General features: G+C 37.5%; 1 protein-coding gene across 3 annotated transcripts; it reads left to right on the top strand.

The window, feature by feature from the left end:
* Positions 1-23,291: 23,291 nt before the first annotated feature.
* gas7a (growth arrest-specific 7a) lies at positions 23,292-65,553 on the top strand. Of its 3 annotated transcripts, XM_073833721.1 has the most exons (11): positions 23,292-23,511; positions 26,851-26,913; positions 39,555-39,644; positions 43,964-44,076; positions 45,989-46,063; positions 46,471-46,549; positions 47,083-47,214; positions 51,066-51,189; positions 59,110-59,189; positions 60,513-60,611; positions 64,263-65,553. In XM_073833721.1, the coding sequence occupies exons 1-11, from the start codon at positions 23,497-23,499 to the stop codon at positions 64,374-64,376; spliced, it is 984 nt and encodes a 327-aa protein (XP_073689822.1). In that variant the 5' UTR covers positions 23,292-23,496; the 3' UTR covers positions 64,377-65,553. The 3 variants fall into 3 exon arrangements, with proteins under 3 accessions (XP_073689822.1, XP_073689830.1, XP_073689814.1); XM_073833729.1 differs by lacking the exon at positions 26,851-26,913; XM_073833713.1 differs by lacking the exon at positions 23,292-23,511 and having other exon boundaries at positions 26,688-26,913.
* Positions 65,554-72,089: the final 6,536 nt, after the last annotated feature.

The raw sequence follows: 72,089 nt of genomic DNA, 5'->3' as shown, positions 1-72,089 counted from the left end.
GAGGCTCCGTCTGTTGGCCCGGTATGTGAACAGTAAAGACACTTTAATAAAATATTCAAGCGTGTATGTGTATGTTTTCCTTTGTCTACCAGCTCCGCTTGGGTGATTACTATTGCAGTTTCGAGCTCCTCTTGAGTTCTACTGCCACCAAGTGCCGAGTGTAGCCAGGTCTCCCCTCGTTTTATAAAAGAAAACAGTGTGTAGAGACCTCCACTCGTAGAAACCCCCTCGTGGGTTAAGCGTTGTCAGGTTTTGAAACCTCCGCTAGAGTGAGCTTGGCAGAGATGGGACCAAGTCACACATGTGCAAGTCTCAAGTAAGTCTCAAGTCTTAACCTTCAAGTCTCAAGTAAGTCCCAAGTATTTTTTAATCGGGCAAGTCAAGTCAAGTCAAGTCGCAGGCTATGTCAAGTCAAGTCCAAGTCAAGTCACCTTATTATTGTAATTTTACCTGCAGAATCTGATCTTAATAAAGTGAAAAGACAAGATATAAATAAAATAACTGAGTAAATTACAATAATTTGGATTTGCATTGTAAATACTCATGTTCAGTAAAATACATCATGGAATCAAACAAAATTGTAACTTCATAAAATCATTTATTTTTCACTTCTGCCAACAGTGTTTGAAATGTTTTAAATTTCCAACATTGAGTCCATAAAACAAATAACAGCTTAAAATCCAACAGACTCCTCTGAACACCTCTCTCTCTCTCTCTCTCTCTCTCTCTCTCTCTCTCTCTCTCTCTCTCTCTCTCTCAAACACAGAGTTTACGTACAATATTAAACTTTGTTACATTTCTCCTCTCTCTCACACACACTCACTCACACACTCTCTCTCATCTCTCTCACACCACACACACACACACACACACACACACTCTCTCTCTCTCTCTCTCTCTCTCTCTCTCTCTCTCTCTCTCTCACACACACACACACACACACACACACACACACACACACACACACAGGGGCGGTTCTAAGGTCAGTGGATATTCGGGGCTTTTCGGGGCCCAAACTAAAATTGTTTATTTTTATTTAAATTAATGAATGAATTAAGAAAAAGAAAGAAAGGCTTATTGTATCAGTGAAATAATTTTAACTATTTGCAAATAATATTTTATTTTTAATTATGCATGCATTGTCTCTTAATGAATAAAGGACATTATAGCATATTTTCAATTCAAAAAGGCAAAATGTAATAAATAATAAAAAATGTTAAATGTTTATCTAACTACATTTTACCAGGCATTCGTTCACCTCTTTAATAGTTTTGTCAATGATGATAGACTGCTGAACTTTTAGGGGCCGTTCACATGTCGCGCCTAAAAACGCGTGGAAAACGCTAGGCGCGCCGCTTTCTTCCTTGTCAACAAAGCGCTCGGGCGCTTGCTCTCCGGAAGCGTCTGCCGTTTCTAAGCAACCATCAGCTGCGCTCTAGCTCCAAGCTGCGGTGCGCTTGCTGCATTCTGAAAAGTTGAGATGTTTTTGTCTCGATGCGGCGCGGACGCGCCTGGAAAAAACGAGCGCATCGCACCGCGTGCGCGTCGCGAACGCGTCGCTTCCATTATGCGCGCGCAAGCCGCGCGTCTACATTTAAAATAACGAATTTGAGCGCGCAAAAGACGCTACATGTGAACGGCCCCTAAGTCTTCCTAACAACAAACAGAGCGGTGCGTAATGGAGTGCATCAGAGCAGCATCAAGAATATCAAATATTTTGCAGTGAACCTCTTATTTGCATCTTAAGTTTATTGCCAATAACAATGACAGGTTTGTGAAAGTGTAGAACTTGGTGAGCTCGCGCTAAACACATCTTCAGCACAGTGACTCATTTGCACTCCTCTGATTGGCCAATGCGTTCAACAGACATGTCTGTGATTGGCTACAATGCTTAACGCTGCAAAAGCACGGCGCAAGTACCTTTAATTCAAAGGGGAATATATATATAAAACTAGATGAATGTGATCATTTATATTTGGGCCTGAAATCACTGATACATCCTTTAATGGCTACTTTAGCTATCATTACATTAGCTAACTACCAACTAACCAGATAACATTAACAAACAGACAAGCACTTACTGGGCAGAATGGCTATTCAGATGACGGACGAAATTGGAGGTTGTCGTCTGGCTGTCTGCAATTTTTATATGGCATGTCTTGCAAAGCGCTGTTCTACTTTTTCCATCTTGCGAAAAATTTTTGAATCCGAAAGCGATGACCCTCGGTACCCCTCCGGCTGACATGTTGATGTGATATATGATCTAAGTGGGTGTGGTGTGCGTAAGGTACGAGAGGGCATGACTGATTATAGTGTCGTGATCCAGTCATGACAACGCTATTCTCAGCCTGCGCTCCAGCTGGGTAATCAACTTTATTTTTTTTACAATAATTTATATATTTTATATTCAAACTGAAAACATGTGATTAACACTCAAGTCATTCAAGTCATTGTGTCTCAAGTCAAGTCAAGTCCCGAGTCTTTAACTTCCAAGTCCGAGTCAAGTCTCAAGTATTTTATTTTTTGTCAAGTCAAGTCACAAGTCATAAAAATAGCGACTCGAGTCGACTCGAGTCCAAGTCACCAAGTCACAAGTCCCCATGTCTGGAGCTTGGTATAGACATGATCCAACATACATATACATACGAGAATAACCCTCTTGAGCGTTGTCAAGCTGCTTCAGGCGGAGTATCGCTCTGCCGAAGCCTCCGCTCACTCAAACCCTGCTAAGAGTAATACTCTTTTTGCATGAGTGTGGTCAGGTACCTTCCCTGTGTATTTTCATATACACATATGTGAGACCTCCACTCTTGGGAGTTTGTGTGTTAGGGTGAATAGAGCGTTGTCAAGGCTCCCTCTCTGAGAGAGAGGTGTTTTACTGGAGCCTCCGCTCTCTTTAAAAAGCCCCGCTTTGAAGTAGAATTGAGTGTAGCAGGCCTAGGAGGCCTCCTCTCTGCGAAGTCCTCTGTGAAGAGAGACATAAAGATAATACTTCTTAGCGCTGAATGTGGCAGGTCATTTTTAGACCTCCATTCATGAGAGCTTTTTACTGGGTCGAGTGTTGCTAGGCTCCCTCTACGTGAGGTGTTTCTGTTAAGCCTCCACTTCCCAGAAATACAGGCCGGGAGAACACAAGGTTAAGGCAGCTTGTGAACTCTTTCCGTGAACCTGTCACTACAAGCGTTGAGTGTAAAACAAAGTAGGCCTCCCTTCTATGAGAGGGCGTGTATTCCAAGGCCTCCACTCGATAGAGCTTCCTCAGTTGAGCGTCGTCAGGCTTGTTATGTTCAAGAGCTTAAAGCCTCCCTCACTGAAAGCTCCGCTTCCGGGTTCTGCTATCACCCGGGTTAATACAAGCTAAGTGATAGCACAGTGTAATAGGTCTCCCTCTGTCACAGCCAACAGTGCTGAGACCTTCACTCTCACAGTTATAGCAGCTGGCAGGCCCATGAGTGCCTCGCTGACTATTTTTTTGGGGGAGTGCAGTCTTCCACTCACCAAAAACTAGTGTTGTAGGCTTCTCTCCTTGGAGATGTAGTCTCGGAGCCTCCACTACACAGAGCTACATGATAAATGAGAATTTTTCATTATTGGCTCTGACTGTGAGTATCTGCCTTTCTTGAGCGTCGAGTGTAGTCAGGCCTCCCCTCGCCTAGAGGGTTTCACCTGAGGCCTCCACTCTGAAGAGCTTCCTAGGGAGAGCGTCGTAGGCCTCCTCTCGCTTAGAGAGTCTTTCTGCTGAAGCCTCCCCTCTCCAGAAGCTCCGCTTTCAGGCTCCGCTATCGCCTAGAGACTGCAAATCTGGTGATCCTCGCTATGCTCAGGACACCTACTCAAAACCACATTTGTGGTGTTTGCTCACGCGAAGTCTTTGGGCATTCTCTAAAATCCACGTGAGTGGTAAGTGCACTGTTCAGGCACTTCACTAAAATCCATACTCATGGTAAGGTCCCTCCCGTAAAGGCAGGTTCCTTTCTCCCATGGACCACGCAGGGTTCCTCCGTGTCCATTCTCTGAGCTGGTTTTTCTCAAAAACCTTTTAGTTTTCCAGCTCCAATCCAGATAGCGCTGCTAGCAGGATCGAGTGTCTGGCCTCCTCAGGCCTCACTCTCCAGGAGAGCTCCAAAATGAAGGTATTTCTGTCGCACAGGCTAGTCAGCCTCGCGGATGACCTTCAAGGCTAGAGTGTAGTTAGGTCATGAGACCTCCACTCTCAGAGTTCTTCCTTGCTAAGCACGGAGGTGCGTAAGGCTCCCTCTTTAGAAAGCCTCCACTCTCCAGACTCCACTCAGGCAGTACTGTCGTTTAGGCTGTTCAGCTTCGATGAACGCCTGCAGTGTTGAAGTGTAGTAGGTCTTGGGACCTCCACTCTTAGAGTCCTTCTGCTGCTCGCAGAACATTGCACTCACAGAGTGTTGCCAGGCTTCCTTTCGGCGAAGCCTCCACTCCTCGGGAAATCTCCACTTAGACAGGCCTGCTGCACAGGCTATTCAGCCTCACAGGCCGTCATCAGTGTTAAGTGTAGTTAGGTCATGAGACCTCCACTCTGTAGATTCCCTCTGAGCAGAAGCTCCACTCGGGTAGTTCGGGTTGCATAGGCTATGCAGCCTCACTGAATACCCCCAGTGTCGAGTATGGGCTTTTTCCTCCGGGCGTGAGTGTAGCCAGGTCTCCCCTCACTGAAGGGCTAGTGAGACCTCCACTCCTAAGAGCTGGTGGACTGAACGTTGTCAGGTTTCCTCTCTTTTTAGAGAGTCTTCTGCGAAGCCTCCGTTCTCCAGAGGCTCCGCCTCCAGTACTTCTAGGCGTGAGTGTAGCCAGGTCTCCCCTCACGGCAGGGTTATTTGAGACCTCCACTCCTAAGAGCTAGTGGATGGAATGTTGTCAGGTTTCCTCTCTTTCAGAGAGTCTTTTTTTTTTGAAGCCTCCATTCTCCAGAAGCTCCGCTTTCAGTACTTTCAAGCGTGAGTGTAGCCAGGTCTCCCCTCACTGAGGGTTATTTTGAGACCTCCACTCCTAAAGAGCTAGTGGATGGAATGTTGTCAGGTTTCCTCTCTTTTCAAAGAGTCGTTAATGAAGCCTCCATTCTCCAGAGGCTCCGCTTCCAGTAATTTTAAGCGTGAGTGTAGCCAGGTCTCCCCTCACTGGAGGGTTATTTTGAGACCTCCACTCCTAAGAGCTAGTGGATTGAATGTTGTCAGGCTTCCTCTCTTTTAGAGAGTCTTTTATGAAGCCTCCATTCTCCAGAAGCTCCGCTTCCCCATCTATACCTGTAGCACTGAATGTTGTCAGGTCCCTAGAGCAGGCGTTTGCCCTGCCGAGACCTCCATTCCCTAAACTCCGCCCCTTATGATCAGGGCGTTTATGAGCTCCTTCACTTAGGGAGCTAAGTGTAGTAGGCTTCCTCTAGGCCTCCACGCTTGAGAGTTGTGTGCACAGGTAGCCGGGCTAGCCGTGGCAGGTCACTGGGCCCCAGCGACTCTCGCTGATGCAGGGGTGATTTCCTTCTTGACTCCTCATTCAGTCAGTTTGATCACCTATCCCTCGGCATGGCGGAGTTGGTATAAGCGTTCCCAAAGTGTCCTGAACCAGGACGCAGCGTAGAGTTCCCTCCGGAAGGGAACGTCTCTGGTTACGTATGTAACCTTAGTTCCCTGAGGACAGGGAACGAGACGCTGCGTCTCAGGGCCATGCCTCGGGCCCTGCACAGACCTCTGTCCGACAAAAAGATGGTGTTGTGCTCTCAGGCACCTGCTTTTATACTAGCAGGCGCCTGATGATGATGTCATAGGCTGGCCCGGCCAGTGTCAAGTTCACTGTCGTTGTTTCATACATTTGTTTCAGAACCGGTCATGCTGAAGGCAGTTCCCAAAGTGTCCTGAACCAGGACGCAGCGTCTCGTTCCCTGTCCTCAGGGAACTAAGGTTACATACGTAACCAGAGACGTTTTTCAGCAAGATTGAATAGTTTTGAGTGGAGAGCTTCATTTTGACCTCAATATAGGAAGTTTGGGGAAATGAGTTAGGAGTTGTGGATTTGTGTTTAGAGTTTCGCAAATAAGAGGCATAATTTCAAGAAATGTGTTTAAGCAATTGAGAAAAACTGTAAGAACAAATTGGATAAACACATCCACAAGGTGTGGAAGCACACATGTGCTAATTTGAAAACGCAGCACTCAGGTGTGCTATAAAAGGCAGCAGGTGAGTTCACCTGTATTCATCAAAAATGATGTGGATGAAATCTTATGGCCTGATCCAGCCAGATGGAGAGATGAGGAATAGTTACAGTAGTTGTGTTGCTTTTTTTTTCCAGAGTCAAACTGTATGTACTTCATGCAGTAATTTTTATTTGTCTACAGATTTTATTTGTTTCATTGATTTCATTGTTGGTTGATTACTGTAACTGATTATGGTAAGAAATACTGTATTTCTTGAATTGAAATAAATACTTGAAATATTCAGTCTGCAGCATCAGTGTTGTGCAGTGCTTGGTAAGTTTACAGTAGGCCTATTTGTGTTCATTCTCCCTATATCTCAAACTAATCATGATGAATGTTGTGGGTTTGTCACTATTTTGTTTTGTCATCGAAATGATCCCTTACATAACAATGTCTGCCCAAAAATCTAGCACATGCTATTTCCTAAAATTAGTTTTTTTTTACAAATGTGTTTTTTATTTATCACAGCAGTGTGAAACTGTCTGCAATAGTGTCTGATCATTGAGGACTGTGTTGGTTAAATGAAAACTAATAGCATTTTCACAAATATGTGTATATGTTTTGACTGAAATGTGTATGTTTTGACTGAAGTGTGTCATTTTGCAAACAATCTAGGAATTCTGCAAATTGAGTGTGGTATTTGGATAATTGTGATTATATTTTGAAAAAAAGAACCCGGTTTTCAAAATTGTGTGTAAACAATTGAAAAAAACTGTAATTAATAATCAATTATATTATTTAATATTAATACTAACTTATTTAAATATTTAACAAACAAACAAACAACAGCCCTCCCTCCCACAAAAAAAGAAGACAAATTACATGTTAAGTGACAAAATGGCAATGACAGCACGTTATACTAAAACTAAAATGAAAACAGAAATGTATAATTTTAATAGTGCATAAATAATATAAAATAGTGCTGTCAAATGATTAATCATGATTAGGTGCATCAAAAAAAAAATCTTTACATAACATCATGTATGTGTGTACTGTGTATATTTATTATGTGTGTATATATATATATATATACACACACACACACACACACACACACACACACACACACACACACACACACAAATATATACAAACAAATGAAGTTATATTGGTGCTTATATACACTACCAGTCAAAAGTTTGGACACACTCTACCATTCTCTTTGATGTGTAAGTGTGTCCAAACCTTTGGCTGGTAGTGTGTGTGTGTGTGTGTGTGTGTGTGTGTGTGTGTGTGTGTGTGTGTGTGTGTGTGTGTGTGTGTGTGTGTGTATATATATATATAACAAAATAAAATAATAACAATAAAAAAAATCCCAGCCCTAAACAACCATGATGTTCAATTACAAAGTTGAAGAAAGAACAAGGACTTTCTTTGAAGTAATTTCCTCATCTGACACCCTTAAATCACTGTTAGTTAGAAAAATCTGTAGCTAGAGGTCGGTTAAATGCATTTTAGTTGCTTTTGCTGACAGCTGCTTCCTGGGCTTCACTAAGATGACTGCTTGTAATTCATCTTAACTGGTGACAGAACGGCACAGAACAAACGCTGCCTCGTGTAGAGAAACCTCCACTTTCTGTGCTTCTTTCACAGATAGAGTATGAGGCAGATAGATGGAGGAACTGATGTAGGTGGAGAGGTTCAGACAGAGAGAAAAATGGAGGGTGGATGGAGTGGGTGTGGAATCTCTTTAATGTTTTGCATCAAAAGCGGGATCAGTCCACAGCGGTCCTCAATGACTGCTGCTGTAAAATGCATGATCGCCTGTGCTATTCAGTTAATAGCCCTTGATGTCTTTTTGCCTTTATTCCATGAGCTGGTGTTCTGCTCTGTGCGGAAAGATGGCCAGTTGATTCATTACAGCCCCAGTAGTCTCCAGCCACTGCTGCTTTATCATTATGTCTGTTACTATGAATTGTTTCAGGACACAACGTTAAGGCAGTATTCTTTAGAAATCATGAAAATATGATTAACTGTATGTATAACTCATGTATGTATGACACTTGTTTGTATAGCAGCAGCCTGTAGTCTCCTGCAGTATGCCAGCAGAGGAAATCGAGAGTGTGTGTCTTCCTGTGGGTTGGAAAAGCTACAGATCACCTGAGGGACGGAAATACTATGTCAACACAAGCACTAAAGGTATTACTGATGTGTGTATTTGTGTATGGCAGTTGTTTTGACTGTCTGGAAAAGTATGTTTATGGAGTGGTATGTTTATGCTATTTTGTTTTTAACTTAGAACGATTTAAGCATTACTGACAGTGTTTCAGACTGACAGGCACATTCAGATACATCCACTGTGCAAATGTACAAACATAATAAGCTGCCAAAGACATTTCTTGTCCCTTCTTGGAATAGGCTCTCTCTATGTCGAATATCAATATGTGGTGTAGAAACTATTTTTACTCTGAAATTTCACAGGTAATTAAATAACACATTAAACACTTAAATTGTATTTTCTTGCAAAACATGCTCCAATCATTTTACACAAATAATGTGTCAAAAACACAAATAATGTGTAAAAAGGTTCTTAAAAAAATAATTTATTTAGTTATTATTTGTTAATGTTATATTATGAAAGATCCATTTTCCATTTTTTTTCTTGGATCAGTGTTTTTTTGGACTGTCTTACAAGCTTTGAGAATGAAGCAGCATATTCCCTGCAAAACATTGTTTTCCTGATAACGCTACAACCTATTGCAACCAGTATCTGAAATAGCCTGTCACAAAAGCACACACAGTATTACAGAAGCATGTTTCCGCTACTGACATTTTTTATGTTATTGCTAATTTTTATCTCATAATTCTTTTTCTCTCATAATTGTGTGATATGAACTAAAAACTCACTAATCCTCAAATGCGAGTTTGTATCTTTTTTTCTCAGAATTGCATAATATAAGCTCGCAATTGTGTCAGAATTATGTTAAATGAACTCACACTTGGAAGAATTTAAGACAGATTTGCGAGATAAAAACTTGCAGTTCTGACTTTTTCATCAGAATTGGTTGATATAAACTCACAATTGTGAGAAATACAGTCAGAATTGTGAGATAATTAACAATTCTGATTTCACGCAAATGTGAATTTGTATTGCAATTCAGAAATGCGTGATATAAACTCGCAATTCTGACTTTCTGCGAGTTTGTACCTTTTTTCAGACTAGCATTATATAAACTCAAAGTTGCAAGAAAAAGTCAGAATTGAGAGAACTTCTCACAATCTCACAATTCTGACTTTTTTTGTCAGAATTGCGTGATATAAACTTGCAATTGTAAATTATGAAGTCAGAATTGCAAGATAAAAATTTGCAATTCTGACTTTCTTGCAAATGTGAATTTATATAATGCTATTCTGAAAAAAGGTACAAAAGTCAGAATTGAAAGTTATAAATAGTCTCACAATTCTGACGTTTTCTCTCAGAATTGCATGAAATAAACGTACACTTGCAAGAAATAAAGTCAGAATTGCAATTTTGACTTTTTTCTCAGACTTGCGTGATATAAACTCACAATTGCGAGAAATAAAGTCAAAATTGATAATTTATATGTGGCAATTCTGACTTTTTTTCCTCATATTGTGATATAAACTCACAATTGCAAGTTACAAAGTCAGAATTGCATCGCATTTCTGACTTTTTTTCTCAGAATTAAACTCACAATGCAAATGTGATATAAACTCACAGTAGCAAAAAAAGTCAGAATTGCAAGATAACTCACAATTCTCACTTTCTTTCTCGCAAATATAATTTTATATCCCACAATTCTGACTTTCTTGCAAATGCAAGTTTATATCTCAAAATTCTGACTTTATATCAGGCAATTCTGAGAAAAAAAGTTTGCGTTTCACAAATCTGAGAAAAAAAAACACAATTGCGAGAAAAAAGTTAGAATTGAGAAATAAAAAGGCACAATTACCTTGTTTTTTTTAAATTCAGTGGCAGACACAGACTTCAATACAGGATAGTTGTTTCATTGCTGAAAAAAAAAAAAAAAAAAATCAAGGCAATGTTTTAACCAGAACTCTTTATTACCATAAATGCATAAATGTGTCCTTTTGTAGCTGATAAACTGATGGTTTATGGGAAAAAAATATGATTTTGGGCAAAGTAAGATTTAGATAAGTACTATTTGTTTGCTATTAACACATTGTACTAGTTTAAAGGTATAGCTCACCAAAAGATAAATTTTTTTGTCAATAATTACTCTCTCATGTCATTCCAAACCTTTAAGAGCTTTGTTCAACTTCAGAAAACAAATTAAGATATTTTTGATGAAATCCAAGAACTTTCTGACCCTGCACAGACAGCCAGGCAACTACCACATTCAAGGCCCAGAAAGGTAGTAAGGACATACGAGAATACTGTGTGCACAAAGTTAATTCTTCTTCTTTATCTTAATTTGTGCTCTGAAGATGAACAAAGGTCTTACAGATTTGAAATGACATGAGGGTGAGTATTTTTGAGTGAACTATCTCTTTAAGGTACTTTAAAGAATACCTGCTGTTATAAATAACATGGTATTATTATAATACTATGATCTAATTTTTAATAAAGAACAGCATCTCTGACCAATATGCACATGACCTGAATGGTCAAATAAATAAAAGTAAAAAAGCTCCAAGCTAATTTTGTTGCCCTTTTCAAATATATCTCATTTTACAGTCTTTCCGCCGCTGCTGTGGTATCAGTCTTATAGGCCACAGTGATTCATTCATATAGCCCGAGGCTCATTTTTACATGTGTACGTTGCCTGATAATAATGCGAAACGTTGATAAGGTATCTCAATATGCTGTTGTGTAATCATACAACCCAGTTCTTCCTCGTACGGCGCCACAGGCTGCAAAACTTCATTAGCTTTCTCCATCATCTTTAAAGCCTATTCATCTGGAGAGGGGCAAATCAGGCTGATCTGGATTAATCTGATAGTCTCATGTCCTTTCTCACAAACTCGCACACTGTTTTTATCTTCCTTCTTTTTCTTTTCTGACAAACCCCAGTGCGCTGCCTGGGATGCATAAAGCTGTAATGACCTCTTGTTTTCCACTGAAGCGTAATGGAAGTGTATTTTGAATTCATGGCGGTTTAGTCACGCTAACTATCAGCAATTTAGAAGCGTAGATCCCAAAGAACATTTCCAGATAGAAACACAAAACTACTGAATGTTCAAGCGGTGAGTGAACAGCTGCTGAAAACAATATTGTTGCCGTGATGATGCAGGTACAAAGATATCCAGCCAAACGACTTCTTGGTGCGACTAGTTCTTTAGTTAGGATTTAAATTAAAGTCCTGATGTTGTTTCTGCTCTCCACGTAACTGGATGTAACAAAGGTTAAATCTTACTTTAAAACAGCCATGCTGTTCAGTGGCCTTTTGTAAACATGTGCCGTGGATTTTTGTTCACTCTGAGCTGGCACCCCGCATGATTCTCCAACAGTCTGGCACTAAACCATGACTGCCCTGTAAACACTGGCAGAACTGTCCAGAGGCGATCTGTGTGTACAGCGCTGCTGTTCTTGCACTGTAAACACTTTTACTCTATGCTTATGTGTTGTTTCTCTTTGCTGAAAAAAATGCACAAAGTCTTTTGAGGACTGGTGCACTAAATTTGGCATGTATCTCCCAGTCATCTAATTTGTAATGAAATTTGCATGGGAGATTTTTTTTTAGAGCTGTAACTGTATAGTGGTTGATCTCAGCTGGTTTTGATTTTCTATACCCAGATTTATATTGGAAATAAAGTGGCTACTCCAAAAATAGCCATGTCTTTAAAGTCAGAGAGTGAAATTACCATGAACTGCCAAATATCTAAACTGATTAACATGAATAGCAAATGAGATTTACACATAGAGTCAAAAACTGTATTAGTATTAATTATAAAACCAAATTAATTTACATGAAACTACTTTATGGTTTAATCAGATGTACAACCTTTGAAAAACATACACTACCAGTCAAAAGTTTTTGAACAGTAAGATTTTAAATGTTTTTGTTTTTTTTTAAAGAAGTCTCTTCCGCTCACCGAGCCTACATTTATTTGATCCAAAGTACAGCAAAAACAGTACAATTTTGAAATATTTTTGCTATTTAAAATAACTGCTTTCTATTTGAATATATTTTAAAATGTAGTTTGTTTCTGCGATTTCAAAGCTGAATTTTTAGCATCATTACTCCAGTCACATGATCCTTCAGAAATCATTCTAATATTCAGATTTTCTGCTCAAAAACATTTATTATTATGTTCAAAATTAGTAGGCTTTTTTCAGCATCTTTGATGAAGAGAAAGTTCAGAAGTACAGCATTTATGTGAGATAGAAATCTTTTGTAACATGTCTGATGATAAATCTCTTTTGATCCTTTTTAAAGCGTCCTTGTTAAATAAAAGTATTCATTTCTGTAATTAGAAAAAGTATTATACGTTGGTGGTACGATGGTATAGTGTATAATTTACCAAAAGCTTTTTATTTCAGATAAATGCTGAACTTTGGACCTCTCTGTTTATCAAAGAATCCTGAAAAAATGTACTCAACTGTTTTAAATATTGATAATTATAATTATTAAGTGTCTTATGTGGCAAATCAGCATATTATAATGATTTCTGTAGGATTGTGTGACACTGAAGACTGGAGTAATGATGCTGAAAATTTTGCTTTGATTACAGGAAAAAAAAAATCTTTCTAAAATGTTTTATTATAGTACAAATATTTCAAAATGTCTCTGTTTTTGCTGTACTTTGGATCAAATAAATGTAGGCTTGTAGCAGAAGAGACTTCTTTAAAAAAAAACATTAAAAATCTTTTTACTGGTAGTGTATAGGCAGTGTATACCCCTTTTGATATTAAATAGCTGCATTTATTTATTTATTTTTTTGTAATTAGCATTGTTTTTTCTCTGCTTCATGGCCCTATCACAACAGACCCAGTTTTGAAAAGTGACACTGAGAACCAGTGTTTCTGCCCTATCTGAGACTGATTAGCAAATTGTGTTTGCACAAGAATGTTTTTTTTTGTGTGTGTGTGTGTGTGTGTGTGTGTGTGTGTGTGTGTGTGTGTGTGTGGGAAAATCGTTTTTGACTGAATGCTTGGAATGAGGGATGCTGTTTTGCAAGAGTTAGCATAAAAAAATCCATCTTGACTCGCAGGAAACATGAGGCAACTGTGTAAGGAAAATATGGTAACAATTTTCAGCCATGGCTGTGAAAAAGAAAAATAGTTTTTGCAATGTTATTCATTAACTGACCCCTACTTGGGCCGACTGTTGCGTGTGGACTATAGAAGAGCTCTAGTTTTATGTTTTTAAATGCCGTTCATGATAAAACAGTAATGTGGAAAGACAATATGTGACTCTGGACCACAAAACCAGTTTTAAGTAGCATCGGTATATCTGTAGCAATAGCCAAAAACACACTGTATGGGTCAAAATTATCATTTTTTTCTTTTATGCCAAAAATCATTTGGAAATTAAGTAAAGATCATGTTCCATGAAGATATGTAAATTTCCTACTGTAAATATATCAAAACTTAATTTTTGATTAGTAATATGCATTGCCAAGAAATTAATTTGGACAACTTACAAAGGCAATCTCAGTATTTTGATTTTTTTGCACCCTCAGATTCCAGATTTTCAAATATTTGTATCTCAGCAAATACTGCCTTATACTAACAAACCATGCATCAGTAAAAAGCTTATTTAGCTTTCAGATGTTGTATGAATCTCAATTTCGCAAAATTTATCCTTATGACTGATTTTGTGGTTCAGGGTTACATACAGTACTGTACATGTGTAGTGTCCTAACACTAATGTAGGACACATAAGCAATCAAAGCTAGTAAGCACTACCTAGACTCGTGAGGCATCATAAATAATATAACAATGCTTGTGTTTGTGTTAGAGACAACGTGGGAACGACCAAGCACATCCACCACCAACTCAAAGGCTTCTGGGTCTCACCAGCACTCAGGTAATATTTACACTAGGGCTTGATCATCATTTGTCTACTCTAATCTGAAGTGAATCACAATGTTTGTTTACCAGTACTCAATAAAACTGGATTTTGGTAATGCTGCCCCTAGGCGCCGCAAACTATTGAAAAACAGTTAAAGCAAGTGTTATTTACAATTGGATCCAGCATTTTTGTTTATTTGAACCCTTTTCCAACAATGACTGTATGATTTTTAGATCCATCTTTTCACACTGAGGACAACTGAGGGACTCATATGCAACTATTACAGAAGGTTCAAAGCCTCACTGATGCTCCAGAAGGAGAAACAATGCATTAAGAGCCAGGGGTTGAAAACTTTTGGTATTTAAAGATCAGGGTAAATTGAACTTATTTTGTTTTCTGGGAAACATGTACGCATCTTCTGTAGCTTCTGAAGGACAATACTAAATGAAAAAAAAAAAAATACTTCATTCTGTTTAAAAGTTTTTAACCCCCTGCTCTTAATGCATTGTTTTTCCTACTAAAGCATTAGTGAGCATTTGAACCTTCTGTAATAGTTGCATATGAGTCCCTCAGTTGTCCTCAGTGTTAAAAGATGGATCTCAAAATCATACAGTCATTGTTGGAAAGGGTTCAAATACACAAAAATGATAAAAAACCAAAGAGTTTGTGGGACCTGAAGGATTTTTCTGAAGAACAGCATTCAGTTTAACTGTTTAGGGACTCATGAACAACTATCACTAAACAAAAAAGACAGTGAAGTAGGAAGATGTTATAGAGGCATATACTATACAGAGTATAGTGTGGACAGAGACAAAGGATGAAGACATGGTAGACAGAAATTGTGGAAGACGACAGAGTAGACAGATGTGTAGGAAGAGGACAGAAGTGAAAGCGAGAGGACGTTATGGACAAATGTACAGAAAGATAAAGGATATGGTGGATAATGGTGTAGAAAGAGGATGTAGTGAAAGTACAGTGTGGACAGAGACAAAGTAAGAAGACTTAGTGGACAGAGGACATGTGAACACAGGTGAAGATGTGACACAGTGGTCAAAGGTTTAAATAAAAGGCATGTTGGAAGACAACAGACTAAGAGTCAGAGGCATGAGAACAGCAGCAGGAACAAGAATATCCCACTGTTTCAGGAGACTGTAGTCTGTGTATCAAAGGCTGGATGTCAATGCTTATAACAGGGAAGGCCGGCTCATTAATGCTCCGACTGTGTGTTTCCTCAGCCCTGAGGGAAGGAAAGGGACAGCTCAAAGAAGAACCGCATTTTGCCACAGCCTTTGTGATAATAATCACTCACCACTGGACACAGTCAGTGGACACACACATACACAGGCTGTTCAGCCTTAGCGCAAGCTGAACGTTGGCCATCTGTGAGACGTTGGTCCAGACTCAATGATATTATTACTACTTGGACATAATGAATTATCTTGCACATTATCTTCAGTGTGGTGTCAATAAGGGTTTATTAAGTCAGCGTGCATGCATCAGCACTCACATGAGCTGTTGAATACATAAAACTGTTGATATAAATACACTGACTGCTGTCTAAATCATGTCCTATATTGTGTAAGCATCAGGCACTGTAGTCTGACTTAGAGCAGTGTTTTATGAGCTGTGGGTTGCAGAGAGGAAATCGTGCTAAGAATGTGAATGATTGTGCATTTATAGCGTTTTAGAAATATGTGACATTTAAGTTTGTTGGGGGTCTTATCTAATATTTACATACCTTTGGCATGACATGCTGATAACATCACCTGCTTCGGCGAATAACGGTTACATTTGTAAGTGTATATAGTGATATATATGGGCCATTCTACAGAATTGGTGCAAACTGCTGTCCCACAACCAAAAAACATTTTTAAAAAGCATTTAAGTATTCAAATCTTAGATGTTTACTAAGATCCTCCTATTATGTGTTGAAACCCACAACAATATAAAAAATATATTTTTTTTTAATATATATATATAAAATCATCGTTTATTGGGTACTTTTAATTGGAAGGTGGCTGTTCCGAACAGTAACCCCTAAATTTCAACTTATGAAAATGATATTGAAATAATTTTTGTACTTTTTCCATTGTTGTTTTTAAAAATATATATTATATACAGTGAGGTCAATAAGTATTTGATCACGCTGTGATTAGGGTTGGGCGATGTCGACCAATTTGGCATCGTACGATGTCTAATGTGAAACATCGCGATGGACGATGGCATCGTCTGCGGGGGGCGGGGGTGAGGGATGGTTGTTGTTAAATAATTTATTCATAACGAATTAATTAATTGTAGCCTACCGTTTCCACCAGTGCTTAATTTGAGCCTGATCCTGTTCTGGAAAATGTCAGATTTTGGATTTTTGCGTTCCGGTATTTGTTTTCAAAGATCCGGCATTAACAAGTGCATTAGATCGTGACAGTGCGTGCGTGCAGACGAGACAAGAGCAATCGTGGGTTTATTTAGATGCATTTGGAGGATGTGTGTTGGTCCTTAACATATTTTCAACCAGTCAGCTTTTTTAAGTTCAATATCGCTCTCATTGTTTGCTTACTGCTTAACCCACTCTCTCCAAACGCATTTAATGAGCAGCGGAATGTTTAGAGAGAAAGTGTAATATCAGAAATAATACCAAATCAAGCAAAATATTATGTATTAACATTATAAACACTATAAACATAGCTATAAGTTAGTTACCCTGACTCCAGAACGAATCATTTAAATGTAGAGGTATTCAGAACAGAACAGGAATGAAACAAAATATATAAAGTTAAGAAACCAAAACAAAGCGAAACTAAAAATAACAGGTGTTGGGCTCACGACACGTTTCTCTGTAATTCGGCACAAATCCATGTGTTTCCATAATCCCAATGTATTTGAATGATAAACTGTTATTTATAATGTATACTAGGCTTTGTATTGTACGTTCGTTTTTCGATGGAAAAAAATATATTCTCTTGTTTTTGTTCCAAGCTATGTTCGTTATGGTAAAACCATGAAAAGGGCATATTTGGTGTAGTTTATTTAATCTAATTTAATTAAAATTATTTAGATTTTTTTCCTGCTGTTTTTGTATGCCTCATTTATTAATGTAAACGAACTTTCATAATTCGTTTGGAGTTCACTGTAATTTGTATTGTGATCACTAACAACTTCCTTGTTATTATTTCCTCATAATAATAATAATAATAATAATAATAATAATAATAATAAAATAAGTAAAGATGCGGAAATTGAAAGCATGCATTTCATTTGGCTATATAGTGATTAAGTGTGTGTTTTTCGTGAGCGGGTTGCTGCTGCGGCGGAGCGGAGGATCGCGATGCCGGCTCAGCATCGTTATGTCTATTGGCCATCGGCGATGGACGATGGCATCGTCTATCGACCCAACCCTAGCTGTGATTTTGCAAGTTCTCTTACTTAGGAATCATGGAGGGGTCTACAATTTTCAGCATAAGTTCATTTCCACTGTGAGAGACAGAATCAAAAAATAAAAATCCGGAAATCACATTGTATGATTTTTTTTTAACAATTTATTTGTGAATTACTGTGTCAAATAAGTATTTGATCACTTGAGTCAAAAAATTGTAATATTTGGTACAGAAGCCTTTGTTAACAATTACAGAGGTCAAACGGTTCCTGTAGTTCTTCACCAGGTTTGCACACACTGCAGAAGGGATTTTGGCCCACTCCTCCATACAGATCTTCTCTAGATCTGCCAGGTTTCGGGGCTGTCGCTGAGCAACATGGAGTTTCAGCTCCCTCCAAAGATTTTCTATTGGATTTAGGTCTGGAGACTGGCTAGGCCACTCCAGAACCTTGATATGCTTCTTACGGAGCCACTCCTTGGTTTTCCTGGCTGTGTGCTTTGGGTCATTGTCATGTTGGAAGACCCAGCCACGACCCATCTTTAATGCTCTGAGGGAAGGAGGTTTTTGCCCAATGTGTCACAATACATGGCCCCGTTCATACTCTCCTTAATACAGTTCAGTCATCCTGTCCCTTGTGCAGAAAAACACCCCCAGAGCATGATGCTTCCAGCCCCATGCTTCACTGTAGGTATGGTATTATTGGGATGAATATTCATCAGTCTTCTTCTTCCAAACACGGCGAATGGAGTTAAGACCAAAAAGTTATACTTTGGTCTCATCTGACCACAGGACTTTCTCCCATGACTCCTCTGGATCATCCAGATGGTCCCTGGCAAACTTCAGACGGGCCTGGACATGGGCTGACATAAGCAGGGGAACCTTCCGTGCGATGCAAGATTTTAAACCATGACGTCTTAGTGTATTACTGATAGTAGCCTAGGAAACAATGGTCCCAGCTCTCTTCACGGCATTGACCAGCTCCTCCCGTGTAGTTCTGGGCTGATTTTCCACCATTCTTAGCATCACTGATACCCCACGAGGAGATATACAAAATGCATACATACAATTTTTTTTTGTAAAAAGACGTTTCCAACTCTGACTTTGGACTAGTTCTGTAGAATGGTCCATACCGGCAAGATGACATGGTGGACAGAGGACAGAAAGGGACATGGTGGACATGGAAGTGGAAGGAAGATGTAATAGAGGTTTTAAAAGAATGCAGTGTGGACAGAGACAAAGGATGACGACATGGTGGACAGAAACATAGGGAGAGGACATTGAACATGGCAAACACAGTGAATAAATACTTCATTGAAACAGGTGAAGGGAGCAGAACTTATGGACAAATGTATAGAAAGAGAGATAGTGGACAGTGCTGTAGATGAAGGATGAGAGAAAGTACAGTACACATCATGCCATAATGCTTTCTTGAAAAAAAGACACATTTTTTTCAAGACGTTTCCAAATCTGACTTTGAAACAGTTCTGTAGAATGGCCCATACCGGCAAGAGGACATGGTGGACAGATGATAGAAAGGAACATGGTGGACATAGAAGCAGAAGGAAGGTGTAATAGAGGTCTAAAAAGAATGCAGTGTGAAAAGAGACAAAGGATGCATACATGGTCGACAGAAACATAGGGAGAGGGGAGAGGACATTGGACATGGCGAACACAGCGAATAAATACCTCATGGAAACTGGTGAAGGGAACAGAAATTGTGGACAAATGTATAGAAAATGAGATGGTGGACAGTGCTGTAGATGGAGGATGAGAGAGTACAATGGGAAAAGAGGCAAATGAAGAAAAAATAATACACTTAAGTGTTTGGAGAGGACAGAGCGGACAGATGTATTGGAAGAGGACATGTGGACACAAGCACACAATTTCTTAGGGATCTTAACTGGTATTTACATACTGTTGGCATGATGTGCAACAAGTGTGCCACCAATTGCAGCAGTTTTTTCCGCATCGCTTTTCAGCGTCAGCGCTCCTCACAGGCTGCATGCAAAACATACATTAGCACAATCTGTGTAGTCTGATTCAATCAGGTCCTTTTTATGAGTTGTTTAAAACAGTTAAATACTTAAGTTAACTTGAATTTTGGTCAGATTTTGCAGGTAATTACGAAGGTCTATTGTCAATAGTGTAGTGATAAGCTAACTGCTTAGAAATAACTTTTAAAATATGTAGCTTTTTTTGGTCACTGTGGTGAATCTGTGTGCCTAACTTGAACCTGTTGCAAAATTTGCACAAGGAAATCTTTCAACCTCACACAAAATTTCCAACAGTACATATGAACACACCTTTAGCACATCTAGCATGAAATATTTAACAGACTTAGGGTTTACTTACAGCCAGTGTTAATTTTGACAGCAAATTTTGATTTAGTTTTAGTCATAGTCTTTTGACTAAAATGCCATTTAGTTTTAGTCATATTTTAGTCATCTGAATTGTTTTTAGTTTTAGTCTAGTTTAGTCGACCAAATATCATAAGATTTTAGCAATACAGTGTATAATGCATTTATTAAACATGTAGGTTTCATATTAAGGTTTTATGATAGACACAGATTTAACTGCTGTGATATGCAACATGCTCTTAAATTAAAATGAAACAAAACCACTTCTCATAAAGAAACAAGAACAAATAGGCTAAATATGCATTCTTTATAACAACTTGTTTACCAGATTCTTCATTCTTTCAAGCAGACATTTATTTATATAAATAAATTTAGATTAATCTTTATTAGGGCTACTAAAGAGACTCAGTCAAGAGCAATGAGTGATTTTCTGTCTTTCTTTTGTTGTTTGATTAACATCAATGCCACAGACAGCAACTAAATTAATCTGTGGTCCCTTTAAAACCGAACACACAGATTCAATGTACTGATACACGTCTGATAGTCTCCCAATTGTTTACGTTCACCTAAGATTTAACCGACTGTGTTTACGTGAATACTCATCAACACGGGTAATTCAACATAATTTTTTGTGTATTTCTCCTTTCATGAGACGCAAGTTGCTCAGAACTTGAACTTGAACTAAGAACTTGCGTCGTCAAATGTCGTTGATGAAAATTATGACGAAAATTATTTGTCTACAAAATTAACACTGCTTACAGCAGGGGTGCCCAACTCGGTCCTGGAGTGCCAGTGTTCTGCAGAGTTTAGTTCCAACTTGCCTCAACACACCTGCCAGGAAGTTTCTAGTATGCCTATAAGAGCTTGATTAGCTGGTTCAGGTGTGTTTAATTGGGGTTGGAGCTAAACTCTGCAGGACTTCAGCCCTCCAGGACCAAGTTTGAACATTCCCCTAAATGGTACAATGGTGGTGACCCATGGAATCCTTTCTAAGATCAAATCAGCAACACTGGTTATCAGGCTTAAGCCTTAATCACTATCCCACACCAACATTTATACGTATACACAGCACACCTTTAATGCTAAAGAAGTTCCAAAACATTCAGAATAAAAATGTCCTGATGATTTACTCACCCCCATGTGATCCAAGATGTTCTTTCTGTCTTCAGTTGCAAAGAAATTAATGTTTTTGAGAAAAACAATCCAGGATTTTTCTCCATATAGTGGACTTCAATGGGGATCAAAAGGTTGAAGCTCCAAATTGCAGTTTTAGTGCTGCTTCAAAGGGCTCTACGCAATCCCAGCCGAGGAATCTTACTTTATAAGGGTCTTATTTAGAGAAAGGATCAGCCATTTCCTTAAAACAACAAAAATGTATGTACTTTTTAACCACAAATGCTTGTCTTTCACTAAATCTTCATTGTATTCATCCATTACTTTGGTTATGTAGTTAGTTCTTCGTCTGTGTACATCAGTTCAAAAAGGTCTGGAAGGGCAAAAAACTTAATCTCATGTTCACCTCCAACTTCAAAATCGTTTTCGCTGCACATTTCAAATCGAGGCGCACACTTTGTTAGGACGATCAGCTCATGATCCGGTGTTTTGGCTCAGTTCACAGTTATCGAATGCAGTGAACTCGTTTATTGCTTGTGCTGTGAGTTGAGTGCGCGTTTGGGAATGCAACGGCCACCAGTTATGCTTTATTTTCACGGCAGATAATTACAGCATTTCACTAGATTTGTAGTGAGACACGTTTTTGTAAGCCTGTTGTTTTCACTGAAGCTGGAATTTTCAGCTTCACTTCGTTCAGACGATCAGCTTGTGATCCGGTGTTTTCCATGCCACAGAACGGCTCAGTTTACAGTGAATGCAGTTATTGCTAGTGCTGTGAGTTTAGCGTGTGTTTGGGAACACAATGACCACTAGTTGTGCTTTATTTTCACAACAGATGATTGCAGAATTTCAATAGATTTGTAGTGAGACATGTTATTGTAAGCCTGTTTTCACTGAAGCTGGAATTTTCATTGAACGAATTCATTGAACGAATTCAGACGATCAGCTTGTGATCTGGTGTTTTCCATGCCTCAGAACGGCTCAGTTTACAGTGAATGCAGTTATTGCTAGTGCTGTGAGTTTAGCGTGTGTTTGGGAACACAATGACCACTAGTTGTGCTTTATTTTCACAACAGATGATTGCAGCATTTCAATAGATTTGTAGTGTTTTTGTAAGCCTGTTTTCACTGAAGCTGGAATTTTCCGTCAAAGTAAAAGCTCTACTGCATTTTCCATCCAAATAAAAACTTTATCTCACGTTTACCTCCAATTTCAAAATAATTTTCGCTGCACATTTCAAATGTAGGTGCGTACTTCATTCAGATCAGCTTGTGAACCAATGTTTCCACACATCAGAACGGCTCTGTTTACAGTGAATCCATTTATTTCTAGTGTTGTGAGTTTAGCTCACATTTGGGAACGCAATGTCCACCAGTTATGTTTTGTTTTCACAGCAGATGATTACAGCATTTCACTACAAAAAAAAATCCATCTCATGCTCACCTCCAACGTCAAACATCTTTGTTGTACCTTTTTTTGTACCTGCATGTTCGCTTTGTAAACACTGGGCTGGGTACCTTTCCAACATGATTTCGTAATTTGTGAGGTCGGATTGGTGCAAAACACGCATTTGTGGTTAAAAAGTATATACATTTTTATTGTTTTATGAAAATGACAGATTGTTTCACAAGATAAGACCTTTATTCCTCATCTGGGATCATGTAGAGCCTGCAATTAGGACCTTCAATCAACTGATCCCCATTGAAGTCCACCATATGGAGGAAAATCCTTGAATGTTTTCCTCAAAAACTTTAATTTCTTTGAGACTGAAGACAGAAAGGCATGAACATCTTGGATCACATGGAGGTGAGTAAATCATCAGGAATTTTATATTCTGGAAGTGAACTTCTTCAATAAAGACTCACTTCTCTGTGTTACAGTAAATGGACTCCAGCTTCTTGGAGCCTCTGGACATGTGCTGGAGCGTCCAGATGTGTCCCTGAGGAAGACCAGCCTCAGCAACCAGGTACAGTCTCATTTTAAGGTATCACCTGTTTATATGTTATGAATATGTCATATTATAACAATCTTCTGTGGAGAATCTGTGGAATGATTCCCATTTATGAAGTGCAAACAATTTAGAAATACCAAATGATTTGGTCTTCCAACGGTACTTGGATTCGGATAGAAATATGTGACTCAGTAGAAGTGCCATCTGCGCCAATCTGGGGACAGTAACAGTTAAAGAAGCTGATGAAGCAGGGCCAAGTTAAACCCTCCCTATCCCACGTGATCGACTAACAACCAGACAAGGGCAGCTCATGTCATCAGCAAATGGGAGCGGCAAGGAGTAGGCCATATGGGCGGCCCAGTTCTGGACCCTCGTACGCGGTTAGAGTTTGATCTCAGGCCAGGATTGGAAAGGTGTTGGGTTTAAGCGGAGCCGGGAAGGGTTAGACGGAGAAGACGAGGGACGCTGGGGTGCCGAACGGTTACCGAACGGGACTGGTCGAGCGGCGAAAAAACGGAACCGCAGGTTGCGGGCCTGCGCTGGCATGTTCTGCAGGACGGTGAGGTTTTGCATGTTCGTTAGCTTCTAACGCTGTGCATGCTGGCTTGTACCAGCCATGTTTTTTATTGGAAAGATGGAGTGTGTATAAATAGGTGTACAGATGCTCCGCACATAATGAAAACACACACGCTATGTTAGTACATTTAAGCACAGAGGGAAGGCAGTGTAGTTCGATGCATGCTGGGAGATGTTTGCTTATACACACGCTAAGCACACAGTTTCTAACACCTGCTCACACAAGGATGGTGATGCAGCCTCTGCAGCTTTAAATAAGCCAGCCTGGGACTCACACACACACCTCTCTCGGAGCTCTAACACTGATGCAAAATGAATACAGATACCTTGAAGCATCAGCCAGTCTGAAAGATAAGCTCACGCCAGCACTCGCACACACGGTGAGAAATGGCTTTGTTTTCGCAGGTCATGTGGTTTGTCTCTGCTGACAGCGTGCTGTTGTTTGCAGCTTACCTCCAATAATAATTAGCCCCATTTCACCCCTCCTCCTCGTCTCTCCTCCCCTCCTCTCTGCTCCAACACACATACGCTGTGGAGAAAGAAGGGGGCGTGGTGCCGTTGAAGTAAATCATTTGCCTCCTGTCATTTTAACACTCTGTTCTCTTCTATTTTTACCTCCCTTATTTATTTTTAGTTTGACGTAATGATTAAAATTACTTGTGGCTTTATATATTGATTGAACTTTGGCTTATTGCTTACCCAATGCAATTTGTACTGTAAATGATGCCTCAATCGTTATGCTGATCATTGAGGGGATTTCTGTCATCGCTTTTCTTTGCAGCAGGAGAACAATTAAACTGGTTATAAATCCTGTAGAGTTGAAAGCTGGACTCAAGTCTCGATATCTCAAGACCAGAATATCATAGAGACTGGGGGTTGGCTCTTTTGACTTGGACCACTAAGCAACTACTTAGTAACCACCCAGAACACCCTAGCAACCGCATAACAGCATGCTTAGCATGTTTTCTCTGCTGTACTCTACAGTATGTTGTTCTCTACTATCATCCTTAGACACATACAGCTCTTGAGTGAATTCTGCAAAGAAATGTCTAACCAGTATTTTACCCCAAAATCAAGAGAAAAAAAGACGAAATTATATTTGTTTTATATTTTTTTAGAAAATAAACCCCATTTTAGGGATTTATTAAAGGTTTCAGTTTATTAATTTATTTTTTCATTGTGACGTTTCATGACAATTAAGCCTTAAATTCTCATTATTCTCCTGTAGGAGGAAAGCATATTTTTATTTTTTTACTACAAAATCACCCTGACACAACATAGTGTTATTTTTTTTTTTTTTATATTTTCATAACGTTAAATACATTGACTATCATGAAAGGTATACTTTGATTTCATGACAATTAGACACATTTTCCCCAAAATTCTTATTACTGATCTTTTGGGGGGGAAAAATCACTAATCACTAATCACTAATCAAATAATCAAATGATCACTAAATATTTACAAATTACTAGTATTTAAATAATAATCACTATAATACAACAATAATAAAAAAATATATATATTTTATTTTATTGTATTTTATTTCATTTATTAAAAAAATAATAACAACAATAATAAAATTACCCTAATAATATTCATTACAATTACCAAAATAATAATAATAATAAAAAATATTAATAATAATAATAATTATATATATATATATATATATATATATATATATATTACTGTTCTTTGGAAAAAGAATCATCTTTTGCTTCCTTTTTACTAAATAATTACTAATTACTAGTTTTTAAATCATAATAACTATAATACAGTAATACTAATTGACAATCAAGTACTTATTTTTACTAAAAAAATCATTACAGTAATACAATTACCCTGACACAACACAATTTTTTTTGTTTTGTATTTATTATTTTATAATAATATAATAATTATTTTATTTATAATAATAATAATAATTATTATTATTAGTAGTAGTAGTAGTAGTAGTAGTAGCATAATTTAAAGGTATGCTTTGATTTCATGACAATTAGACACATTTTCCCCAAAATTCTTATTATGATGATCAACATTTTTATACTAAATAATTACTAATTACCAGTAATTAAATAATAATTACTATAATACAGAATTCCACACAATAGCGCATTTTATTTTATAAAATAAACTATTTTATTAGCATTTTTATTTTCACTCATATTTAATACGTTTAATAAATATAATTTAACAAATATTTATAAATACCACCCAGATCACTTTGGTTTTATAAATTGTAATATATATTAATTCATAACTTTAAATACACACACTACCACAAACTTTGTAATTTGCTCCTCCTATTCTTAAAATTGTGGTTGTATATAATTTTATTTTAAATATATTAAATCATATTTTTTAAACAGTATATAACTGATTTTTAACAGAATTTAACAGTTTATTCATTTAATTTTTACCATTACAGTGGAAGTGTGCTATTAAAAATTGATTTCTGTAAACATAAAATGTGACTCTATAGACCACAAAACAATTCATAAGGGTCATTTTTTTAAACTGAGATTTATACATGATCTGAATGCTGAATTTGGAATCTGAGAGTGCAAAATCTAAATATTGAGAAAATCACCTTTAAAGTTGTTCAAATGAAGTTCTTAGCAATGCATATTGCTATTCAAAGCTTACGTTTTGATATATTTACAGTAGGAAATTGACAAAACGTCTTCATGGAACATGATCTTTACATAATATCCTAATGATTTTGTCATAAAGAAAAATCGATAATTTTGACCCATACAATGTGTTATTGGCTATTGCTACAAATATACCCATGCTATTTAAGACTGGTTTTGTGGTCCAGGGCCACAAATGTTAATGCTCCTTAAAACAGGCTTTGTTCTATAATCAAATTCTAATTTCTTTTCCTTTTTTCCCTTTCGATTACGGGTTGAAATCCGACCTGTCCATCAGACAAGAAATCCACCCTCTTTCCCATTGACTGTGTGCCCTCTTAAGTGTTGCTGGAGTCTTGTGTACCTCACCTACTCTCCCTGTCCGTTTGTCTCTCCCTCACACTCACTCCGTCACGCTTCCACGACCCCCCTCCCCCTGAGTCCCCCCATCGCCGCCCCCCCCACCCCCCCACCACACACACACGCTCCACTCTGCATCGCTCGCCACAGCAACAGAGCCAGGCAGTCAGACTGTGTGCGGGAGTCGAGCAGTATTGCAGAGCAGCGGCGCGAAAGTGCAAAAAAGAGTGAGACAGCAAACGAAAGAAAGAGAGGAGGCAATGGAGATGGAGGAAAGCTTTGATGCCGAGGGCAGTTTTGATGATGCCTCGTGTCTGTCCCCCCAGAGCCCAGGGTCCACCTCTCCGGCCAGGAGGCAGAATAAGGAGATCAAGGAGACCAAAATCACTGTGAGTATTGCTCACACAACACAGCACGTATAGACGAGATGCTCCTAAACGCAGCATATGATCAGTAAGAGCCAGGATGTGTGAGTTTTCAAGAACTGGCCCCTGGGATTCCAAATCAGCCCTCGAGTGTTTCACAGATGTGAAACATCTGCTCAGTGTTCTGTCTTGTGCCTATGTGTGTGTGTTTGTGTTTCACAAGTGATCAAGTGGAAGTTTGTGTGTGCGCTTCTGAGAGTGTGAAGATGCACTATGACTAGTGGATTGCATCACCGCTGTTTTGCAATAACGGATTCGCCGACATGGAAGCGTTCATTCAAATAGCCATTCCCAGATTTAATTGCTAGGCTGGAACTCCCGGGAACTGCTCTGAACCAAACGGAGTGGAAAACACATCAGACACTTCTCAAGAACCGCTCCGTGTTCTTGCATTTGCCCGCTTCCCAAGAGAGCGCTTGCTATTCCAAACGCTGTTGACCAGCCTCCAAGGAAAAGAGTGTTTTAAATGCCAACACAAGCATTGGCTGATGCTTGACAGTGGGAATCTCGTTCACGTACGCAACGCTCGCAGCCACTTCTTTTCAAATTATGTATGCAGTGCGAGTGCGGAGATGTGGCTTGAACCTCGCTTTGATCCAGCTTCACCTGGAAACCGCTTTTAGCTGAAGCTTTTGAGAAACTCTCCAGCTCAGGTTTATTCCCAGCCAAACTCTCGCCTGAGCATCCACTTTGAGAGTAGGGATGATTTCGTTGGCCAAAACACTTTTTGGTTGGTGGTTAGAGACTTTCCAGTGTATATTTACATTGCCAATGCTGTTATGTAACCTGTAGTGTGAATATGGCCAGAGATGTACAGATATTCTGGCGTGCGTATAGGGCAGGTGAGGTGTCCGTCAGAGGAGGGGAAGAGAGAGAGACCGCCCACTGGGGAGAGGGAACTAGAGAAGCCTAGAGAAGCGGGGAAGACATGGCTAGTCCAGTTTCCATGGTGACAAAGGCAATAGTACTGACTAATGGGTGTTGAAATAAAAAAAAAACACACACAAACGCACACACAAAAGCGGGAAATGAACGAGAGCGATTTGGGAGGAATGAAAGAACGCTGTCATTCAGCCTGCCACTGTTTGTACAGAAAGGCAGCATGCGGCGTGTTTAGTATGCTGCGGTTTCAGACGCAGGTATGGAGAGAGGGCTCTAGTATTCATACGTGGTGTGCGTTAATAAACGTGTCATTTCCTCTAACAAAGGAAGTCTGAGTGCTTATTGAAGCGTAAGGGGTAATGTGCAGTCATTATGGCCGTATAAACATCAAAAAGGGTTCATTGACCGTTGTTTTAAAGATTTCATGGCAGAAAGCACAATGTCACAACTATTATAAAACTACCATAAAATATGTGCCTGCTATAATTTATTTATATACTATATATGCTATAGTTTATATATTAATATATAATATTACTAAATAATAAATGAATACTATTTCTATTGTATACTATGTACACTATAATTAATATGCTATAATTTTACAGGAGTACTGATTTTTTATTTTTAGAGTACAAAAATAAAATGTTATAGATTATACAAACAATAATAATATAAAAAATAATAATAAGAGTACTGTATTTATTTTAACATTTTGTGGGGTTTGTATTTCAGATTTTTAGTTTATTTATTAGTTTATTTGTTTGCTTGTTTGTTTGTTTTTTGTTTTTTTGTTTTTTTGTCAATGTTACCTTTCATGTCAATTAGGCACCCAAATAATTTTTTTCGTAGCAGAACAACATATATTTATTTTTAGTAAAAATTTCCCCCAAAAAACAACAATAATAATAAACAAAGATATAAATAAAATAAAAAATAAATTCAATTTCACTTCAATAATAAAATCATCCCTACACAAAACAATGTATTTTATTTTATTTTATTTTATTTTATTTTATTTTATTTTATTTTATTTTATTTTATTTTATTTTATTTTATTTTATTTTATTTTATTTTATTTTATTTTATTTTATTTTATTTTATTTTACTTAAATACACTAACCATGAAAGATATATTTTGTGACAATTAGAAACATTTTCCCAAAATTCTTATTACTGTTCTTTGGGGAAAGATTCACATTTAAAAAAAAATATATATATTTATTTAAAAATATTGTGATATTCACAAATTGCCTTCTATTATATGTGTCTATGGCAATCAAACTGCATTATGGTATATAAACAAATACTAGATTTGCTATAGTGCTGATGTGTTGTAGTGCATCTGATGCTATCACTGAATCATGGCACTGTTTGGTATTTTGCTTGAAAACTGAAATCTTGCTAGGAATATCAACATCACAAAGCGCATTACTGAAAGTGTAATGCACATATGGATTTCTGTAAATATTACAAGGTATTTTTAGCTCTCTCTCAAAAACGCACAAGTGATTCTCCATGACAACCGCTGAACTGGAGACACGTTGAATCAATAGCGTGAGGTTGTTGGGCTTTGAATGGCTGGTCTAGAAGCTTTTACCTTTTGCCTCACCTTGAGTATCTTTTGAGTATCGCTAATGCGGTACCAAAAGCGTGTCAGTTTGGTCGAATGATTCACGCTCACTCTCCGTTCCCATGCACTTTACTGCACTTCAAATAATAGCTAGCTGTCAACAGCTGGTCGTAGTGCCAGTGCTTGTAAACAACTGAATATTGTGAACTAGAGATTTATGGAGGCCACATTTTAGAGATGTTTGTTTGCGAAAAATGTCTTGCACTTAGAAATGATGTCATCCGTTGTTAGTATTGTACAAATATTGTTTTGCAATGGGGGAAAATGCCCTTACAGGAAAAGCAATTTGTCGCTAAGCAACAGAAGCCAGGCACCCTACAGTCTGAGCAGCGGTTGCGATCTCTGTATGTACGTATATGGATGAGTGTATGTGTGTACTATGGAGAGGAACCTGCTGACCGGATTGGTGTTTTGTAGATTTATTTGTTTGCTTGCCTGGTGATTTTGTGTCCCTCATGCATGCTGCATGCTATCATTAGGTCTGTGATATTTGCGGCTGTTCAGCAGAAATGGTTGGTTTCCAGCAGTCGTGTTCATTACGGCATTAAAAGCGAGCGGGGCAGCGGGTTCATGGGATGGTGCCAGACATACGCTGGGCACAGGCATTCTGCTTACCCAAACAAATACTGCGTCCGTTTTTTACCTTTCCCTATACAGGCACTCGCATGCGGGAACACAGTTATAAACACATTGTTGGCCAGTGTTGTAGCTTATTTCCAAACTCCTGATTTAAAGGCAGTGATTACTGCTCTTGGGAGATTCATGCCAATCAAAGACTTGCAAAATATAAGCGCTAAATGAACACTCAAACACATGTTTTGTTTTGTGCTGTTTTGCATTTTGTTTGGTTTTGTTTTATATTTGTCACGTTAGGGCTGTGCAATTAATCGAAATTCAGTTCCGATTTCCGCTTCAAACGATCATGAAAATGCAGTAGTCGAGATTAAACGATTATTGCGCCCCATTCCGCCCCCTTACTAGTGGTGCGATTTCGCTCCTCCATAAACGGTCAAATACAGGCAAAAATATTTCAAAATGAGGCGCTTGGTGATTATTCATGTAAACCTTTGTCAGTTATGACTTAAATGATCATAAACGGTTGAGAATGAAAATACGTGTGTAACAGTATATTGGATCCGTGTGGCAACAAAGCGGCAACAAATAATATTTCTTCTGCCGTCTCTGTGCTTAATATTAATAAAACGTAAAAGTACAAAGAGAAAAATCACTTGCTGCTCTTGAATGAAGGACTTTTGTAGTTTTGATAAGAAACAAATAATGTTTAACTATTACAAAGAAGACACTGTTGTATTATACATTCAAATAATTGCATTTCATTTCTGTAGTATTGTTAGACTACTTTAGACTTGCATAAAAGTATTCAGTATATAAATATATTTTTTTATTTGTATCTTTTTTTCTGCTGTATTGCTATCTTTTAAATTAATCACTAATATAAAGTTTTGGACCCAGTCATAATCGTATTAAATAATCGTTATTACAATATTGACCAAAATAATCATGATTATGATTTTTGCCAAAATCGAGCATCCCTATGTCACATTACATGTTGCATAAACCACACTGGAGACACGGAGATAAACATAAACAGTCTTTTAATAGACGAACACCAGGGATAAATCCCCAATACAGGCAGGAGTAGACTCAACAAACTCAGACTGAACAGACTGGGGCTTAAATGCGCAGGACAACGAGGACTAATCATAAGACACACCTGAACCAAATGACATAATTACGCAAGGGAGAAACTGGGACATGGAGCACATCGTAAGGGAAAACAAACACAGTGTTGCACTGTAGAAATAACAACAGAGGGAGGCATGAGTGGAAAGTTGGGCGGAGACTTGGGAAGAGGACAATGAACCAGGATGAGTCCAAGGTAGAGACGACGGTGAAAGGAGCCAAGGAGGAAACCAGGGGGAGACAAGAAGGACTTGGAGCAGGAGGAGCCATGTGGGACCCAGGCCACAGCCATGATGACGGCCCACGGTTGTCAGCCCTTCCTCCTCCATGGCTCCTCCCTCTGTCGGCAGAACAGGTGGCAGAGGAGTCCGAGCCAGAGGTGGAGAGCTGAAGATCCAGGGCGACTAGGATGATCCAAAAGACCGAGGTGGAGCCGATGGCACCGGCGACCAATGCGGAGGCGTGGATCCAGGAGGCTGCAGTGGAACTGGAGTGACAGTGCCAAGGTGGAGCCGGAGGGACGAAGGAGCCTGACAAAGCCAGAGGGACAAGGCAAAGCTGGAGGATAGATTCCCAAGGTGCAGGACGGTTGACAACAGACCAAGGCAGAGCCGGAGGGATGTGGGAGCCCGGTGGAGCCAGTGGACTGCCGAGCCACGGTGGAGAGGAGGAAGCTAGGAGCAATGGTGGAGCCGCTAGGTCGACGGGCCGAGGCGGAGTCCTGGACTCTGGGACTGGAGGTGGAAACAAGGGAGCCTCCAGCTGTAACGCCAATGGAGACTGGCAGACCCGGGGCGAACCCACAGCACAGATGGAGGACTGCAGGTGAGCAGAGGGGCTGTCAGTTGACAGCAGAGGAGGAGGCAGGAGTGGGTGGGAGGGTGGGCATTTGTGAGCCTCCAGGCTCTCGGGATGCCCTTAGGAACAGAGTCTTTCTTTGGGTTTAACTCAGGAACGGGAGCCCCCTCTAAACAAGACGTAGAGACCCCCTCTAGGCAGGAAGTGGAAACCAGAGCCCTCTCTGGACTGGACATGGGAACAGAAGGATGTGGGAACCTCCGTAGAAGGAGGGAGGAGAGGGGCTCTGCGTCAGCACTGGGCTAGGGCATCCACTCCGCTGGGCGCTGGGTCCGGAGTGGCAGGCAGTGGAAGGGGAACCATGTCAAAACAGTGTACACTCCATGAAGGCGGCGAAATTAGTTCGAGGCCCTTCCTCGGACGACGGTGCTCTGCATGCGATGTGCAAACTAGCATTATAGAAAGTATCGTCCGGGTAGCTCGTGGTATGCAGGCCACTTTTGCTGTGCTGGACGCTCTGAATTAAAGTGACAGCTCATTGTTTGCACTAAATATGAACATGGACTGACTTGAAAATGTAGTGATTACACCATAAAAACATATAAAGAGTTTCATGGCCAGTAAAAAAAAGAAATTTGGCTGGTGAATTTTCTCACGCCACCGGCCATTGGCAGGTGTGGCAAAAAGTTAGTTTTAGGCCCTGAACACAAGGGATATTCCACAATACAGGCAGGAGTAGACTTTTTTATTTTTATTTATTTAATTTTTGTTTACATTTTATTTTGTTTTACTTTTTGTTTTGTTTTTAGTTTTGTGTTTTTTATTTTACTTTTGTATTTTGTTGTGTTTTTACATTTAGTTTTGTTTTAATTTTTGTTTTGTTTGTTTTTTATGTTTGGTTTTGTTTTACTTTGTTTTGTGTTTTGTTTTATTTTGCATTTTGTTTTGTGTTTTATATTTCATTTTGTGTTTTGTTTTACATTTTGTCTTTTGTTTTCATTTAGTTTTGTTGTACATTTGTGTTTTATTGTGTTGTGTTTTTTGTGCTTTGTTTTGTATTTTGTTTAGTTTTGTTTTACTTTTTGTGTTGTCTTGTGTATTTTGTTTTGCATTTTGTTTTGTTTTACATTTAGTTTTGGTTTTATTTTTTGTGCTGTATTTTATGTTTTGTGTTTTGTTTTACATTTTGTTTAGTTTTTTTTTTTTTTTTTTTAGTTTTCGTACAATCAGTAAAGTAATTGGTGTACAATGTTTGGATGAGATGATGCTGAGAATGAGAAAATTCATTTTTGGGTGAACAGTCCCTTTAAACAAAGAGTTGTATGCCAAAATTTGGCTAAAAGATAAATTTGTTGGTGGTATTTGCATAAGAAATAAAAACGAAAAATGATATATTTGAAATGCACCCACTGTGTAGATGTCTGCCCTACCTAGAGCCCCACGAGTAGAGCTGATGTTTGATTAGTGTGAGATTTCACTCACAGCCCATGTTTGAAATATCTGCGGCCCTCATCCAAACCAGTTTACTGCAATATCAAAAGTATTAGCTCTTCCTGCACTGATGCAAAACCACTGCGGTGTCCAAAATGGTGATTCAAGTTACAGTTATGGTGGATGTGAACTGACCTTACATCACTGCAGAAAAGGCTGGATTTTTAAGTATGTGGAGGGGAATGTATTTCAGCGTGGACAGAGGGTGTAATAAGCTCCTGATAAGTGTGGATCACCTCGCCGAGGAGTTATAAAGAGAGGAGATGGGCCTGAATCTGATGAATGGGCTCATTTTGTGGAGGATGAGAGGGAAGGATAAACAACGGGAGTGATAGATGTGGCGGCACTGTAAGGGAAAATCTAGCGGCCACGACAATCAGAGCGATCTTCCAGGCATGAAATGAACAAAGTGACGAGGCTCGAATGAGTAAATCAGCTCAAACGCCATCAGATTAGGACGCGTCTGGGGTGAGTGGATAGGGTCTTATCACTCTGCACATGCAAGGGCCGTCTATCCAATGTCATTATCGTAATTATGTTTTTTTGTGTGTGTCTTTGTGGTCAAGTTTGCAGAATTTGCTTTGTGCTAATGTAAATGATGCTGATGATGGAGTTGAGGAGTTAGCATTCAGAGATGGTTTGCTGAGATGAGATAGAACAGTCATAAATCATCACGGATTGCCTTGGTAGTTTTCTGGCCAATATATATTATCTGAAAAAATATTGCAAAACAGATATGCAAAATATTGCAAAATACTGTTTAGTTTTATATTTAGTTTTGTTTTAATTTTTTTTGTGTTTTCTTATACTTTGCATTTTAGTTTTTTGTAACTTTTTTGTTTTGTTTTATGTTTTGATTTGCATTTAGTTTAGTTTAGTTCTGTTTTACGTTTTTTGGTTTTATTATGTGTTTTTACGTTTTGTTTTTAATGTTTGTGTGCTGCTGCGCATCGCTGTGAATGCAAAATAAATCTAAGTATAAAAATATTTTTAAATGAAATAAAATAAAATAAAAATAAGTCTTATTGATCCCAATTTTTTTTATTATTATTTTATTTATTTATTAGGAATATCAAAATCATTTTGTATTACTATTATCTAAATGGGTTATAAAAAATAAATATTTAAATACTTTATATACTTTAAATATTGGCTTATTCTGCATACATGAGGAAAATATTACCTTTTTTGTATTAAAAATGCATTTTCTAATCAAAATAATAATAATAAATAATTTATTAATTTAAATACTGATTAAATTCTACCTAAATGGGGAAAATATTAAACTTGTTTTTTGTATTAAAAATGCATTTTATAATCGTTTTTGTTTGCACAACAAATTAAAAAATAATAACAACCGCTATATTTGTTTTGATTTTTGCTAACTCAGACTGCTATTAGCCATATATATTTTCAATTACAATATGCCAGTTATATAAGGTACAGACAGAGTAATAATATCATAATTTACTATTAAAATCATGCTATATTAATTTCATGTTTACTGAAAGAGTAATTATAGTGAGAACAATAAATACGACTGCAACCACATATTAATACATGCATAAAACATGCATCCCTGTGGTGGTCTTTCTGTTTTTTATTTATTTATTTTTTTTTTGTTTTGTTTTTTTTTGCATTTTGCATTTTGTTTTGTTTTGTATTTAGTTTAGTTTTAATTTTTTGTGTTTTGTTTTACTTTGCATTTTAGTTTTTTGTTACTTTTTTGTTTTGTTTTGTATTTTGATTTGCATTCAGTTTAGTTTTGTTTTGTTTTGTTTTATTTTACGTTTTTTGTTTTATTATGTGTTTTTGCGTTTCGTTTTAGATGTTTGCTGCTGCGCGTCCCTGTGAAAGTAAAATAAATCTAAATGTATAAATTATTAAAAAAAAAATTAAATAAAAATAAAGTCTTTTTGACCCCAATTTATTTATTTATTATTATTATTATTATTTATTTATTTTTTTTATTTTTTTTTTTGGAATATCAAAACCATTATGTATTACTATTATATCCAAATGGGTTATAAAAAAAATAAATATTTAAATACACTATATAATTTAAATATTGGCTAATTCTGCATTCATGGGGAAAATATGAAATTTGTTTTTGTATTAAAAATGCATTTTATAATCAAAATAATTTTAATAATTTAATAACTTAAATAGTGCCTAAATTTATCTACATGGGGAAAATATTGAATGTGTTTTTGTATTAAAATGCATTTTATACTCGTTTTTATATTGTAAAAAATAAAAAATAAAACAAAATAATGTTTTGTATGTTTTTTTTTTTTTTTTTTGCATTTTTTTTTTTTTTTGCATTTTTAGTTTTGAATTTAGTTTGGTTTACATTTCTTTAGTTTTCTTTTACTTTGCATTTTAGTTTTTTGTTACTTTTTAGTTTTATTTTGTGTTTTGATTTGCATTTAGTTTGTGTTTTTTGTTTTATTATGTGGTTTTATGTCTGTGTGCTGCTGGGGCGTCCCTTTGAATGTAAAATAAATCTAAATTTTAAATTTTAAATGAAATCAAATCAAATAAAAATAACTCTTATTGATCCCAATTTATTTATTATTTTTTGTATTATTTTATTTATTTATTAGAAATGTCAAAACCATTATGTATTACTATTATATCTAAATAGGTTATAAAAATAAATATTTAAATACTTTATATACAAATTCTGCATACATGGGGAAAATATTTCATTTGTTTTTGTATTAAAAATGCATTTTCTAATCAAAATAATTTTAATAATTTATTAGTTTAAATACTGATGAAATTCTGCCTATATGGGGAAAATATTAATGTTTTTGTTTGCACAACAAATTAAAAAATAATAATAACCGCTATATTTGTTTAGATTTTCGCTAACTCAGACTGCTATTAGCCATATATATTTCCAGTTACAAAATGCCAGTTATATAAGGTACAGACAGAGTGATACTATCATAATTTACTTTATTAAAATCATTGCTATATTAATTTCATTTTTACTAAAACAGTAATTATAGTTTGAACAATAAATAAGTCTGCATAAAACATACATCCCTGTGGTGTTCTTTCAGTTTCTGTGTGTTGGTACATCATACCTGAGGTGGATTTCTTAAAAGTTCAGCAGTATCTTGATTAAATCAATAAAAAATATTTAAAAATGCAATACAGTTGTTCCGCCTCGACTGAGTTTGAGAAAATGAATGACAGTAGCATGTTAAAGTAGATGTCAACAAAATGTCTTAACCATTAACATAACTCTGCAAAATACCTTGCTTACAAGAGGTTAAGACCAATTTGTTTACAGTGGTGTATTTGAGCATGAATAAGTGTGAGTGTGTGTGTATAAGAGGCACTGAAGGGCTATGGCAGGGAGCACATCCTGTTTGGCAGTGGCAGGGAGGCGGTACAGATGGTGAGCATTACATAATTGCAGTGCTTACAGGCTAATTGGAGACGCCATGGACCCTAGAGTGTATACTCAAACACTTTATGAGCACACACACACACACACACACACACACACACACACACACTAACTGCAGTCTGAGGTAGGAACGGATAGCAGCGGTGCTGGATGTGATTGTTTGGGAAACTCACTCTTAACAAATCAGCTTGTTTCGCGGTTGTGAGCGAATCTCTGGCTGTGTTTTGAATGGAATAGCGTACAGCTTACAACATACCTGCATTCTGTGGAGAATGGTACAGCCCTTGGGTAAAAGGCCCTTTGCTTTGTATTTTCTCTGGAAATATGAATTATTTAACGCTATGCACTGCAATATAGTCAGAGTGTGCAAAAGGTTGATTTTGAAGTCAATGGATTGAACAATGTAGTGATTTTAATATTCTCACCCCCATGTCTTTCTTTTCTTCACTCGAAAAGAAATGAAGGTTTTTGAGAAAAACATTCCAGGATTTTTCTCCATATAGTGCACTTCAATGGGGATCAATGGGTTGAAGGTACAAATTGCAGTTTCAGTGCAGCTTTAAAGGACTCACACAATCTAAGCCTGAGGAATAGTCTTAAAAAAAATAAAAAACCCAAACCAGCTCAACTTCACACATTACGTAATTACGTTGGAAAGATAATGTGCGGTTAGTTTTTCATCTATGTCCTTTGGTTAAAAAAGGTAGGGTAAGATGAAAAACTACATCTCATTTTCTCTTCCAACTCCAAAGTAGTCTGACTTTTTACCTTTTTTTGTGCATTTGACTTTCTTTGCACATTTGCTTTGGAAACACTGGAGCGGTACTTCAGTCTACGTCACACATGACCTTTTCACCACGATTACGTAATGTGTGAAGTCGAGCTAGTGTGACGAACATTTGTTGTTAAAAAGTATATAAATGTTTTCTTTTATGATCAGAATGGGGCCTTTATCCCAATGTACACTACAAAAAAAAAATGCTTTTCTTACTTAAATGTAAACTTACAATATCTAAAAATTCCTAAATCAAGGATTTTCTAGACAAGTACAAATTGTTTTCAGAAAAAACAAGCCAGAATTAAGTTGAGTTAATTTTGAGTTTTGGCTTAAAATGAGCAAAATAAGCTGCCGATGGGGAAAGAAAACTAATCTTGCTTTCTATTTAAAAATAAGACTTTTTTTGCTTACCCCATTGGCAGATTTTTTTGCTTATTATTATTTTTTTCTGAAAACAAGACAATAATTTTTACTCCTCTAGAAAATCCTTCTTGATTTAAGAATTTTTAGATATATTGGCTGGAAACATGACAAAAAAATATAACTAAGAAAAGCATTTTTTTGCAGTGTAGCCCTACCATTGTGAAAAAGAAGTGCACTTAATTGTATTGAATGTGCACTTGTAGTGTACTTCATATGTTAAAAGTATATATTAAAAGAACTGTACTTGCAGATAATAGAATATTAATGAAATAAACAGCCATTGAAGTGTACTTAAAGAGAGACACTTAGACATTTGACAGCACACTTCAATAAAAATTCAAAGATGACAGAAGCAATTATGAAAAAATGACACATAAAAACATACTCAAGTGGGTCAAAATGCACTCTAAATTTCAGCTAATTGCATTTGATATACATTCAAACTAGAATACATTTTCATCTAATTGAAATTAATGTGTTATTACGTGTCTGAAAACATTACATTCAATTCACACCTAAAGGATTAGTTCACATTAGTTCACTGTTCATGTCTTTCTATCTTCAGTCGAAAAGAAATGAAGGTTTTTGAGGAAAACATTCCAGGATTATCTCCATATAGTGGACTTCAATGGGGGCCAACAGGTTGAAGGTCCAGATTGCAGTTTCAATAAAGCTGCAAAGGGCTCTACATGATCCCAGCCATGGAATAAGGGTCTTATCTAGTGAAAAAATTGGCCATTTTCTAAAAAAAATAAATAAATAAATGTGTATTTTAAATAGTTTTTCGCTCTCCCCTACCTTTTTTTTTTTTTACAAGTGCACAGACAAAGAACTAACCGCAAGACAAGTATTTGTGGTTAAAAGTATATCAATTAATTTTTTTTTTTTTTTTTAGAAAATGACGTTTCGCTAGATAAGACACTTTTTCCTCAGTTGGGATCTATGTAGCTGCATTTGAACTGCAATTCGAATCTTTAACCTGTTGAGTCCACTACACTCTTTAAAAAAAAAAAGGTTCGAAAGGGGTGTTTTCGCAGTGATGCCATAAAAGAACCATTTTTGTTTCCCCAAAGAACCTTTCGATGAACAGTTTCTAAAAGAACCATTTGGAAAAACATTTAAAAAAATCTAAAGAACCTCTTTCGACTATAAACAACCTTTACTGCATTTGAAAGGTTCCATGGATGTTCAAGGTTCTTTATGGAGCCATTGGTGGCTTTAAAACTATTTGCCATTACCCTCTCTCTCTCTCCCTCTTTTTCTCCATCACTCTGTCCATCCTCAGGCTGTAATAGGTCACAGTCTATATGACCAGTCTTTTTCTTTTACATGGTGACCTTTTATTTGTCTCCCCTCTGAGACATACACAAGCCATCTCTGTCTCGCTCCTCTGAAAATAAAACCAACCTGACAAAACAGCACACGCGCACACATGCTGTGAGCTGACCTTCCTCTGTTTTATCTCACCACAGATTAACTGCGTCACCTTCCCTGTGTCCGCGTCTGCGCCGGAGCAGCAGCTTCTCAAGCCCAATGAATGGAGCTACTGCGACTATTTCTGGGTGAGAGACAGAGACTGAGAAAGAGAAAGAGGACAATCATCCTTGGTGGACCGCTGTGGCTGAGTACTGATACTAGACTATAAGGATTAGTATTGAGGCAGTCCAATCTAATACCATTAGAAGGACAGAAAACAACTTGTGAACACCTTTGACAAACTTATACAGCACACACAGGGTCCACAAAACCAGTCATAAGGGTCAATTTGAAATTGAAAAGCTGAATAAATAAGCTTTCTATTTATGTATGATTTGTTAGAATAGGACAACATTTGGTTGAGATACAACTATTTGGAAATCTGAAATCTGAGGGTGCAAAAAAATCCAAATATTAAGAAAAACAAGAAGAGTTGTCCAAATGAAGTTCTTAGCAATGCATATTACTAATAAAAAATTAAGTTTACGGTAAGAAATGTACCAAATATCTTCATGGAACATGATCTTTACTTAATATCCGATAATTTTGACCCATAAAATGTGTTTTTGGCTCTTGCTACAAATATACCTGTTCTACTAAGATTGGTTTTGTGCTCCAGGCACACAAATGTGAGTAAAAATGGTTTAGGAAAGTAAACTAAACCGAAAAATTGCTTAGAAACAGCATCATGCAAGGTTTAAATAGCAATGTAAAAATGATGACTAACAGACATGAGTGACGAGTGAAGTAAGGGTTTTCACTGTTTTATAAAGAAGGAATTCATCCACACATTGAAATTAAAGCTTCCAACGTTTCGACCCGAGAAAGACCTAGCTTTATTTCAGTATATGGACATATTTCTTTGGTTTTGTTTTGCCATTTTTATGACAGATGGCATTTCACAGCAGGGCTGTGAATCACTTACTTAATCAGATTTAGTTTTTTTTATAGATTTTGTTTTGTCTTTTTTCATATAAACAAGAGGAATTTATTTGAGTAATGTTTATTTGAGTGGTTTGTTTTTTATTTTATTTTAAGGATAAACAGCTAAATTGTGTTGTATTTATTTTGTATAATTTAATTTTATTTATTTTAATTTATTAAAGTTATACGTTTTTTTTTTTATACAATGTGACTAACATGATGCTGTAAACATGAGCATCACTGTGTTGTTGTTTATACGTGTGTATCCTGGACCACAAAAGTCTTAAGTAACACGGATATATTTGTAGAAAAAGCCAAAAATACATTATATGGGTCAAAATGATCAATTTTTCTGTTATGCCAAAAATCATTAGGATATTAAGATCATGTTCCATGAACATTTTGTAAAATGCACTGTAAAAAGTTTTCACCAGATTCAACTTAAAAACCTAAGTTCAGCAGCTGCCTTAAGTTTTTAAATTAAACCAGCTTAAAACTACAAGTCATTTGAACTTATTGCAATAAAAATGAGTTGATATAACTTGTGAGTTTAAAAGACTTAAGTTGATTTAACTTAAAATCTTAAGTTTTTAAGTCGAAACTGGTGAAAACTTTTTACAGTGTGCCTACTAAAAATATATTAAAACATAATTTTTGTTTAGTAATATGCATTGCTAAGAACTTAATTTGGACAACTTTAAAGGCGAGTTTCTCATTATTTTTATTTGTTCGCACCCTCAGATTGCAGATTTTCAAATAGTTGTATCTTGGCCAAATATTGTCCTGTTCCTAGATTAAGCTTTCAGACAATGTATAAAACTCAATTTACAAAAAAATTGACCCTCATGACTGGTTTTGTGGTCCAGGGTCACATATAAGAGTGTCAAGGAAAGTGCTCTTTTTTAATATCAATACATGAGACTTTATTTGAGACAAAAAATTGGGTAAGATAACTACCATCGCTATGTTGTTCCTTATACTTACCTTATGAGATAACTTACAATGATGGAGGAGGCTGAGCAATATCTAGAGACCAGAAAATCACTTGGGAGAGAGACTTAGGCTAGTAAACATCCACCAGAACAACCTAGCAACTGCTCAGCAACACTAGGACTGTTTAAGATTTATGACTGTATATTTCCTCAAATCATCACCACTGACAGGTTTCCGAAAAAATGTACTTTGAGCCCCATGCACAGTTAAGACGTGTCAAAGAAAGTGAAAATGAGATCCAGAAGGACGTTTACAGTTCATCTGAGGCAATCATTGTGCATTCACTAGCAGAATCTACATGACACAGTTTTTAATAATATTTTTAAAGGGTTAGTTGACCCAAAAATACAAATTCTGTCATTAATTACTCACCCTCACGTCGTTCCAAAACCGTAACACAAATTAAGATGTTTCTGATGAAATCCAAGAGCTGAGATTTGGAGAAATTTAGCATTACATCACTTGATCACCAGTGCATGGAAAAAAAAGCTTTTCTTACTTAGATTTTTTGTTAACTCATCTGGAAAATCCTTCTTGATTAAAGAATTTTTTGATATTTTGGCTGGAAAAAAAAGACAAAAAATCCAAGTAAGAAAAGCATTATTTGCAGTGTGGATCCTTTTCAGTGAATGGGTGCCATCAAAATAAGAGTTTAAACAGCTGATGCAATGTAAAAAACTGCTTTCCTTCAATCCAGAAGGATTTCAGAAGATTTCAGAAAAAAACTAGTCAAAATTAAGTGTGTTTTTGCTTGAAACAAGCAAAATAATCTGCCAGTGGGGAAAGAAAAATAATTGTGCTTTCTGTTTGAAATAAGATTTTTTTTCTTACCCCGTTGGCAGATTATTCAGTTTATTCTAAGCAAAAACTCACTTAATTTTGACTTTTTTTTTTTTTTTTAAACAAGAAAATAATTTTTACTCGTCTAGAAAATCCTTCTTAATTTAAGAAGTTTTTGATATTTTGGCTGGAAATAAGACAAAAAATCGAATTAAGAAAAGCATTTTTTGCAGTGTGGATCCTTTTCCGTAAATGGGTGCCGTCAAAATGAGAGTTTAAACAGTTGATACACTAGAAAAAAATGCTTTTCTTACTTTTTTTTGTCTACTAACTATTTTTGTCTTGTTTCCAGTCAAAATATCGAAAAACTCTTAAATCAAGAAGGATTTTCTAGACAAGTAAAAATTATTGGCTTGTTTTCAGAAGAAAAAAAAAAAGTCAGAATTAAGTGTGTTTTTGCTTGAAACAAGCAAAATAATCTGCCAATGGGGAAAGAAAAATAATCGTGTTTTCTGTTTTGTTTGTTTTCTCCCCTTTGGCAGATTATTTCGTTTGTTCTAATGAAAAACTCACTTAATTTTGACTTGTTTTTTCTGAAAGCAAGAAAATAATTTTTACTTGTCTAGAAAATCCACAAGTAATCCACATGACTCCAGTCCATCAGTTAATGTCTTACAAAGCAAAAAAAAAAAAAAAAAACTGCATGTTTGTAAGAAACAAGACATGATTAAGATGTTTTTAGTCTTAATAGAAATGTAGAAGTCCTCTATCCTTATCCATAATATTGCTTTTGTCAGTGAAAAAGTCACCTTGTCTGAATCAGAAGAAAAATATGTGGATATCAAGCACGGTTTACAAGTGAAAACAAACAGTCCTAAACAAATATGTTGGTGATTTTGATGTGAGAGGACAACATGGGATGGACTTTTGCACTGGAGGAAGTGTTAGGAAATGTTATAAAGTTTGTCCATAAGCGACGGTTTGACGTTAAAACGTCTTATTGATGGATTTGTGTCTTACAAACAAGCGTCTTTTCATTTCACAATACATTAATTGATCAACTGGAGTGGTGTGGATTATTTGTGAATCATTGTGATGTTTTTATTATCTGTTTGAACTCTCATTCCGACGGCACCCATTCACTGCAGATCCTTTGGTGAGCAAGTAATGCTAAACTTCTCCACATCTGTTCTGCTGAAGAAACAATTCAATTCAATTCAATTCAACACAGGCAAGCGATAACAGGAATATTTTGTCAGGAAGATTCTTCCTGGCCAAGCTTTGTTTCTCAAGCCAAGCGTGTGAAGAGGTTAAGACACTTCTGTCATGTGTGGGACGTCACGTCAGCGGCCGTCACAACAGCTGATTCTTACACCTCCACACACACACACACACATACAGAGAAAAGCACATTTCATTAACATGCTGCACACATACACAGCATCAGGAGCCCTCACTTTACATTAGTCATACCCTCAACAACCTATACACACCCTTCACTGAAACGCACACTCACAGTAACACCCGCAAGGGTGTACACCCCCTCCCACTTGCTCTGATTCATGCAAGCCCACGCTGTGACTCACGCACACATGTGGCCGCACTCACACACATCTGATCGCGCTCACGTGTTGTTGACAGTCTGGTGCTGATGAAGTGGTAGCATGCATGACGCCACGTGTGTGTAAAGGCTCTCTGTCCTCTGCAGGCCGATAAGAGGGACCCTCAGGGGGCCACAGTGACAGGGTTCGAAGTTCTGCTGCAGAAACAGCTGAAGGGGAAGCAGATGCAGAAAGAGATGGCAGAGTTCATCAGAGAAAGGTGGTTCCAGTTTCTTCATTAGTATTTTTTTTTCAACGAGGTCTGTTCTCATGTCACACATGCGTGTTTGAGTTTACATTTACCATATTTGATGTGCTCTCTTGGTGTATTCAGGTCATGTCTGAAAGATTGTAATTACGAGCTGAAAGCACATAAACATCACCAGCATTTTCTGAGTTCAGGGTGTGTCAGTGAGAAAGCATATTAGATTCAATAGATTAAAATGAATGGTAAAAAATTAGTTGAAATTGATTTTTTAATGGAAGGTACAAAATATCACAGTGTTTTACAGCCATGATAGCATAAAAAGTATAATGATACTGGTCACAGAACCTTCATAAATTGATTACAAAAGCAAAAACACCGCAGATGCACATTCTTTTGTCATTTTGTAGAAGTAGAGTTACAAAAATCTTGCTGTTTTTTCTTTTTGTTGAAATTGTACATTGTCGTCTTGCACCGACCAAAGAGATTTTACTGCCCCTGACACTGTAATAACAACTTTCCACCTCGATCAGTGTTTATATGTGAATAAAAGCCTGTAAGATTACTTTTTCCTACATCAAGATTTTTTGGGGTAAGAAAAACTTTACACCAGAAACAAAAAGATTCTTATGTCTTAATATGCTATGCAATTTTGCTGCTCATGCAAACTTATCATGTTAGTTATTTTACTGGAAAACAAGACCAAAATACTTTTCTGTCAAATTGTAACTTTCTCATCATATAAAGTTTAAATACACACCTTGCAGAATCTGAAATGTAAATTATTTTACCAAAATAAGATGGATCATACAAAATGCATGTTATTTTTTATTTAGTACTGACCTGAATAAGATATTTCACATAAAAGATGTTTACATATAGTCCACAAGAGAAAATAAGTTGAATTTATAAAATTGACCCTGTTCAAAAGTTTACATACACTTGATTCTTAATACTGTGTTGTTACCTGACGCATTCAAAGCTGTGTTTTTTTTTTAGTGATACCTGTTTATGAGTCCCTTGTTTGTCCTGAACAGTTTTCTTCAGAAAAATCCTACAGGTCCCACAAATTCATTGGTCTTTCAGCATTTTTGTGTATTTGAACCCTTTCCAACAATGACTGTATGATTTTGAGATCCATCTTTCCACACTGAGGACAACAGAGGGACTCATATGCAACTATTACAGAAGGTTCAAACATTCACTGATGCTCCAGAAGGAAAAACAATGCGTTAGAGCTGGGGGGGGGGGGACTTTTCGACGATCAGGGAAAATTCAACTTATTTTGTCTTTTGGGAAACATGTAAGTGTCTTTTGTAGCTTCTGAAGGGCAGTACTAAATGGAATAATTATGATATTTAGGCAAAATTTGTTCAAAAGTTTTCACCCCTGGCTCTTAATGCATCATGTTTCCTTCTGAAGCATCGGTGAGAGTTTGAACCTTCTGTAATAGTTGCATATGAGCCTCTGAGTTGTCCTCAGTGTGAAAAGATGGATCTCAAAATCATACAGTCATTGTTGGAAAGGGTTCGAATACACCAAAATAATTAACATTATAAAGGCAAGCATTTGTGAATGATTTTCACATTGACTCAATGTCAGAATCAAAACAAACTCACAGGGTTTGATCAAACCAATGTTATGACTTCCATTTGAAAGGATAGGAATGGATAAGAATCGCAGGATCAGATACTTATTACAAAATATAATAAGTAACGGTATTACATAGTAATACCATGATACTTATATATTAGAGTGCTGAAGGATAACTATATTCAAAAACAAAGAGCATTACCATGATACAAATCCAAATGACTGTAATATTGGCATTGTATACTTTTCGTTCTGCCAGTAAGACTGTAAGAGATGATGCCACATTAAATCTTTTTCATCTCTTTCTTTTCTTGATGAATGCTTGATGTTTCAGGATAAAAATTGAAGAGGAATATGCCAAGAACCTTTCCAAACTCTCCATGTTCCCAATGGCGGCACAAGAGGAAGGGTATGTTACATTAAAGAACTGTTTTTAAGTACTATTAAAGGTATTTGTATACTGGACACCTGTTAGCTGCTTTTCCTTCACTATTTTTAACTCAATGTAGCTTTGAGATAAAGTATATAGATCAAGTTGAGAAGATGAAAATCTGCTAAAAATATTGATTGCTGATTAAATAATAAATGAACATGTACTTAAAAAAGTCCTAACACATGCTTAATTGTATCGAATATGCACTCGTAGTGTAGTATAATAAATGTACTTGCAGACAATGCAATATTAATTAAATAAAAGGCCACTTTAGTGTACTTAAAGAGAGACAATGTCAAATTAAAATGTTTGCTTTAGTACACTTATGTTTAAGAGTGAAACAATAGCTTTAACCATCTTTCCTGGGCTGTGGTTTGATTTAGGACAATTGGAGAAGCTTGGGCCCAGCTAAAGAAGAGTCTAGCTGATGAAGCCGAGGTCCATCTCAAGTTCTCCTCAAAGGTGGGCAGATTTCACTTTTCTGTTATGACATCTCTCAGTAGAGGTGATTTAAGATCCAGCTGAGAAATTGGCAGTTCGAGCTCATGCTTTGTCAGGGAAGATGAAATATCTGGCCTTTATTTCATTTCTGTGCTGTACTGAATAGCTTCCCCTCAGAGATGTTATTAGCCGCCTGTATGTAATGAGCTACACAGCTTTCCTCAGTCTGCTGTGATTTGTCTATTTCCACCGCTGTGCTTTCCCGTGTTCACACTAGCGTGCTCCATTTAGCGCCAGTGTGGGTGATTAATTGGCAGAAAAGATGGAGGTGATTCTGCAGTCTTATTCCCTCAGATCACGTATGATTTACGGAGACGGCAAAACAAAAAGCCTTTCTTTTAAAGAACATCATCATTACTGAAGCAAAAATTTGAGCTTGATACTACAGTATATGCAATGAAATGCAGTAAACAACATCTCATAAGTTCACTTCAGATGCTCTTCAGTGTTCAGATATGCCATTCAGTAAATGATGCAGAGGATTTTGTCTCCAGCTCCAGAGTGAAGTCGAGAAGCCTTTACTGACCTTCAGAGGAGACAACTTTAAAAAAGACATGAAGAAATACGACCACCACATTGCTGACCTGAGGAAGCAGTTGGTCAGCCGTTATGCTGCTGTGGAGAAGGTACAAACTCTATCTCTGGATGTTTTGTTTAAACCCTTGTGCAAAATAAGTTCACTAAATGTACATTTAAAGAAACAGTTCAGCTAAAAATGAAAATTCTGTCATTAATTACTCACCCTCATGTCGTTCCAAACGCATAACATTTGTTGATCTTCAGAACACAAATTAAGATATTTTAATGAAATCTAAGAGCTTTCTGACCCTGAGAGCAATGCAACAGACACGTTCAAGGCCCAGAAAGGTACAGTAGTATGGATGGAGATCATTAAAATAGTTCAGATGACAGTGGTTCAACCCTAATTTGAAGAGTATGCTATAAAGTGTACTTTTTTTTTTCACAGGGTAACTGTCCATACTGATTTTATCAAGCGTTTTTAATTAAAATTTCTTTTGAAGTCTGTGTTTGTGGTTCAAATGGTTCTAAAATGTTTTCCAGACTGTGATTTATGTCTTGAAGCCATTGTGTCAACACGCCTGTTCAAACTTTTGCATGGACAGCAGATGGCTGGATGAGAAATGAGAACACATCAGAATGATGCCTTGAGTGATTCACTTGTGTTCATCCTGCTGATTAAACATCAGCGCTGACCCCAGGCCCCATATCCATCATTCATTTCCAATGAGAGTTGGCCATTTCTGGCGACATGAGCAACAGTGACCATAGGCTATGTAACAAAGTTGAGCACAGTTTAACTGCCTCGCAATGCGGCAGCTATCAATAGGATCGCAGACAGTGAAGCTGGCATGCATTGGTTTATCCACCTTTTCTTTCCTGTAAGAGCAGGCGCGGCCATTTGTAAATTTTATGGGTTTGGCTTTCGGTCTCATCCTCGTCCAGCTATTTTTAGCTGTACAATACAGCTCGTTTTGCTGCTTGATATTGCTAATTGGTGTGACTTACCATGTGATTCTAATGTATTATCTTAAATCAAATCAAAGCAAATCGTTTACCACACGTTTTTCTTCTTGTTAGTTCCCTATAGGGTCATTCCGTGTCAAATCAACCAAATTTCAAAAAATTCCCTGGCTCAAATGTTTGATTTTGCTAATATTTTTTTTTCTGAAGAAAGATAGACATGTATAGTGATGAAAGCCAAAATATTAAATGTTGTGGATGAATATTTACTGAGTGAATAGTTTTAAAGCCCTATGTGTTTCGATTCCAGAGATATTGGAATTTTAATAATAATTCATTACATTTATATAGCGCTTTTCTAGACACTCAAAGCGCTTTACAGTGTCAGGGGTATCTCCTCATCCACCACCAGTGTGTACCTGGATGATGCGACGGCAGCCATAGTGCGCCAGAACGCCCACCACACACCAGCTGACTGGTGGAGAGGAGACAGAGTGATGAAGCCAATTGGAATATGGGGATGATTCGAAGGCCATGATGGTCAGAGGCCAATGGGCAAATTTAGCCAGGATGCCGAGGTCACACCTCTACTCTTTTCGAAAGACATCCTGGGATTTTTAATGACCACAGAGAGTCAGGACCTCGGTTTAACATCTCATCCGAAGGACGGTGCTTTTTGGCAGTATAGTGTCCCCGTCACTATACTGGGGTGCTAGGACCCACACAGACCTCAGGGTGAGCACCCCCTGCTGGCCTCACTAGCACCTCTTCCAGCAGCAACCTAGTTTTCCCAGGAGGTCTCCCATCCAGGTACTGACCAAGCTCAACCCTGCTTAGCTTCAGTGGGCAACCAGTCTTGGGCTACAGGGTGATATGGCTGCTGGCAATTTTAGTATTTTTAGCAGTCTTTGTTGCATTATGTGCCAATGGTAACCATTCAAAAATGGGGAAACAGCACTTTTTTAAGGTTTTGTCTCCAAAGTTTGCATGCCTGTAACTGAAATAGTATTAAATATATCTTAATACGCTTTTTGATATTGGGTCTTTACAAACTTTTCTTCTGGCCCTATATGGTTCGGTTCCAGAAAAATGGGACTTTTAATATGGCTTCAGTACTATATCATTAAAATGTACACATTTTCAGTGATCAAAAACCAAATGTGGGTCAGTTAGCAAAAATATACTTCTTTTCTTTTAAAGAGGAATGTCTGAAGAACAAATAATGTTGAAGCTAGAGAAGTCTGTCAAGACAACTGCATTGAACATACTTGTCTGTGTGCTATAAATAGTCTTTTGCCCAAGTTTGCATGCCTATAACTCAAAAAATATTAAAGATATTGCAATATGGTTTTAGATTCTAGTTGTAAATAAACTAGGGCTGGGACACGATTAATCGCGATTAATCGCATCCAAAATAAAAGTTTATGTTAACATACTAAATGTGTGTTTACTGTGTATATTTATTATGTATATATAAATACACACACATACATGTATAGCCTTTAAAAATACTTATATGTGTGGATAGTTATATTTGTATTTAATTTAGATTATATATAGAATTATAAATATTTTATTTATTTTAATTTAATTTTTATTTTCAGTTTTCTTTAATATACATGTTTGTGTGTGTATTTATACATACATTATATATACACACAGTACACACACATACAGTATGCAATCATAAACTTTTATTTTGGATGCGATTAATCGCGATTAATCGTTTCCCAGCCCTAAAATAAACCTTTCTTTTGGAATCGTAATTTTCTAGGCCCTATATCGTTCAGGTTTAGGGATCTCAATGAGGCTCCTTGTCCATATTGTTAAATATTATCCATTTTCAGTGGTTTAAAACCAAATGTTGGTCACTTTGTATATAGCTAATACTAATTTTCTTTTAAAGAACAGTGTCTGAAGAAGAAATAATGTTGAAATTAGAATTGTATCTTGTTTCTCTCTATCAAAAGATTTGCATAGAACATACCTGTCTGAATGCTGAAAGTGCAATGAAATGGTAAAGTTGAGGCACATTAACTGGGACTGAACAATGTAGGGCATTGAAAATCAAGATTTCATAAGAAACGTTTATTAAGAACTAGAATCTAAAATCATACTGTGATATTTTTAATACTTCAGTTGTAGGCAGGCGAACTTTGAAAAAAGAATTTTTATGGCACTCCGGTATGTTCAATGCATGGAAGGAAACAAGATACATCTCTAGTTTCAACATTATTTGTTTTTTAGACATTCCTCTTTAAAAGAAATATATTTTTGCAAACTGACCCATACAGTATTTGGTTTCTGACCACTGAAAATGTCCATTTGAACAATTTACTTCTGGAGCCATATTGAAATTCCAATATCTCTGGAACCAAACCATATTGGGCCTTAAAAGTGAAAATGCCAAAAGGAAAGTTGGTAAAGACCCAATATCTAAAAGGGCATTAAGGTATCTTTAATACTTCATCAGTTACAGGCATGCAAACCTTGGAGACAAAACTTGAAAAGTGGTGTTTCCCCATTTTTGAATGGTTTGGCACATAATGCAACAAAGATTAATGGACTACTCAGTAAATACTCATCCATGACATTTAATGTTTTGCCTTTCATCACTATACATGTTTATCTTTCTTCTGAAAATAGTATTAGCAAAATCAAAAATTTGAGCGAGGGACCTCCAGTTGAGTTGTCGAGGAATGATCCAATAGTGGATAATGAACTGGAAGTCTCACCCATATGCTTACTTTGAAGAAAAAGGTGAATACATGTGATCATTTGCAGCAGAGTGGGAACATCTAATAACAACAGTAATAGCTCCAGATTGAAAATATTGCGTATACCATAGAAAATGAAAAGAAAGTCTCTCAGGTTTTGGTTTGATGATCAACATATTTTTTAAGGGTTAGACACCTAAAAAATTGTTATGGATATTTTGTACCCTATATATTTAAGCTAAAGTCTTTACATTGCTTATTGGTGTTGTCTTTTGCAGGCACGGAAGGCTCTAGCAGACAGACAGAAGGATCTCGAAGTGAAAACACAGCAGCTTGAGATCAAATTGAGCAACAAAACAGAGGAGGATATTAAGAAAGCCCGGCGGAAATCCACACAAGCAGGTCAGAGCATCAGTACAAAAGCAGTTCATTAAGCCTGAGCTAATATGGTCTTACTACACACAATAAACCTGAAGACACTTTCCTTTGATCCCAGTTGTTAATAACCCATGGAATTTTGGAACTAACAATGCTAGTTCACGTTTGCAGGGGTGATATTTTGGCTCTATAGTCCAAGAATATGATAATTTATTAAAGGGAACCCTGGGTTATATGACATGTATGGCTTAATATAATGTAAATTATGTCTTGTACTGAAATATGTAATAGAAAACCAATAAAAAATGTTTTTGTTTTTTTTTTTACGTTTTTTACATATTTTAGACTATGGGGGGCACCATTATGACGTGAAATGGTTGCACTGGCGCTACCTGTTGCTATTTTCTTTCAGTTTTTCTGTTGCTACTAAAAGCCTCAAAGGCATCAGGGCTAGAGAACAAGTGAAGAGAACAAAGACGCAAGTCTTTAATAAGTTGTATTCGTCCACAGCTATCTTCCCATTCTTTCTCCTCTTCTTATTGCTAGGAAAAGCAGTTAAGATTTACATCATGTCTCTTATTGCCCTTCGCCTGAAAATTATCACCAAAAGCCACACAACATGGCATTGTGTCAGTATTTCATTTTCCAAGTTGTGCTGCGGTAAAAGTAGCAACAGGTAGCAGCAGTAGCTCACTGAGTGCAGCCGTTTCATGTCATTGAAATAATTGCGCCACCCTATTGTCCAAAATATGTATAAAACGATGCAGATTTTTGAAGTCTTTAATGGGTTTTCTGCTGCATATTTCAATAAGAGACATCATTTACATTACATTAAGCCATACACGTTGTAATACACGTTTTTTTCTTTAAAGGAACATATTTAAGAACTACAGGAGATGGGAAAGGTTTCAAGGAATGATTACTTACATTTAAGTCTGGTCCTCAAACAAACTATTGTATACCTACAGAAGACTTGAAATATAGTACATTTGGTGCCTAACAACCTGTAGTTGCAAAATGTTTTTTACTTAATGGAAAAGAGCAGCTTGGTCATTCTGCTAAACATCTTTTTTTGTGTTCTACCGAAGTCATATGGCTTTGAAATTACATGAGTAAGTTTTGACAGTTCATTATTTTCGCTCTTTTATTAACCACCCATAGTTTGTGTTTTATGGTTTGTAACATATTTGATAGATGATAGATCAGGCTTTTATGGCTCATATAGTATAATGCAAAAGAATGTGGAGCTCATACACAAGGAAGAAATAACACGCACAAAAATTACACGGTCTTGTGATGTTGCTGTGCCATGTGGTCACAAATACCTATTTTTTACACTCATTTTTAAACATTGCTGTTTAAAAACAAGTTATTTTAGGTCATGAAGCAGTATCTGCAGCAAAAGAGAACTCATTTTACTATATGCGTGCACTGTCTGAGAGAAGCACTGTCATAGAGGCGCACACATGTGAAGATGGTGCTGATATAGCGCGGTAGTTAGTTTTGCCACTTTATAGGCCTTGAACGGTTAAATACACACACTTGTATGTGTCAATGAATGTGTATGAAGTAGTTGTACTTCGTTACTGTACTTAAGTAAATTTTTCAAGTATCTGTACTTTACTGGAGTAGTTTTATTTTGAGTAACTTTTACTTTCACTTCACTACATTCCAAAGCATAAGATCGTACTTTTTACTGAACTACATGACGCTGTACGCTGTACATTTACTACATGGACGCAGACCGCATTCCCAAAGACCTCCTCTACGGCGAGCTGGTTGAGGGCCAAAGGAATACAGGGCTCCCGAAACTTCGATTCAAAGACATCTGCAAGAAGGACATGAAGCAGTTTTCCATCAACCACAACTCATAGGAAAGTCAAGCAGACGACCGACCAGCCTGGAGGCTCGCAGTCAGGCAGGGTACATCGTGTGCAGAGGCTGAGCGAAACGAAAATGCATCCGCCTTCACCTGTAGAAAGTGCGGCAGGGACTGCCACTCCCGAGTCGGACTGCTCAGCCATTCTCGGCGGTGCAGGTAGACTCAAATGAAGCTATACCATTGTCTCCAGAGACGAACGGATGCCGACGACGGAATTTTTTTACATTGTTTGGATCAACTAGCCTAGTAGACAGATATACGTGTTTATTCATAACCATACTGAAAATAAGTAAATATTTGGCCAGGAGTGTTTTACACCACAGACAATGTTTGAGAAATAAGAAAAATATTATGAAAATATAATTACATTTTCCTTAAAATGTTCTTCCTAACTTCAGGCCTTATTCTCATATCATTTATAACTGTGACGTTCTGCAAAACAACAAGCTTTAAAACACTTTTTTCTTACTGATGAAAATGAGATTTCTCAGAAAATCAGTTTTCTCTCAGGTATATCGACAGTGTAAGCTTCACAGTGAACATTACTACATCACTCTCATCAATGTAGTCCATATCAATAATAAACATATATCTTGACTCCATATAGGCTAGTGATTATTTTTGGAAAATCCAAGGCTTTTTTAACAGTAGGATTATAAAAAAATATATGCTAATATGAAATTAAATTAAGTAGCCTATATAAAATTGTGAAAATAGTTCAGTACTTTTTTACTTAAGTACACAAAATTTTTTGTACTTTTGTACTTTCACTCGAGTAAAACTGAAAAATTAGTACTTTTACTTTTACTGGAGTAATATTGTATTAAGTGTATCTATACTTTTACTCAAGTACTTGATTTGTGTACTTCATCCACCACTGGTCAAAATGCCCGTCTTTGAAAGATTTCTCATAAACACAGTAATTTATGTCTTAAATAAAAGCAAACAGCTGAGAAAGAAAACACGTGTAACAGTATATTGGATCTGAGTAGCTTTTAAAGTGACAGCAGTCAAATATTCCTGCTGTGTGATATTCATGTTAATCAAACAACAAAAGACAGAAAATGCTGCTCTTGACTGAATCAATTTTGTAAAGAACAAAAGACTTAAACTACTTCAGTCTGCGTGCATTGAATTTATTTAATAAGAAGAAATATTTAATTAATTTGCACAGTTAAGAATATGCATTGTTTTACACATTTGATTACTTAATACAATGTACAGTTGAGGTCAAAAGTTTATATACACCTTGCATAATCTGCAAAATGTTAATTATTTTACCGAAATAAGAATAAAAGACATTTAATTTACATTTAGTCCAAAAGAGATAATAATAGTTGAATTGATAAAAATGACCTCGTTCAAAAGTTTACATACACTTGATTCTTAATACTATGTTACCTGATCCACAGCTGTGTTTTTTTGTTTAGTGATAGTTGTTCATGAGTCCCTTGCTTGTCCTGAACAGTTAAACTGCCTGCTGATCTTCAGAAAAATCGCTCAGGTCCCATAAATTCTTTGGTTTTTCATACTTTTTGTGTATTTGAACGCTTTTCAGCATTAAGAGCCAGGGGTGTAAACTTTTGAACAGAATGAGAATGTGTGCATTTTTCTTATTTTGCCTAAATATATATATTTTTTTATTTAGTACTGCCCTTTAGAAGCTACAGAAGACAAAATCAGATTAATTTACTCCAATCTTCACATCAAAAATGTACTTCTGGAAACCTTCTGTAAGAGTTACATAGGAGTCCCTCAGTTGTCCTCAGTGTAAAAAGATGGATCTCAAAATAATACAGTCATTGTTTGAAAGGGTTCAAATACTCAAAAATGCTGTAACCTAAAAAATTGTGGGACCTGAAGGATTTTTCTGAAGAACACCAGGCAGTTTAACTGTTTCAGGACAAACTAGAGACTCATGAACAACTATTACTAAAAAAAAAAACAACAACAGCTGTGGATCATTCAGGTAACAACACAGTATTAAGAATCAAACATATGTAAACTCTTGAACAGAGTCATTTTTATAAATTCAACTATTATTTTCACTTGTGGACTATATGCAAACATATTCTATGTGAAATATCTTATTCGGGTCAGTACTAAATTAAAAATAACATGCATTTTGCATGTTAAAATAATTAACATATTGCAGATTCTGCAAGGTGTATCAAAACTTTTGACCTTAACTGCATGTAGCATTTCGTATTATTATTATTTTTTTGTATTTGTGTCTTATTGCTTGTAATTAGTTTCTTATTCTTATTTAAAGAGAGACCTTAGAAATATGCGTGTCAAATGCGACACAAAAGGCTTCATGAGGTTAAGAAGTTCATTAAAAAGCTCTGGCTGTGCGCAATTATACTCCAACTATCAAAATCCTCAAGTCACAGCTAGTTTGCCAGCTGTCATAACACTGTAACAGACTGCACTGGCAGACAAACTCCTGGCTGCTCCACTGCTCAACAGGATTGACTTCCTCAATAGTCTCTCGCTTTAAAAACTTCCAGTCATTCTCTTCCACCCAGGATGGGTTGCAAATGAAACGAACCCTCCGTAATCTGGCGTCAGTCCTTTTTGTGTTGAGTAAGGAGCTTTCTTTGAGGTGAAATCTTTTGTTGTAGCATGCGGAGACTGTGGAGATGAGACTGTGTTTTGGAGTGAGGGGAGAGAGGCATGACAAACAGGATGGGAGAGAACAGTGCAGGGGATGGAAGAGGACTTTGGCTCAGTCCCAGGAGTCTGTGTTTAAGAGGAGCCAGGCTGTATTGATTCCAGACGGAGTTGGGAAAGGCATGGAGTAATGATCTATTTTTGCAGTGGGAAAATGGGCCTCGTGGGAGCTGACGATCAGCATGCCAAGCCTCTTATTGCTCTGAACGCCTACCATCAATGCCGGATTTGTCCTGAGCTGGACACTCACACATCCCTGATGCAGGAAGACCTGGCAACTCTGAGGTTCGCACGGCAGGACGCGTCACGGAGAATTCACTTCACCTTCAACCTGTTGGCCTGAATGACTGGTGCATTATTGAGGAGCCTAATGGTGTCTTATTCAGCGCTTATAGACTGACTCCATCAGCACAGAGGACCAAATGACCATGACTGACTCACACACAGCCACAACACTGAGTACTTTAGACTATACCAGCACTGTGAGAGAACTTCCTGCTTCACTATTCAATTTTTGAAACAACATCATTAATGTGATATGCATAACAATGCACTCACTTCAAAGTAGCTGGAAGTGCCTTGATATTAACATGTTTTGTACTGTATTTGAGAGGCTTGTACCTGGTGTTTTCATTGTTTTAGAGTTATTACAAGCTCTAAGTACCTTGGAATACTATGTAAATACCATGGTATATAGCAGGGATTCCCAAACCTTTCTTTCTTTCTTTCTTTCTTTCTTTCTTTCTTTCTTTCTTTCTTTCTTTCTTTCTTTCTTTCTTTCTTTCTTTCTTTTATTTCTTTCTCCCTTCCTTTTACCTTTCTCCCTTTTCCCCTCCCTTTCCTCTTTTCATCCTTTCATCCTTTCTTTCTTTCTTTCTTTCTTTCTTTCTTTCTTTTATTTCTTTCTCCCTTCCTTTTACCTTTCTCCCTTTTCCCCTCCCTTTCCTCTTTTCACCCTTTCTTTCTTTCTTTCTTTCTTTCTTTTGTTTATTTATTTCTCCCTTCCTTTTACCTTTCTCCCTTTTCCCCTCCCTTTCCTCCTTTCACCCTTTCTTTCTTTCTTTTTCTTTCTTTCTTTCTTTCTTTTTCTTTCTTTCTTTCTTTTGTTTATTTCTTTCTCCCTTCCTTTTACCTTTCTTCCTTTTCCCCTCCCTTTCCTCCTTTCACCCTTTCTTTCTTTCTTTCTTTCTTTCTTTCTTTCTTTCTTTCTTTTGTTTATTTATTTCTCCCTTCCTTTTACCTTTCTCCCTTTTCCCCTCCCTTTCCTCCTTTCACCCTTTCTTTCTTTCTTTCTTTCTTTCTTTCTTTCTTTTTCTTTCTTTCTTTCTTTTGTTTATTTCTTTCTCCCTTCCTTTTACCTTTCTCCCTTTTCCCCTCCCTTTCCTCCTTTCACCCTTTCTTTCTTTCTTTCTTTCTTTCTTTCTTTCTTTCTTTCTTTCTTTCTTTCTTTCTTTCTTTCTCCTTTAATTTCTCCTTTTAATTCTCCCCTTTTCTTTCTTTCTTTCTTCTCCATTTCTTTCTCCCTTTTTCCTCCCCTTTCCTCCTTTCTCCCTCTTTCTTTTTTCTTCATTTCTTTCTCCCTTCCTTTCTCCCTTTCTTTTCCCCTTTTTTCCTCCCTTTCCTTCCTCTTTGTTTCTCTGTTTCTTTCTCTGTTTCTTTCTTTCTTTATTTATTCTCCCTTCTCCCTCTCCTTATTTCTTTCTCTTTCTTTCTTTCTTCCTTTCTTTTTCTCCCTTTCTTTATTTATTTCTTTCTCCCTTCCTTTCTCCATTTCTTTCTCTTTTCCCCTCTTTTTCCTCCTTTCTCCCATTTCCCTTTCTTTCTTTCTTTCTTTCTTTCTTTTTCTTTTTTCTTTCTTTCATTTCATTCTCCCTTTTCCTCCCCTTTTCTCTTTTCTTCCTCTTTCTTTCTCTTTTTGTTCTTCACTTCTTTCTCCCTTCCTTTCTCCCTTTCTTTTCCCCTTTTTTCCTCCCTTTCTTTCTTTTTCTTTCTTTCTTTCTTTCTTTCTTTCTTTCTTTCTTTCTTTCTGTTTTTCTGTCTTTCTTTCTTTCTTTCTTTCTTTATTCTCCCTTTCTTTTTCCCTTTTATCCTCCCCTTCCTTCTTTCTCACTCTTTCTTTCTTACTTTCTTCTCCCTCTCCTTATTTCTTTCTCTCTTTCTCTTTGTTTCTGTCTTTCTTTATTCATTTCTTTCTATCTTCCTTTCTCCATTTCTTTCTCTCTTTTTGAATTGGTCCGAATTGTTTATTATCTCAAACTGTAAACATGGGGCTTTATACATGAAAAAGTATAATTGCCTTTGGATTTTAGAAAGGGTTGTTCTCACAATGGAAAGATTATACTTATGAGTCTGCAAAACCTTATGAGGAGCCTGCAAAAGACCAGAATATTATAGAGCCATTTCTTTATTCCCACCAGTAAGCAACATCCCATTAACCACCCAGCAATGCATAGCCTATGCAAAGCAACACACTGGCTGGCAGCCAGCCACGACACTCTAGCACAAAAGGCAATGTAAAAATCTAGTTGATATTATTGAGCTCATTTGTTATTGATTAGAATCACTCATGTTACAGTAAGCCATGTGATAATTGTGCTGTAAGATATCAGTGTCAAATGGTGTTTTAGATTCAGTCAGCTTTGATTTTCTTTGTTTGCTGAGATCTTTTCCAGTGCTTGACTGCAGGAGATTGTTTTTAATTGTGCCGCCGCCAAGAGCTTTACAGTGTTTTCCTCTGCAGCTGAGCTCAGTAGAAAAACCCCGTATGATGTTATCTGCGTCTCTCTCTTTCTCAAATTCCCACGCACTGAGCAAGTCGCAGTTCCCGCTATAAATCAATGGCCAAACATTAAGCACGGCTCAAACACCGTTTTCCTTCAATAATCACGGCAGCTAAAATCACTAATGCAAATGTCTTTAAACCCTGGAGCTCATTTACATATAGATGGAGCGATCTGTTCTCTTTTTTCTTCCAAGATGTCGATATTCTTTCTCTCACACGTCTGCCTCCTTTTGCCCCTGTTTACCTTTAATTATGCATGTAATTGTTAAGCCTAGTAGCTGTGTTTGGGAACAGCTTTTCCTGGTAAACAGCTTGAGTTTAAATGATACCTGTGATTATTGTGTTACAGAAGGGAATACAAATAGTATAAATGATTTAAGACTGACCCCTGCTGGTAAAGTCAAGCGCAGACACAATAAGACAATATTTAATTAATAAAAAATCAAATCAGTATCTTTAACTGGTTTGCCAGTAAAAAAATATCCATCTTTAAAACAAGGATAGGATAAGCAGTCTTGTTTCGCTATTAATTGACTTGATTTAGGAAATCAATATTTTTGTAACTGCATGTATGATTGTAATAACTGTCTCTGTTTTATCTGAATAGGTGACGATCTGATGCGTTGTGTGGATCTTTACAATCAGGCTCAGTCCAAGTGGTTTGAGGAGATGGTCACCACAAGCCTGGTAATTATTCCTATTATTTTATTACCAATTATTATTATCTCTTTTGTCCTTGTGGAAGATAATACTTTATGCATATTTATTATGCAGTGGTTTCTGAATACTCTTAATGATTCTTCTTTATGAGGCTCATTTTAATTTTGCTAAATATATTATCAGTAAGAGCCCCTTTATTATGAATTTTATCATTTATATTTAAATCGTGTTAAAACCTATAATGCACAAATTTGAGTTGCTTATTGCTTTTACAAAATGGCAGCAATAGCAATATGAGGAAAAACAAACTAATGTTTAATAAATATAATATAACTATAATTCCAAGCTTTGTATTTCTTTACTTTATTTTCTTTATAGAATCTGTTGTTGTTGTTTTTTTACTTTTTTTCTGAAAATATTCAGATTTGTAGTAAAAATGTAAATATAGAGAAATCGTTACAACCAGTCAAAAGTTTTTGAACAGTAATATTTTTAATGTTTTAAAGAAGTCTCTTCTGCTTACAAGCCTGCATTTATTTGATCCAAAATACTGAAAAAACAGTACATTTAAAAAAAAAAAATGCTATTTAAAATAGCTGCTCTCTATTTGAACATATTTTAAAATGTAATTTATTCCTGATTTCAAAGCTGAATTTTTAGCATCATTACTACAGTCTTCAGTGCCACATGATTCATCAGAAATGACAGTAATATTCTGATTTGCTGCTCAAAAAAACATTTTTTATTATTATTGTTTAAAACAGCGGAGTAAATATTTTTTCAGGTTTCTTTGATGAACAGAAAGTTCAGAAGAACAGCATTTATCTGAAATAGAAATCTTTTGTAACATTATAAATGTCTTCATCAACACTTTGATAAATTTAAACCATTTTTGCTAAATAAAAGTATTAATTTCTGTAAATATAATGTAATAGTAATGTAATAATAATGTAATAATAATAATAATAATAATAATAATAAATGTTTCTTGAGCAGCAAATCAGCATATTAGAATGATTTCTGAAGGATCGTGTGACACTGAAGACTGGAGTAATGATGCTGAAAATTAAGCTTTAATAACAGGAATAAATTACATTTTAAAATATATTCAAACAGAGAGCAGTGATTTTAAATAGTAAAAATATTTCACAACGGCATTTGCTGTGTTTTGGATCAAATATCTGAAGGCTTTGGTGAGCAGAAGAGAATCTTATTGAAAATCTTACTGAAATAATGAATAATGAATTTCACCTTTAAGAAAATTAATGTAATTTTTTGTCAGAGTCATCAGCTAATAGTAATATGCAGACTGATCCTAGATCTGTGATTCTGTGTTTTTGCACTCTGAAGGAGTTGGAGAGGTTGGAGGTGGAGCGGGTAGAGACGATACAGCAGCTTCTGCGTCAGTACACCACACTGCGGCATGAGACGGACATGTTCAACCAAAGTGTGAGTAACAGCTGTGTGTTCCTCTGGAAAAAACACCCAGCTGAGCAGTTTCATAATCCAATCTATCGTTATATTCAGATATCATCTGCAGCTATCTGTACTGCATTAGAATTTCATTAAAGCTGTTTTGAAATGATCTTTCATATGATCTGGGAATCTCATTACATGAGCTTTATCATGTGCTCCGTTCTCAGTGAAAATAAATGCTGCACAAGCTCTTCTCAGAAATATTTTACTTTTCTCAGACGTTGTGCTCAGTGACTTAGTTCACTTAGAAATTAAGAATTTGTTGAAAATTAAATTAACTTTTCTGGGTAAATGCATTTTTCAAATATTTAAATGAATGTAGATGTAGACAGTTTGGAGAGGATATATTTTTTGTTTAAAGTGAGTTTCTGTTATATTTAAAATACAAACCAGACTGAAATATATACAGTCAAGCCCGAAATTATTCATACCCTGGCAAATTCTGACTTAAAGTTACTTTTATTTAACCAGAAAGTTTTTTTTTTTTTTTGACTGGAAATGACACAGGCTTCTCCCAAAAGATAATAAGACGATGTACAAGAGGAATCATTGTGAAAAAAAATATTTCTCAGCTTTTATTTACATTTGAACAAAAAGTGGCATGTCCAAAATTATTCATACCCTTTGCGAACTGTCACAGTCTATGGGAAAATCCAAAGTTCTATACCATTCCAAATAGTCCAAGCTGTTCTAAAGCTTCCTAATTACCCTGATTCACTGTATATATAGTGGGTACGGAAAGTATTCAAACTGCACCCATTTGCTGAAATCATTTAAGTTCATTTTTTTTCCTCATTAATGTACACACAGCACCCCATATTGACAGAAAAACACAGAATTGTTGACATTTTTCAGATTTATTAAAAAAGAAAAACTGAAATATCACATAGTCCTAAGTATTCAGACCCTTTGCTGTGACAAAACTGAGCTATCGGGGGAGAAGAGCCTTGGTGAGAGAGGTAAAGAAGAACCCAAAGATCACTGTGGCTGAGCTCCAGAGATGCAGTCGGGAGATGGGAGAAAGTTGTAGAAAGTCAACCATCACTGCAGCCCTCCACCAGTCGGGGCTTTATGGCAGAGTGGCCCGACGGAAGCCTCTCCTCAGTGCAAGACACATGAAAGCCCGCATGGAGTTGCTAAAAAACACCTGAAGGACTCCAAGATGGTGAGAAATAAGATTCTCTAGAACTCTATAGAACTTTTTGGCCTTAATTCTAAACGGTATGTGTGGAGAAAACCAGGCGCTGCTCATCACCTGTCCAATACAGTCCCAACAGTGAAGCATGGTGGTGGCAGCATCATGCTGTGGGGGTGTTTTTCAGCTGCAGGGACAGGACGACTGGTTGCAATCAAGGGAAAGATGAATGCGGCCAAGTACAGGGATATCCTGGATGAAAACCTTCTCCAGAGTGCTCAGGACCTCAGACTGGGCCGAAGGTTTACCTTCCAACAAGACAATGACCCTGAGCACACAGCTAAAAGAACGAAGGAGTGGCTTCACAACAACTCCGTGTCTGTTCTTGAATGGCCCAGCCAGAGCCCTGACTTAAACCCAATTGAGCATCTCTGGAGAGACCTAAAAATGGCTGTCCACCAACGTTTACCATCCAACCTGACAGAACTGGAGAGGATCTGCAAGGAGGAATTGCAGAGGATCCCCAAATCTAGGTGTGGAAAACTTGTTGCATCTTTCCCAAAAAGACTCATGGCTGTATTAGATCAAAAGGGTGCTTCTACTAAATACTGAGCAAAGGGTCTGAAGACTTAGGACCATGTGATATTTCAGTTTTTCTTTTTTAATAAATCTGCAAAAATGTCAACAATTCTGTGTTTTTCTATCAATATGGGGTGCTGTGTTATGTACATTAATGAGGAAAAAACTTAATGAATTTAAATGATATCAGCAAATGGCTGCAATATAACAAAGAGTGAAACATTTAAGGGGGCCTGAATACTTTCCGTACCCACTGTGTATATATATATATATATATATATATATATATATATATATATATATATAACCATAGATTTGGATTGCATAATGATTTGCTGACTCAGAAGTTAAAAGACACTTTAGAAAATCCACACAGCTCGTGTTTCAGGGCAAACAGAGTGTAAACACCTGCTCCAGAGCCCTTGGGGTGTGCTAGTGAAAGCTGCAGTCTTCACAGGAGACTAGCTGCCAACGCTCACAACTTCACAGAGTAACACTCACCATCAGTCTGAGTGTGTTTAACAGATGGATCTCAAACATAATCTCAGCCTTAATGGACATGTTTCCTGTGACACTTGATGAAGCAGCCAAAGTAGACATAAAACTCTCAAAACAGTGGCACATTTGAAGACTGAGAAACTATGTGGTTTTATTACTTTTTGTTTGTTTGTTTTGTTTGTATTTTACAAGCTAAGATCATCATTATTCCAGTCTGCGATGTCACATGATTCTTCAGAAATCATTCAGATATGCTGATTTATTACCAGTGCTGGAAACAGTTGAGCTTCTTAATTTTTTTTTTTTTTGGAACCTGTGATACTTTTTTCAGGATTCTTTGATAAATAAAATGTAAAAAAAAAAAAAAAAAAAAAAAAAAAAAAAAAAAAACAACCAGCATTTATTCAAAATAGAAATCTTTTCTAACAATCAAAGTCAATTTAACACATCCTTGCTGAATAAAAGCATAATTGATTTCAAACAAATCAAGAAAGAAACATTTTATTTAATGTTCATCAAAGAATCCTGAAAAAAGTGTCACAGGTTCCAAAAAATATATTTAACAGCACAACTGTTTCCAACATTGGTAATAAGTAAGCATATTGTAATGATTTCTGAAGACTGGTGTAATGATAATGATGCTGAAAATTCAGCTTTGCATCACAAGAATAAATTCTATTTTAAAATGCAATAATATTTCAAAATATGACTGTTTTTTTCTGTATTTTTAATCAAATAAATGTAAAATGTAACATCATCACACTAGAGTGATGCTGCCAAAATATACTATTATAAATATCTAAATCTTGCATAAGTCTTGCAAAAAAATATCACCTGTTGCTGAGAATGACCCATATTATTAAATAATATAAAATTTTAAAATGGCCATATGACCACATACACTACCGTTTAAAAGTTTGGGGTCTGTAAGATTTTTTACATGTTTTTGAAAGATGTCTTTTATTATTTATTTGACCAAAAATACAATAAAAACAGTAATATTGTAAAAATATTATTATAATTTAAAATAGCTGTTTTTATGAATATATTACAAAATGTAATTTATACTTGTAATGAAAAAACTGAATTTACAGCATCGTTACTCGTGTCTTAAGTGTCACATGACCCTTCCGAAATCATTCTAATATGCTGATTTTCTGCTCAAGGCTCTTATTATCAAATGTTCAACAAAGTTTGAATAGAAAGTTCAAAAGAACAGCATTTATTTGAAATAGAAATCTTTGTAATATTATAAATGTCATTACTGTCACTTCAGATTGATTTAATGCATCCTTGCTTTCAAAAGAAAAAAAATCTTACTGACCCCAAACTTTTTGGAGCTTAGTGTAAATTTTAGCAGTGCATGTGGTTACAAAAATCTTTGACATTTTCTGATTTCTCTCCTTTTTTAGACGATGGAGCCAGTGGACCAGCTCCTGCAGAGTGTGGATCCTGCCAAAGACAGAGAGCTCTGGGTTAAGGAACACAAGACGGGGGATATGAGACCTGTGGACATGGACATCTAGACAAAACACACACACACACACACACACACACACACACACACATTATACTATATGAATCTACCTGCATGCCTGTCTACCTGAGTACTTCAACCTCTCAGCCAAAGCCATACAGGTATCACACCCCTCGAATTCACTGCTTGTTTTGTGGATTTCCACTGAAAGTATCAGATAATTACAAACTCGAAGCTTTATAGAAGAGTTTCTCAATATCACGTGGAGTAAGTGGCGAGAAAAGGACAGCAGCACAGCAGACACAGCATTATAATACTGAGTAGCCATCCATATAATCCTGCATGTCCTTTAAGATGCTACTTAAGACTTCCCGGTATGTCTATTATACATCATCATGATTCAAAGTAGTCAAGGCACCATTGATATAGATCTAAACAAACACTGTACAGTAAAACACCACTTTGTTTATTGCCGCAGTGGATGCCTGTTAAACAAATTTCATCCAATCAGTTATTTTTATCTTTTTGGTGTTGAAATAGTGTACGCACACAGCTAGTTTGCAGATACAGTTGAAGTCAAAAGTTTACATACACCATGCAGAATCTGTAAATTTTAGCAAAATAAGAAGGATCATACAGAATGCATGTTATTTTATATTTAGTACGGACCTGAGTAAGATATTTCACATAAAAGAAATTTACATATAATAGTTGAATTTATAAAAAAATGACCCTGTTCAAAAGTTTACATACGCTTGATTCTTAATACTGTGTTGTTACCTGAATGATCCACAGCAGTTTTTTGTTTTTGTTCAGTGATAGTTGTTCATGAGTCCCTTGTTTGTCCTGAACAGTTAAACTGCCTGCTGTTCTTCAGGAAAAATCTTTTAGGTCCCACAAATTCTGTTTTTTTTTTTGTTTGTTTTTTTTTCAGCATTTTTGTGTATTTGAACCCTTTCCAACAATGACTGTATGATTTTGAGATCCATCTTTTCACACTGAGGACAACTGAGGGACTCATATGAAACTGTTACAGAAAGTTCAAATGCTCACTGATGCCTCAGATGGAAACACAATGCATTATAGCCAGAGGGTGAAAACTTTTGAACAAAATGAGGATGTGTAGGCTACATTTTTCTTATATTGCCAAAATATTATATTTTTTTCATTTAGTACTGCACTTTAGACACTACACAAGATACTTACATGTTTCTCAGAAGGCAGAATAAGTCAAATTTACCCTGATCTTCAAATTCAAAAAGTTTTCACCCCCTTTCCAACCGTATGCAACTATTACAGAAGGTTGAAACACAATGCAATTAAATTTAACTTATTAACTTATTTTAGCTTTATGTGAGTATCTTCTGTAGCCTCTCAAAGGCAGTACTAATTGAAAAAAGAAGATATTTAGGCAAAATAAGAAAAATGTACACATCTCCATTCTGTTCATTGCGTTTCCTTCTGGAGCATCAGAGAGCGTTTGATCTTTCTGTAATAGTTGCATATGAGTCCCTCAGTTGTCCTCAGTGTGAAAAGATGGAGCTCAGAATCATACAGTCATTATTGGAAAGGGTTCAAATACGCAAAAATGCTGAAAAACCAATGATTTTCTCATGTGGACTAAGTGTAAATGGAAGTTATGTTAAATATCTTATTCAGATCAGTACTAAGTAAAAAAAAAATAACATGCATTTTGCATGTTCCCTCTCATTTCGTTCAAATAATTAACATTTTGCAGATTCTGCAAAGATTGACTTCGACTGTAATTATAGTTGCCTGGACGAAAGCATGAGTCGGACAGCTTCAGGATGCCATACAGGTGTTCAAAAACCTCAAAAATGATTAATCCTTAGCAGAAATAACCAGCATCAAAGTTACGAAGGTGTGAAAAAAAGGTTAGTAGTTATATTGTTAAATCTGTATTGTATTAAAAAAAATGTTTTGCAACAAGGAATGCAGTGGAAATGCAATTTTCACAAACTCCACACAAACTGCTGGCGAATCTACAGCCTTCCTTATGAGAGAGGGGTCAGGTTGTGTCGTTTAAGTATGGAATTGATATATTTTCATATCTTTGCAGATTTATTTTACCGAAAAGCATGTTTTGTCTAAATGTAGGACTAGTGTACGGTTAATGGATGTGTATAAGTTGAGTGGTGCTGGTTAGTCCATTGATTGTGTTCATGGAAGACGTGTCAACTAGCCGGGATTTGAAAGCAAAATCATATAATTTTTCCCAGTTGAAGCCAAGAAACCCCATTATGCAGATGTTGGCGTCTAAATTACTTCTGTAGGTTGCTCTGAAGCGGTGAAATTATATGGTTCGGCTGTAGAATCTGGGTGTCAATCAAAGGTGGATCCGATTCTAATGATTTGTGTTATAATGTACACCTTTTAGTGCCTAAAGGTTAATTGCCTTGGAATGTTCACAATCTATTGTGTTAAGTGTTTGTACATAACTGTAAATATGTGCGTGGCGTTTTTTTTGTCCGTGTTTGTCGTCGGGCTCATCCTCCATCATGTCTCTATAGTCTTCGTCTTGCTCCGTTTTAAAAGATACATAAACATTTGACTGGATGCCACAGTTTTCTGCTGAATGCACATTGTCATAGGCAGCTAATTCTCACACTGTTTGAACTGGAAGATAGAGGAAACGTTGCGGTTTTCAAACTTTATACAGCGATATTGAGAAATTTGATATGTTTATATAGCACAGGAAGTCAAAGCACACTTTGGGAAGCAAAAATATCTGTGCTTTTGTTCGAAATCTTATCAGATTTGTGTTTATTTTTACTATCCATCAGTAGGGGAAGAAATACATTAGTGGTTAGAGTTGGTCAATAAAACAAGCATGGAATTAAATGCAAACAAACTCATGCACACTAGAAATGAGAACATTGTAAAATGTGCATTAGCATGTCTAATAATGTGAAGGTAAATCTAAACTTTACAAGTAAAAATGCTGTACCACAAAAGGTACAGTCAAGCCCGAAATTATTCATACCCCTGGCAAATTCTGACTTAAAGTTACTTTTATTCAACCAGCAAGTTTTTATTTTTTATTTTTTATTTTTTTGATTAGAAATGACACAGATGATCTCCCAGAAGATTATAAGACGATGTACAAGAGGCATCATTGTGGAAAAAATTATTACTCATCTTTTATTTACATTTGAACAAAAAGTGGCAAAAAGTGGCTTTAAGTCAGAAGTTGCTAGGGGTATGAATAATTTCGGGCTTGACTGTATTTACTTTATTATTAGGAAGTTACTAACTGTTTTCACCTGACATGGGGTATGACTGGTTTACATTTGCTGTTGAGCATGTACCAAGTTTTACTGTACTGCATTGCCCAAGCTATTCTAGAGCTACATGTTGCAGAAGTTGTATTGAAACTTAATGTCAATGGTGTGCATTATGTGTATTCTGAAGAAACGTTCAGCTGAATGTCTGTGTTCCGAACTACAGTGTAGATCTTTTTTATTATCTATATATATAATAATGTAAATGTTGATTTATTTGCTCTCAACTTAATAGTCTTCATTGATAATATTCATTTATCAACATGTTTATGAAGATATGATGTTTATGTTGAATTTGCCCAGGAAATGACTATGTTGTCTATAATAATAATAAAAAAGAATTCTAATTGTATATCACCACTGAGGTTTCTTCTTTTCAGTGATGTTAGCATGTAAAATTTGCATGTAAACAGCTTCAGGAAAGCATGTAGATGCTCAAAAATTTCATCCTTAGCAGAAAAAAAACACCATTGAAGGTAGGAGGAGGAAAAAAGCTTTTTTTTTTTCCTTTTTTTATTTCCTTTTTTTTATATAATTTCATTTAACTTAATGCTGCCACCTTTGCTTTATGGGCCCTCAGTTCAGTATTTTTTATTTATGCTGCCATGTTTGCTTGATGGCCATTCAGCTCTGTTTATTTTATTTTAATTTTTTATTTTATGCTGCCATCTTTGCTTGATACCCCTTCAGTTCCATTTTTTTATTTGATTATATGTTATTTAATTTTTATTATTATTATTTTTTTTTTATTTAATTTAATTTGCTTGATAGACCTTCCATTCTGTATTTTAGGCTGATATCTCTCAGTTCTGCATTTTATTTTATTTTATTTTATTTTATTTTATTTTATTTTTTTATATACATGTATATACATATACATTATATAATATATTTGTCACAAACGGGACGACCAAGAGTGAGGATCCAAATGCAAGGCTTTATTTTGATGATCGTAGACAGGCAGACAGGGTCGAAAACACCAGCAAACATGAACAGCGAAGATAATCCAATAGCGTAATCCAATAAACAAGCGTGGGTCAAAATCCAGGTGGGCAGTCCAAATGAAACAATGAAATGAAAACAAGAAACTAGAAAACTATGACTAAGACTGGGAAAACAAAAACAGAACTATGGCTAGGGAAAACAACAAGGAGACTGGGAAAACCTGGGAGCAAGGAATAACGCTTGGTAAAGTCCGCAAATGCAAATCAATACTTCGCAGAGTGTGTGTGTCCTGAGCTTGTATTTATGGTAGACAAACAGGAAGTAACCATAGAGGCAGCAGAGGGAGCAGCAACAGTCAGTGGGGGTAAGGGCTCCCTCTGCTGGCCTGGCGTAACATAGCCCCCCTCCAAGGAGCGGCTTCCAGACGCTCCAAAAAACAACAGGAAGAAACAGTCCAGGGGAGCGGTGGGGGGGCCAGGAGACTGAGGCAGAACAGGTTGGGCAAAGGCCCTCCAGAGCAGGGCAGGAGATTCAGGAGCCCTCCAGGGCAGGGCTGGAGGCAGAGCAGTCCTTTGAGGTGGAGCAAGAGTCTTAGGAGCCCTCCAGGGCGGAGCAGGAGGCTTAGCGACCCTCCGGGGCAGAGCAGGAGGCGTAGAAGCCCTCCAGGGCAGAGCCGAAGGCGGAGCAAGGGGTTTAGGAGCCCTCCAGGGCGGAGCAGGAGGCGGAGCGGCCCTCCAGGGCGGAGCAGGAGGCGCAGGAGCCCTCCAGGGCGGAACAGGAGGCGCAGGAGCCCTCCAGGGCGGAACAGGAGGCGCAGGAGCCCTCCAGGGCGGAACAGGAGGCCCAGGCGCCCTCCAGGGCGGAGCAGGAGGCGCAGGAACCCTCCAGGGCGGAGCAGGAGGCGCAGGCGCCCTCCAGGGCGGAGCAGGAGGCGCAGGAGCCCTCCAGGGCGGAACCGGAGGCGCAGGAGCCCTCCAGGGCGGAACAGGAGGCGCAGGAGCCCTCCAGGGCGGAACAGGAGGCCGCATCATGGACTGGGACCTGGGGAGAGCAGAGACAGAGGAGGCAGACAGAGCAAGGAGAGAGGTAGAGAGTTCATGGGGGAAGGTGGCCTCCCTAGTCGTGACTAGGCAGACGAGAACTTCAGGAATGGCTTTCGTGGTCGTGTCAGAGACGACAGGGAGCCTAGGCGGTGCAGGCACAGTGTGAAGCCTTGGCGGCGCAGGCAGAGCAGGGAGTCCTGGCGGAGCAGACAGAGCACGGAATCTTGACAGAGCACGGAATCTTGGCAGAACAGGCAGAGCAAGGAACCCTGGCGGAGCTGGCAGAGCAGGGGGCATAGGTGGTGCAGGCAGAGCGTGAGGCCTTGGCGGTGCGGGCAGAACGTGAAGTCTTGGCGGTGCGGGCAGAGCGTGAAGTTCCGCTATGTACGCCACCTCCGAAAGAGGTATAGGCGCAGCGGACATGCGTGTAGATGAGGTCTCCAGAGCAAACTTGTGGGCGGACTCCTGGGCAGAAGAGGGCACTGGGGCGCAGTGTACAGCCCACACACTCAAAATGGCGATTGCCATAGCAGGTAGCGCAGTTGGCAGAGGAATGCCCTCCGGGTCAGTGGGCGTGAGGCTTGGGAGCGTTGGCTCTGCATGGCTTGGGAGCATTGGCTGTGCATGGCTTGGGAGCGTTGGCTCTGCATGGCTTGGGAGTGAAGGCTCTGCGTGGCTTGGGAGCGAAGGCTCTGGTAGATCAGACGAAACATGTCCCGGCTCTGGATGTTCGGGCGAGACGTGACCTGGCCTGGAAGGAACTGCTGTGACTTGATTGGGCGTGACAGGAATAGCAGTGACTTGACTTGGGATGACAGGAACAGCTGTGACTTGGCTTGGCGTGAGAGGAACAACTGTAACTTGACTCGGCGTAACAGGAGCAGCTGTGACTTGACTTGGCGTGACAGGGGCAGCTGTGACTTGACTTGGCGTGACAGGAGCAGCTGTGACTTGACTTGGCGTGACAGGAGCAGCTGTGACTTGACTTGGCGTGACAGGAGCAGCTGTGACTTGACTTGGCGTGACAGGAGCAGCTGTGACTTGACTTGGCGTGACAGGAGCAGCTGTGACTTGATTTGGCGTGACAGGAGCAGCTGTGACTTGACATGGCTTTGAGGGAGTGGTTGTGACTTGAGTTGGCTCTGCTGGGGCAGCGGCGGCTGGACATGATTCAGGTGGTACTGCTGTGTCTTGATGTGACGCTGTAAGCGCTGTGGTAACTTGCTTATCTTCTGGAAGTGTTGGGGTGTTTTGCCTTGACTCAGGATGTGCTGCTTGACTTGGCTCAGGAAGTGCTGCTTGACTTGGCTCAGGAGGAACAACTGCTGTAACTTGACTTGACTTGACAGGAGCATTAGCTGTAACTTGACTTGACCTTGCAGAGACAGCAGCCATGATGTGACTTGACTTGACAAGAACAGGAGCTGTGTCGTGACTTGACTGTACCGGAGCAGCAGACATGGCGTTAACAGGCGATGGTTTGGTTGACGTGGCGTTAGCAGATGCTGGCTCGGCTGATGTGGTGTTAGCAGGCGCTGGCTTGGCTGATGTGGCGTGAGCAGGCGCTGGCTTGGCTGACGTAGCATTAGCAGGCGTTGGCATCAGGATTATGGCTTGACGTGGGTCTGGCGTGGCGGCCATCTTGGGTGCAGGCTCTGGCATGGCGGCCATCTTGGGTGCAGGCTCTGGCATGGCGGCCATCTTGGGTGGTAGCTCTGGTGTGGCGGCCATCTTTGCAGCGGGCTCTGGCGTGGCGGCCATCTTTGCAGCAGGCTCTGGCGTGGCGGCCATCTTTGCAGCAGGCTCTGGCGTGGCGGCCATCTTGACCAGGAACTCAGGAACGGGAGCCATCTTGTGAACGGGCTTTGGGACGGTGGCCTTCTTGTGAACAGACTCGGGAAGGGAGGCCATCTTGGGGATTGGCTCAGGAACAGCAGCCATCTTGTGATCAGGTTCGGGGATGGCGGCCATCTTGTGAACAGGCTTGGGGGTGGCAGCCATCTTGTGAACAGGCTCAGGAAAGGCGGCCATCTTGTGAGCAGGGTCTGGAAGAGCGGCCATCTTGTGAACAAGATCAGGAAGGGGGACCATCTTGTGAACAGGATCAGGAAGGGCGGCCATCTTGTGAACAGGCTCAGGAAAGGCAGCCATCTTGTGAGCGGGGTCTGGAAGAGCAGCCATCTTGTGAACAGGATCTGGATGGGCGGCCATTTTGTGAACGGGTCTTGGGATGGCAGCCATCTTGTGAAGGGGCTCTGGGCTTGCAAACATCTTGTGCTGAGGCTCGGGGTTAGCAGATATCTTGTGCTGTGGCTCAGGACTAGCAAACATCTTGTGCTGTGGTTCTGGGCTAGCAGACATCTTGTGCTGAGGCTCGGGGCTAGCAGACATCTTGTGCTGTGGCTCAGGACTAGCAAACATCTTGTGCTGTGGTTCTGGGCTAGCAGACATCTTGTGCTGAGGCTCGGGGCT

The sequence above is a fragment of the Garra rufa genome, chromosome 1, assembly GCF_049309525.1.
Source record: "Garra rufa chromosome 1, GarRuf1.0, whole genome shotgun sequence".
NCBI classification, from domain to species: domain Eukaryota; kingdom Metazoa; phylum Chordata; class Actinopteri; order Cypriniformes; family Cyprinidae; genus Garra; species Garra rufa.
This window is presented reverse-complemented; position numbering and strand designations above follow the sequence as displayed.

Excerpts from the sequence above, each read along its gene's own strand:
- gas7a (XM_073833713.1), top strand. The coding sequence starts at position 26,785 with ATGGAGATGGAGGAAAGCTTTGATGCCGAGGGCAGTTTTGATGATGCC. Across the intron at positions 47,215-51,065 it reads GTTATGCTGCTGTGGAGAAG|GCACGGAAGGCTCTAGCAGA; the intron begins GTACAAACTCTA and ends TGTCTTTTGCAG. Across the intron at positions 60,612-64,262 it reads CGGACATGTTCAACCAAAGT|ACGATGGAGCCAGTGGACCA; the intron begins GTGAGTAACAGC and ends CTCCTTTTTTAG.